This window comes from Myotis yumanensis, unplaced genomic scaffold, assembly GCF_028538775.1.
Source record: "Myotis yumanensis isolate MYYU_CA2020_CCGP unplaced genomic scaffold, mMyoYum1.0.hap1 SCAF_16, whole genome shotgun sequence".
Taxonomy (NCBI): Eukaryota; Metazoa; Chordata; class Mammalia; order Chiroptera; family Vespertilionidae; genus Myotis; species Myotis yumanensis.
The window spans coordinates 45583192-45637828 of record NW_027223767.1 but is presented as its reverse complement, the minus strand read 5'-3'; the positions used below and the strand labels follow the sequence as shown (position 1 = coordinate 45637828).

Genomic DNA, 54637 nt, shown 5'->3' with positions numbered 1-54637 from the left:
TAAAGAGATCGATCGCCTTGTCCCAAACTATTCCTGGCTTCAATGCATTGGTACAGCCGTGGAAAGTTCACCACTGCCAGACTCACTGGAGAGGATGAAAATCACCGGTCCAATGTTATCTATTGTGTTAGGTAACACAGCACTAAAAAGTATGCCACTATTACATGTGAGTATTCACTTAAAAAATTCTTTCTAAATTATCTTCAGTTAACCGAACAATGGTTGAAGTTTTCAGAAAAACAACAATGATTCTGTGAAATTATGTCCTTTTCCACACTAAGCTAACCCAGCTCGGACTGGGTGCTTTCATTAGTGTTACTGTTGTTATTCTTTCTTTTCAAGAAATTCACATATGAACTGGAATTAAGGACCAGTCAAAGAATACTTAGGCTCCTCACATGTGTCTACTATGGAGCCAGTCACTATTAGGAAGGCAAAATAAGGAAGTTCATGAAGTCAGAACTTCAGAGAAGGAAATTAGATATACAAAACAGTTCCTTTGCCCAACTGCAATTCCTGTCACCCATAATCATGGTAAGTAGTCATGATAATTGTTACCTTTGCTGGTGTTATAAGGAAACTGATTTGAGCTGAGAGACAAAAAAGGAAGCATGTCTCCTCAGCAAAGCTCTTCCTCCTTGACATTTTCTCCCACACCCAACAAAAACTTCGTAAAGCCATCGTGACCCTCTTACCCAGTTCTACCACGTCAACTCCTAGGACTGGCCTCACACCCTTCTCAAATACCCAGGCATTGCCACACAGCCTTCCCCTGGGGAGGCCCCAGCTTGTTTTTCCAGAGGGCAGCAGTCATTACCTGAATGGCAGGTTTGCGTTGCAAGCTGCCTTAATGTGGGGTTTTGCAGACATCACGCCTGGGTTGTCATTAGTGTCCTCTGAAAATAGTAATCAGCTGGCAGACCAAAAAAGGGCATTCCAAGAAAACATTAATTGAAGTGTTTGGGGAAGCCATGGAAAATCTAAATTCATTTATGTTTTAGCTATTCAAAGAAAGATCTAACATACACACAAGGACAATCAGCTAAAAGTTTATGAACTACACTTGCTACAGTGCTGAGTTGGGAAGAGGTTACACACCTATGGGTCGGTAGCTCTGGGGAAGAGGGTAGTGTCTTTAATCATTCCTGCCTGTACAGGGGGCTGAGCCTTACTGTAGGGACATGGGTGATTCCATTTCTCACAATGTCCCTTCTTCCTTCTTCTACAAGTTAGGTGCTTAGAAGGCTCATCTATGTCCTCCAGGCATCCTTGCCTCTCTACAGGAGACAAGGCATCATCTGGCTTCCTCCTCTGCCCCCACCTCTAGGTGTGGCTGCACCTAAGGTCAATATGGCCCAAGGGACATGACAGCACTCAAGTCTTCTCTCTTCCCACCAGTCAAACTGTCCCGGGGCCAACCAGAGGTTAAAGTGCACAGAACAGGGTTCCGTCAGACCACACTGAAGCTGTCTCTGAATAGCAAATGTCTAGAGTCAGTTCCCTCCCCCATCACAGGAAGCAGAAGGAAGAAATAAGCCCCCCAATGACAAGCACGGCCCTGCTAACTACTTGTACCGGCTCCTACAGTGGCTTCCGGCAGCTGGCGGAAGGAAGCTGGGAGCCGGCACCGCTGGGCACAACAGAAACCCACCCAGGGGTCCAGACACTGGACAGGCTGGGTCAGAGGGACCCACAAACACCTGAAGTGGGGGAACAATAGAAGGTGGAGTCCAGGTCAGGGAGTTCAAGGATATGCTCTTCCAGGAGCTTCCTGGTAGTGGTTGGAATCTGATTCACCCTCCTTCCTCCTCCAGGAGTGTGTAAGGAGGAGAATTCAGAGCTGACTCCCATAACCCTTTGGAAAGAAAACTTCCTAAGTGTTCTCTGCCACACTTAAAGAATCTGACGCTATGTGGAAGGTGCTCCTGTGCTTGTTTGGGGCCCCTCGCAGGGAAAGCCTTGGGGACCTCTCAGAAATTTGCTCCCTACTGGCCCCCAGCTTTGTTCCGGTGCCTCCAAGTAACCTCTGACAATTACATGTTTATATAAAATTGTCTTGATATAAAAACACCTTCAGTGCTTCTCCTCTTAGTCACTTCTTGTTTCCTCTCCTCTGTAGTCAGCCCCAGCTAAACATTTCTTTGAAGAGAGGGAAAGGGGCAGGTAGCCCCTTGCTCTCAGAAGTGGAGAGGGGAACGGGAAGTTAAGAGGAGATGAAGAGGGACTAAAACTGCAGGCAGCAACTGTTACCTCAGTTTCCCCCAAACCCACTCAAACTTGGAGGAAACAGAACCCATTCACAGAAAAAGTACAAAGGTGGGTTTGAGGTCAGGCAGTAGATAAAAAAAGTTCCAGTTCCTGCTCTTGCCATTATCCCTTCTCGAAGTGCTGGCTCCCTTTACCAGACAACGTGTCGCAGTTTCTTTCGCTCTTGGCATCTATGACCTCCAGGCATCCAAGTATCTTGTGTATCTTTCAACAGATCAAAAGGCAGAAAGAAAAATGTTCTTGGATCAACTCCTAGAAAACTCTGAAACCAGATTTTCCAGGGACCTTTCAGGCCAGTCAGTGCCTGTTATTTTACACTGTGGCATCTTCCTTTTAAAACGATAAATGACAAGATGAAAATTCACAATTCCAGCAGCATCGGTTTCTAAATTGCTGAGTTACCTACTTAAAAACACCTGTGGACTTTTATCATCTGTTCTGCTTCCCAGGCCCCTGTCTTTCTTCCATGGAAAACAGAAAGTCTGAGCTCTCCAACCACGGGGCAATGGCGCTTGTCAGAACCCTGTAAGGGGGACAGACATCAATTCCAATAGCAGTGGAACCAGATGGACATTAAGATTCAATTATTTCCTGAGGTCCCTCAGAGCAAAATGGGGAAGGCACCCATGGCCACCCTAAGGCCCCAGAAGGCGCAGGGGACCTCGCTTTGGCCCCACTCGTCTGCATGGTCACCTGAAACTGTGGGGTGGGGGTGCCCAGAGAGGTAGGACCCAGGATAGCTCTGCTCCCCACAGCACAGGCCACACTCCACCTCCTCTCAGCAATCATGCAGGGCTGAGGGAAGAGGCATTGCAAAAAAAAAAAAAAGATTCAATTATTTCCTTGTTAATTAGAAAGAGGGTTTTTTTAAAAAAAAAAAAAAAAAGAAAGTATTTGTGTTTATAAAGAATATAAAATAACAGCTATATGAAAGATATTAACTGGTTTTCCAATATTTACAGATAGCTACCCCACTTGTTTACATGTTTTCTGTGGCTGCTTTTGGGGTCACAACAGCAGAGTTGAATAGTTGTAACAGAGTCCCTCTGGCCGACAAAGCCTAAAATATTTTCCATCTGGCCTTTTCAGATAAAAAAATTAATTGCCAACCCCTTCTATGCATACGAGGGTGGGAGAAAATGAGTTGAAATGACATCAGGAAGAGTAAGGCCCATCTGTATCAACATCTCTGCCAGGGCACGGGGACCGGTCTTTAAACCTTTCCTAGAACTGAGAGGGCCTTTGACCCCTTGCCCACTACTAAACATGAACATGACTAATTTCAAGAATACCTAGGTATTTCAGGACTGGTGTAACAATTTAAAAGATTGAAAAGTATCTGCCTGTTTCCCAGGTGATTCATGCTTATTGCAAAAAATAAAAATCAGATAAAGAATATATATTGCTTTTTACTTTAAAATTGTAGAGTTTCCCAAATACTTTGATTGGTCAACTGTTGCTCACCAAAAAAGTAATGCTGTCCTTTGCAAGATGCCAACTGAACACAGAAAGAAGGATGGTAATGACTCACAACCGTGGGTTTCAATAGGAGCACTGGAAGGGTTGCTTTAGCCTTTATTAGATATGAAGAGAGTGCCCCCTGCTGCCCAGAAAGGCCACTTGAGCTGAACTCAGTATTTTTCCTGATCAGGGCTCTCAGGTTGGACAAGGATCAACACAGCCTTGTGAAGAAATAAAGGAATATCAAACATTCACAAGTCATGGCCTAAGGCATGGTAGCAACTTTAAATCTCAGTACATAGTTTGTATAACATGTATGGTAGCAAAGAACACCCACCAAAACGAAATCACCAGGTTTTTGCTTCTCTCCCTTAAGCCTGCCTCCCTACCAAAAATAAAAATAAAACTACGTGCTGTCTTCTACAACCACTAACTGAACACGAATTCCTTCAACAATGAATAAAGAATTTAATTCCTCACTTTAGAAAGAATACTGGCCAAGGGTTTTGTTCACGATAGGTTGCCAATATTCCACTAATTTGATCCATAGAAATGGTAATTTCATGTGGTTCCACCTGAATATTATGAGCCCATCAACAATTGACAAAGATATAGAGTACAGTCTAAAGGTGTGAAGTTGGGGGCAGGCTTTCCTTTTTGACCGACAGACACAGTGACTGGAAGCTGAGGATACAGTATATAAGCTTCCTGGTCTCACATTTTCCCCAGGACCCCCTCTGAATTCCTCCGACCAATAAAAGTAGAGGGTGGGAATTTAAAGTATCTTCTTGTCATTTAGGTAACTCTGTTCCATGTTTTAAAAATTGTAAAATAGTGTTTTCTTTTTAACATAACCATCCGAATAAAAGAGATTCAGGAAAGAGGAGATTTTTAAATCATCTCACCACTGCCTCACTCTGACATTCTACTGAACAGGAATGTTTGCTAACAGGTGAAGTAAAAGGCCCACTGACCGTAACTGTGGGACTGCAATGGTTGACTGTGCTATGGAGACCAGTGGCAGTCAAGGGCTGGGGCTGGGACAGACACAGACCTTGTCAAAGACCAAGTGCTAAGAGGACAAGGACTGCTGATTTGAAAGTGGGAGAATCTGGGAAGCAGAACATTTAAAAGTTCTGAATGCTAAAGCAAACTTACATGTGGACTTGTAATTCCTTAAAATGTCCATGATGATTTAAGGCAATGGTCCCTAGATTAAAAACACAAAGAATCATGGTGTCTGATTTCTTGGATTTGAAAACACTGTGGTCAAATGCCCTCCTCCAGGACATAAACAATAAACACAGTAAAAGCCTGAATTATATTCTTAACCTGTAACATCAAGCACCAACTCCCAAGATGACAATGTGGAACTTAAGGATGGGAACTATTGAGTTGAAGGGTTTCTCTTGAGTCTAAGTATAATTCAGTATAATCTTGGGGATTTTTAAGTACAGAGACAAGAAAAAACAAAATCCGACACCTATGCAATATATTCAGTTTAGGACCAAAACAGAAAGCCAATCTTCCAGCAGAGGGAGCAAGAGTTAAATAAATACTTCCTGTATTAAAGTTTGGATTACATTAGCTCCTTCGTCAGGTAGCCCATTTCCTGTGATACACTACTAGGCATCATTGTGCTGTTGCCTGTGTGATTGCTGATGTTACACTTGGACAGTTGTATTTAGTGGGTAAGATGGACAGAGTATTTCCAGATGAGCCTTCCAGACTCACTGCACTTTAGACGCTTACTCACTCAGCACATATTTGTTGGCGAAGGTCCAGTGATCAAACTTCATGGTTCAGAAATTTTACTTTATCAGTCCACTCAACGACGATCAGGAACTAAGGAAATGGAATCATATAAACCCCATTAACAAGAGACCCCTATTCATTTACAATGAAAGTGTCGGTGGTGGTGTTTTACCATGACCCAGTGCACCTTTGTCTTGTGATTGATGTGCCTACAAACTAAATTTAATACCAAAAATTGTTTGATAATCATGGAATAAAGACAAAGGCTGTGAATAGGCTTGAGAGGCATTTTTCTAAGGAATGGGGAAGCTCCAAATAACAATATTTTGTGATAAAAAATACTATTTCTGCACAATATTCATGCTGCCTGTTCCAGTCTCCACTTATACTGCCACCTGCACACCCTAAGCTAGCCTCTCTGGCTAGACTGTGAACCCTTGAGGAGGGAACAGGCTTACTCATATTTGTACCTAGATGATGCTAGGTTCTTGGAATTTCCAATGATCAGATGGGTGGGTGAAAGGATGGATTGGGTGGATGCATGAACGAAGGCAACTTCAGTTACTCAGATGCTTACCAGAGTCCAAAGCTTCTCACTCTGAGTCATTAGTTTGTTCTTTAGCTTTAAGTTTAATTTCCTTGCATTCAAAATTGTGTATGTTACCACCAATACTACTCTACCTTCTCAAATAACTGTAAAGGAAAGTATCCATTTGAAAAAAGTGTCTTATCATCTATTCTGTTCATTTAAAATCAGTTCATTTATAAAGTGTGGCCTAGATGTCTCTTCAAAAATATAGGGGATTACTTCACAGGCATAGGAGATTAGCTTCCCATATTATATGGATTAAAAGCCAGAGTCCTTGAAAGACAGACAATGCCATCTGCACAACATTCCCATTTACCTCCTTTCCTACCACTCTCCCTCCCACTGCTCAGCACCAGCTCTGGGCCCCCCACTGCTCACAGCTCCAGACCTTTGCATCTAGAAGGTTCTGCACCCCAGATTTCTACATCACTCTTCCCTCTCCATGAAGCTTCTGGTTACCACTCAGATATTGCCCTCACAGTGAGGCCAATCCTAGTCACTCTATATACTAGTACAAGTGCACTGTCCCTACCCCACCCCAACCCCAGGCCCTTTCATTTGTCTCCATTGTATGGATCATCCTCCAGCATGCTCTCTTCATCTCTAGTCCCCTCCTCTGATCTAAAGTCCATGAGAGAAGAAACTTTGGTGTTTTTTCATTATTGTATTCCCTGCCCCAATAAAGGGCCTAACACACACTTAAAATATTTATAAATATTTGTGAATGAATGAGTGAATGAATGGTTCATACTAAACAATAGCAGTCCCCAGTCTCCCCACTCCTGAATCTTCCTCTCCAAAATCTTTTAAATATCTCTTCAGGTATTTACCTGCATGTTTCTAAAGAACACGCTTATACGGCTATTTCTTGACTATTCAATTTAAGACGTTAAGGACTTAAATTCCTACTGTGGCAGATGATGATACAGGATTCTTATAGCACTCCACAGCCCCAGTTCCCATTTCTCCACCTTTCTGGTATAATTATATCACATTATCTTATAATTTGCTTATATATTTTTGCCTGTATGTCTCTAGATGCAATAATACAATAGAATGTCTCAATACAATTCATTGATACAAGACAGTCCCTCTAGATCAGCGGTTCTCAACCTGTGGGTCACGACCCCTTTGGCGGTCTAACTACCCTTTTACAGGGGTCCCCTAAGACCATCCTGCATATCAGATATTTACATTACGATTCATAACAGTAGCAACATTACAGTTATGAAGTAGGAACGAAAATAATCTTATGGTTGGGTCACAACATGAGGAACTGTATTTAAAGGGCCAGAAGGTTGAGAACCACTGCTCTAGATACAATTCTAGCTAGAACAAAATTCCTAAAATCTATGAATGTGTTAGATTTCCTGCCATCACCTCCCCTCAATCAAGCTACCCAGCTGTCCAGCACATGATCACAGTAAATTTTAATATGCACACAAACCATCGAGGATCTTTTGAAAACACAGGTTCTTACTCAGCAGGTCTGAGGTGGAGCCCAGGATCTGCATTTCTAACCAGTTCCCAGGTGATGTCAATGCTGCTGGTCCACGGACCAAACTTTGAGTCTAAGGCATTACAACTTGTACCCAGTAGATTTGCATTAAAATTAAATAATTAGGTCTCTAAGCTTTGCATTGGTTCAAAGCATTTAATTTGGGGTCTGAGTACTAAAACTACCAATATACTTTTACAATTTATTAAAATTTCTGACAAAATAGAAGCAAGTTAACATTTCAACTTTCACCCATATGAAACTTCCAACATAAACAGGCCCAGCTGGCTCCTTGGCGCTGCCCAGATGTACCCAAGCTCTGTTCAAACAGTGCAGATAATCGTAAACCTGGTGGAGATGGTTGGGAGGGTGGGGCTACTTATACATGTTGATTTAGAAATGTGCTCTTTGTCCTGTGGTGAATGGTGGTGTGCTGCGTAGTTATAGCATTTAGCCTTCATTGACATCTGGCTTTAGAACACCATTATCTAATGCATTATTGAGTCCTGCCCTACCCCTTCTTTCACCACTTCCACCCCCCAAGGCCTGGGTTATCTCTTTTTTATTTTTTATTTCTTAGGCTATAAAAAGATTGTGGTGATGGGGAAGTGAAAGAGCATTAGCTCCTCCCAAAACCTACCTAAACCACTTACTCTCTTCTAGCTGCAGATAAATATTAAGTACACTCTTAGGGGAGGACAGGACAAACTACATCATTTGCAGGGCCCAGTGCAAAGTGAAAATGCAGGACCTCTTGCTCAGAATATTAAGAATTTCAACACTGTGACAGCAGAGCATTAAACCAAGTGCTAGGCCTTTCTAAGGTCATATGCTCATGAAACCAATCATGGTGGAGAGACTGACATAATGAAAACCCATTAGGAAAGTGACCAGACTCTTTTTCCCTCTTTCTCCCTCTCAAAACAAATGTCAGAAAAGAATAACTATGATGAGAATGGTGGTGACATTCATTAGATTGTTGACTAAAATATCCTATATAATAAAAGCCTAATATATTAAGTGTCCGGTCGTCCAGTAGGCCGTTCAACCAATCAAAGCATAATATGCTAATGATATGCTAAGGTCGCTCAACCGCTCGCTATGATATGCACTGACCACCAGGGGGCAGACACTCCGACTGGTAGGTTAGCTTGCTGCTGGGGTCCAGCTGATCAGGACTGAGCAAGACGGCCCGACATGCCCTGGAACCCTCCCATGGTCCCTCTCCAGCTAGCCAATCTCCTGTGTCCCTCCCTGGCCACAATCGTGCACCCGTGGGGTCCCTTGGCCTGGCCTGCGCCCTCTCGCAATCCGGGACCCCTTGGGGGATGTCAGAAAGCCCACTTCGGCCTGATCCCGCAGGCCAGGCCAAGGAACCCCACTGGTGCATGAATTTGTGTACCGGGCTTCTAATATATATATATATCCCTATCTTATCTTTGGCCTGCCTTTCCTTTCTTTTTTGCTAAAATATGTCAACTTTCTCATTAAGAAAAACCTAACTAGCTGTCACTGAATCAAACCAAGGTGAAACTGAACTCTACCTTTGGTCTGATTATGATAAAATGGTTTACCTAGTCTATGATTTTAAAAAAATGTAACAGCACAAATATGATGGGAGGAGAGGGTGTGTAATCTCAAACAATAAGCTTTTCAAGTCATCAGGCAGCACATCTCAAACTTCAGTGACTCACTAAGAATCTTACCCTGAGACTGAGGACCACACTTGAAAAGCTGAGTGCTGGAACTGCCCTATCCATTAAGGTAGCCACTAACCTCATGGACCTATTGAGCACCTGAAATGTGGCTTGTCCAAATGATGCTGTGCTGTGGGATATGCAAACTGCATTTCCAGAACAGTCCAAAAAAAGATAAAATCTCATTAATAATATTATATCTTTTGCATATATTGGCTAAGATGCAAAATGATGGAGACAAAATTATCATAACCATAGTGACAAAGCAGTTTAAGAATCATGGCTTTAACACGAGAGTGTGACAGGCCAGAAAAATTGGTTTCCATTTTTACTCTTTGACTAACTGGACATTGCTTCTAGCATCAATTTTGCTGAAGTTTTTCCATTTGGACAATGCGAAGGCACTATGTCAGTGTAATCTGGGGGGGGGGGGGGGTGAGGGATCTGGATTAGAGGTTAAAAGCCTGAACTCCGATTGAATGTTATACTTATTATGTTCAATAAACATAACTGATGATTGAACACATACCACAGTAAATACTATGCTTTTAAAAAGCCACCAGGCAAACCTTTAATAAAGCCTCAAATGACTTAGGAACAAAACGAATACTGCAGTAAAAAATAAAATGAATTATTGGTATAGATCAAATTGCCCAGAAACATCATGTGTCAACATTAATGTCAGTTCCTCAGAACCAATATATTGCTCCTTATTTACTCCAGGCTTCCAAAACCTAGAGTCCTTCTGACAGCTCATTCCACAGAGCTGCATTTATTTAGAAAAAGTGTGTGTAGCTACCAGCCTGTCCACTCTGTCAATGTAAGACTCGCCTATAAAATCCGGTTATATTTCACTCTGGACAGCAATTATTAAGTATCCCTAAACACATGTGTCAACACATAAAAAATTGCTCCAGGCTCTCTACCTTTTCATGGCTTAAAAAAGCAGAAAACACCAAACAAAAGGGCCTTTGTGGAACATGAGGCATCAGAAATATTAGTTGTGTTGTGAGAGCCAAAGAGTAGCAATTTATTCTTGATAAATATTAATAAAGCAAGTTTCCATTGACACCGAGTAAGTCCCCAGAAAGGTGTAAAGCCCTGAGTTGAGTATAAGGCCAGGAAACATCACAGAAACAAAACGCCAAACTGCAAAAAGCTACACTAACGGCAATGGTTACTGTCACTTGCTACAATGACTAGGTTCTCTGCCTTCACTTTTCTAAATCAGTTAAATGGGGCTCCTCGCCATATGGTTGTTTCCTCCTGACCCTCTGATGCCCAAGCAGGTTATCTAAGGATTTATTATCTTATACGCTGGCATCCCAACTCTGCCATTAATACATAACCTGAGCCCCAGAGCCTGCAGACTGACAACTCACCTAATTCTCTATCTTCAGGGTTTCCTGGGTCTCAGTGCTCTGCTCTCACATCTCGCACTTCATCTTTCTTATCCACCCACTTGAAAATGGAAATAAAATCCCGGTCAGTATTTCCTCTGCTAGGCCACAAGCTCCTTGCAAGCAGCGTCTGGCCACTCTTTTTGTTGAATGTAAACGTTCAACGAATACTTGAAGAATAAATTATTTTATTCATTTGCCTGGTTATTTTTCCACTTTTTTCCCCCCACTTTCAAAAGATAGTTGTCGCAACTTCATTTCGTGCTTTGCCAACTGCCTGCTTCAGAGAGTGCTACTCTTTATAGGAAGCTTTATTAAAATTTGTAAAAACAATATGCAAACTGTTAAATCCATTTTGACAGAACTCTAAAATGACCAAAGTCCAAAATTCAACATTCTTCTTCCAAGATTCAACAATAGGAAAAGCTTATTCTCTCTCTCTCTCTCTCTCTCTCTCTCTCTCTCTCTCTCTCTCTCTTCCTCTCTACTTTCATCTCTCAAGCATCTAGGGGTTCTCTTTAATCAATATTCTGCTTTGTATAGCTCTTTTAACTTGAATGTGTGCATATTAAAAAATAATGACATAGCACCCAACTGAGCTGAAATGAGAACACATCTGCCACTCATGTTCTGAAAGACGAATTAATAATGCATCTCTTCATCTGGTCTGATGTATGTGTATACACAGTGCCTTGCTCTAGGCGTACTCTGAGGCCAGTGATCACTGCCCCGTCTTAGAGAATCTATTTAAATCGTGTGTTATAGGAGCAAATGAAGGAAGATATTGAAAGAGTAAGTCTTTAGCCACAGAGTGGAAACTAGAATGTGTAGAATGTGGGGAAACTAGAATATAATATATACCTTATATTAGCCTTTTAAGCAGTAATTTAATTGGTGAGTTTTATTTACACATCAGGGTGGTGTTTGTAAGACAGCTTTCCTGGGTCAGGCAAACTTACAGGGAATCAATTTAGAGAGCAAACATTAGGTTGATTCATCTCAACTTTCTATATTTGTATTGTTGCTACAGGCAAGTCATTCAATTTATGAACCCCTCTGCTGTGTTGTCTGTAAAATGAGAAGGATGGCCTGCCTGATTTTCACGGCCTCTTCCAGGTAGGAGAGCCTACAGTTCTTTGTGTTGAAAAATAAGCACCATGAAAAATAAAAACACATGGTCAGTAATTGCCACTTGCTTACTTGTCTTCAAAGATACTAAATTTAGGTTGTGCAAATAACACAAAAGTACATCGTAAGATGAAATCACTGATCACTTCTTCCCTCAAATTATAATCCAAAAAACTCAATGCTAATTGGTTATTAGCATTTCGTTAGCTAAATCTAGTCCAGATTTTCTGGATCTTGCACAAATTTCACTCAAGCACCATAAATCTTTGGTTGTCGCCATGGATGGAAGGCTCAGTTATGTGCTAATGCAGCAGGGCAGTTCAGAGAATGAGGAACCGTGAGGCAGCAACTAGGCCAATGCTTTTCCCAGTCACTCTGGTCTGTCCGCGCAGAGGTTTGACTCTGGAGTTCTGAAAGCCCCCGAGTAAACTAGAATTACAGTGGTCACTTTATGAGGGATAATGTCACAACCAAACAAGAGCAGAGGCAACCTTTCCTGCATCTTATTACACACCTCCAGCCCACTTCTCTCCAGACCAGAATATACATCATCTATAGACCTTCTACATTTGATCTAGTAATGCAGGCACCACAAATGGGGCATGTCCACAAACAAACATGCCGTGTACCCCTTTGCAACAATCCCTCCACAGACACTCTCCCCGCCCTGTCCCAGTGCCCCTCCCCCGCTTTCAGTAAAGGACACCACCATCGCTACCCAGTCACCCAAGTCAGAACTCCAAGAGTCATCCTTATCTCATCCTATTCCTCATGCTCCACACCCATTCAGCCAACAGAGGAATCAGGGCCAAAGTGTGTGCACATGCTGTACCAAGAAAGAGGCATGTGCAGGAGAGACGAACAGGATGACCAACTGTCCCGACTGGCCTGGGAGTGTCCTGGTTTGAACAATGAAAGTTTCACATCCCAGAAAGCTTCTCAGTCTCAGGCAAACCAAGACAACTGGTCATCTTGGAAAGGAGGGAATTTGGGAGGGCAGGGATGCTTCCTGGAAGAAATGACGCCCAGAAGAGAAGAGGACAGTATGTGCAAAAGCACAGAATGGAGGAGCATCAGTAGCCTGTGTTAGTAAAGTATCAAGCTTGAGGCATGGAGGGTGGGAAGGGGACTCTGGAAAGGTAGGCAAGGGCTGGGTCTTAGAGAGCGATGTATTGGACTTGACCACTTGAGTGTCACAAGTTTCTCAGAGAGGTAAAATACTAGTAGTCAGATCTGCATTTGTAGGCAGGTGTTTTGAGACAGAACCTTAACATTTATGAACTGCTGATGGCTTGAAGCCAGGAGTTATGCTGTTATTTTTCAACCAGAGGCCCAGTGCACGAAATTCGTGAACGGGTAGGGTCCCTAGCAGCTGCCGGCTAGGGGTGCCTCCCTCTCCCTAGGCACCTACCGCCAGCCTCGCCCCCTGGTCAAACTCCCAGTCGAGGGGACAATTTGCATATTAGACTTTTATTATATAGGATTGTCAATGATTTCTTAACTGTGATTTTAAAGACAGAAGCTAGAATTTGTCTTAGGGACAAACCTTCCCTCTGTATTGGGAGGAAGTTGGTTGGGCTCTCTCTTAGTCAAGTTGATATAAAATAAGTACCCACTTGTCCCTGGTATAATCTCAAACTTTGGTGAAATAATCCAAGACCAACTGCAGGGATGAGGAGGGCCATTCAGTCTGCCAGGCTTCCCAGTAAGAGATTTTGGGTGTTACATTATTTTAGAAAGGATCTGAACTTCCTGCTGCCAGTGGCTGAGGGCATCACTGATAAAGGACCACTTTAAACTAAATTCTCCACTTAAGATTTTCAGATTACACACAGACCTGGGTAAATACAGACAACAAACTGTGTCAGGCTAGCTGTGGCTACAAATTCTCAGGGAAGATTTTTTTTTTCCTCTGCACAAAGCACCAAGGTTGAGACAGAAAATTTTTCTTACTGGACCCTCCTGCATGGTGGCTTTCTTTATCATGTACCCTTATTCTGAAGGCATAGTTCTTCAGTATACTAGGTTTATGTGGATATTTCCCGTTAATAGTCCCACTTTAGGCAAGCCCTGGACTCTCATCTCCTGTACCTTTACAGACACCATAAGGAAAGCGTAATACCTCCATGACTGAGTAGAATCCTACAAGGTGCAAGACAGCTTTCTCACTTTCTTCTCTCCTAAGGTTCCTGTTTTCATTTCCTTTATCTCTGAGGAGTCTTTCTTTTCATAATAAGTCTGCAATAGGTTTTAAAAAATACATACATACATATACTAATATAGATAGACACATAGGGAAGAAGGATGGAAGGAACAGAGGGAGGGATAGAGGAGGGAGGGTGGGAGGGAGAGAGGAAGGAAGGAAGGAAGGAAGGAAGGAAGGAAGGAAGGAAGGAAGGAAGGAAGGAAGGAAGGAAGGAAGGAAGAAAATAGATAATGCACTTTAGTTGTTTCCGCTAAGAACATTTGGGATAGTGGCATTAGGAGTATCCAGTCTGCCATACTCCATGTCACTGAACTCCTGGGTTGCAATTCTTACTTTCTTAACATGACTAGCAGAAACAGCAGTCAATGGGCACAGAGAACCCACCACAAATGCTTCTTTTCTCCTTTAAATTGGGCATCAGCACTTTTATTCATTCACTCATTTGTCATTCATATGGTAGGTGAATATCAAGTGCCTACTACGTTTGAACCACTATGAGACAACAAATCTACCAACTCACTGAAGTATGCACCAAATGAGTACAAGTCGAAACTTGAATATGCCAGATTAACTATATGCAATAATGAAAGTTCACTGCACCAGGATCTTAAAATGTATTATTATAGAAATTTTCAAACAAACACTAGAGTAGTTAGAACAGTATAATAAATCCCCATGGCCGAGGCCGGTTTGGCTCAGTGGATGGAGCGTCGGCCTGTGGACTGAGAGGTCCCTGGTTCGATTCCGGTCAGGGGCATGTACCTGGGTTGCGAGCGCATCCCCAGTGGGAGATGTGCAGGAGGCAGCTGATCGATGTTTCTCTCTCATCGATGTTTCTAACTCTCTATCTCTCTCCCTTCCTCTCTGTAGAAAATCAATAAAATATTAAAAAATAAAAAAATAAAAAATAAAAAAATAAATCCCCATGTATCCATTTTCCAGCTTCAACAAATAACTCATGGCCAAACTTCCTTCATCTATACTTCTTCTGTTCCTCTCCCTCCCTCCCATTTTATTTGGAAGCCAATCAAAGACATCATATCCTTTCACTTGGAACTATTTCACTAAGTAAACCAGTTTTTAAAGCACAGAGACCAAGATTTTTTTCTGACTTAACTCTGAGTTATGTCAAGTATCTAGAACCACAATGCATACAAACACCCACAGTTCTTATGTGCCATCCTTCTCAACCAATCAGAGCAACGTATCCTGACTAAGATGTCTGGGAAAGACAACTCTTCCCCACAGACTGCAGATTCTCTATGTATCACATCTGGGCTGCAATAGCTTATCCATAATGAGGGGGGAAAGTTCAAAGTCCTCTTAAAACTACAGTGCTTATGATAGCTCTCCAAAATACTGGCCATACTTAACATTAATCATTAACACCCTCAGCAGAGTCTATCTATGAGGTAAAAATGTGCCTCCTATTAGTCATAAGGAAGTTTGGATCTAATAAATATTTTGCAGTCATCCAACAGCCTGGAATATCAGGGGTTGTAAATTCATGACTTATGTATGAACAAGAGTCAACAGGATCTGTATCTAGTCCTCAAGTGTAATTCAGAAAACTTAACTGCTGTGAAATGCTACCTTGATTTCCTGTGATCATATTATAAGATTTAAAACCTACCAAGGCATAAAACTCAACGTGAGAGAGGAGCCATCAAATTTTCCTGTCCTTACGTAAACATGTGGAGGTCTTCACAACAGAAACTTTTCTACTCAACAAAGGAGTAGATTAGATGACTGGACCCCATAAAATAGTGCTAATGTCCCATATTTCATTTAAATTTGAAATCTCAAAAACCTACAAACACTAGCCAAAAAAAACTGGTGGAATAACACATAGACAAAGTTATTTCTCCAAAATATTCAAAATGATTTTAAGCATTCTAATGAAATTTTAACTCACTTAAACATAATTGGATCCAGGCATACTAGTAAGGAAGAACTGTACTAAAGAAGAGAACTTCAAAAACTATTGTTAAACAACTGCACTTATATTCCTTTTTAGTTATAAAGCTAATTTTTTATTTAAATAATGCTTCTACACACCTGGATCATATGCCTTAGTGTATGAACCTCTTAGCTGAACCTAAATCACTGCGAAATGTGCATAATTTAAACAGTACAATTTTCCAGTGACTTTAATCAAACCTCCTTCTCCCCCACTAAGCAATAAAACAAATTCATTTTGTGAATACACATACAGTGGGGCCTTGACTTACGAGTTTAATTTGTTCTGAGACGGAGCTCGTTAAGGAGCTCGTTAACTCAAATTACTATAGCAACTCAATGCAAAAAATCGGCGGAGAGACAGCTTGTATCTCAAAAAACTCGTTAGTCGGGACACTCGTAAGTCAAGGCCCCACTGTATACAGAACATGTGTTTATAAAAAGTTCTTCACTGCAGGTTTTAACTATGACATCCATTTTCAGAGTAATTTACAGCTTTTTAATAAGCAGTAAGATCTGCTTATGACGTATCCAATCATTATTGGTGAACTCTCAGTGAGTGCTGGTTGATGCATATATATACATATATATAATGTTCCATAGATATCATATTCCATGGATAGCATATTCTATATTATCATATTCCAAATTATCATATTCCATATATATATGTATATACATACATATAATCATATTCCATATATATACATGGAGTATCATTCGGCCATAGAAAAGCAGCAAGTCCTGCTATTTGGAACAACATGGTGGACCTTGAGGGCATTATGCTAAGGAAATAAGCCAGACAGAGAAAGACAAATACTGCATGGTATCACTTATACGTGGAATCTGAAAGAGGAGGAGGAGGAGGAGGAGGAGAAGTTGTCAAACTCATAGAAACAGAGAGTAGAAAAGTGGCTGCCAGGGGCTGGGGGGTGGAGGAAACAGGGAAAGGTTGGTAAAAGAGGACAAAGTTTCGGGTATAAGATGAACAATGTCTGAGTATAAAATGTAAAACATAGTGACTATAGCAGATAACACCATGTTGTATAATTAAATTCTGTTAAGAGAATAGAACTTAAATATTCTCACCTAAAAGAAAAAAAAATAATTGGAAAAAAATTTAAGCATTGTTCTTTGTCACCATTGTGACTTATTATGTAGCCACATCTGTCTTTTTAGGTACCCAAATTATTCATGGAGATTGCAAATATTCTTCATGTATATATTAGGATGAAAAAATTTGCCAAAGCAGGTCCAAGAGCTAAAGGAACACCCTTTCTTGTTTCCTTTTGTTACCGCTATTGAAAAATAGAAACTGCCCCCGAGAAAAGCCTGTATGAAATGCCTCTAGTGGTAATTTCTAGAAAGGAATTAAACAGGTTGCTGTAAAAGGGGTGGGGGAAGCAAGGCAAGGTGGACTGTGGTGTCAATCCTCAGGTGAGATGTCAGCAGAGGAGGAGTGTCTTTCCTGTGAACACTATAAAAGGCAGTTCATTCACCACAGAGGGACAGACTCTGCTCCACCCATCCTGAAGCTACAGGTGCTCCCTCCTAGAATCCCCAATGGATTTCACACGCAGAAGCTTGCAAAGAAGCCTGAGTTCCTCCTCGCAGGCCTCTATGGTCAGCATGTATAGGACTGGGGGCAGGCAGCTCCTGGGGGCAGCACCCAGCGTCTATGGGGGAGCTGGAGGCCACGGCACCCGCATCTCAACCTCCAAAAGCTTGGTGAGCTATGGGAATGATCTCAACAGAGGCGACCTGTTTATTGGCAATGAGAAGACGACCATGAGGAACCTCAATGACCGCCTAGCGAGCTACCTAGAGAAAGTGCGGTCCCTGGAGCAGTCCAACCTCAAACTTGAGATGCAGATTAAGCAGTGGTATGAGTCAAACGCGCCCAGCACCAGTCGGGACTACAGTGCATACTACAAACAAATTGAAGAGCTGCGAGCTCAGGTAAGGGATGATGCTGAGTTTTCTGCTCCATTATTTAGCTGCATGATATATCAAGAGGGCATATACATTAGGTGGGTTCAAATGGATGTTGTAAAGCAAATTAGGCTGAAATGCAACATCGATAAAAATGGTATCTTCTATCATCTACCCTGACTACATAATAGGATGACTGTGAATCATACTTTTTAAAGTTTTAAAACCTAATTATATATAAAATATAAAAATTTTATCCTCCAATCTTATACTCTGTGTTTTTGTCATAGTTTACTAAGTCAGGGCTAAGAGAATAGTAAGCCTTTTTTTTTTCTGAAAAAGCTAAATTTTTAAGTGATAATAAATCTTAGTTTTTCACCTAGTTCCCATCAACTCTTGAAACCCCTGTCAATTTAGAGAGTTTCCTCCTTTCATTTATATAAATGGTACAATATAAGTATTAGAATACTGTATCATAGATTTCAATGATAAAGTTATTCAGGGTAGAAATGAGGGGAAGGGGCATGGGTCTTAATGATACCTGGACTTTTAAATGTTCTATTTAATAATATGATCATCAACAGCAAGCAGTGCAGACACCACTTCCATAGTAATAAAATGTCCTATTGCCCCCAATTAAAATTTATGGCAATTGTATCAGAACCATGTCATCCAAGAAAGGTGGAGTTCTCAGTTTTATCGATTGTGTGACATAAAAGAAGACTTTGCTCCTAATTGAAGGTCTCAGATATGACTCAGAGCATTTGCACTGCTGTAATATTCTTATCTAATCAAGAAAAGTGTCCCTTTTCTTTTCCTTTCTATTTTAACATTCGTGTTCCTTTAGACTGAGCAAAGACCACTTACCAGCAAGTCTCTTTTTCTTTTTTTTTTTTTTAAATTAAATCTTTATTGTTCAGATTATTACATTTGTTCCTCTTTTTTCCCCCCATAACTCCCCTCCTTCCAGCTCCCACCCCACCCTCCACCCTCACTCCCCACCCACTGTGTTCATCCATAGGTGCATGATTTTTGTCCAGTCACTTCCCGCATCTCCCACACCCCTTTTTCCCCCAAGAATAGTCAGTCTATTCCCTTTCTATGTCCCTGATTCTATTATAATCACCAGTTCATTCTGTACATCAGGTTATTTATTCACTTGATTCTTAGATTCATTTGTTGATAGATGCATGTTTGTTGTTCATAATTTGTATCTTTACCTTTTTCTTCTTCTTCCTCTTCTTAAAGGATACCTTTCAGCATTTCATATAATACTGGTTTGGCGGTGATGAACTCCTTTAGCTTTTCCTTATCTGTGAAGCTCTTTATCTGACCTTCAATTCTGAATGATAGCTTTGCTGGATAAAGTAATCTTGGTTGTAGGTTCTTGGTATTCAGCACTTTGAATATTTCTTGCCATTCCCTTCTGGCCTGCAAAGTTTCTGTTGAGAAATCAGCTGACAGTCGTATGGGTATTCCCTTGTAGGTAACTGAGCCTCTTTCTCTTGCTGCTTTTAAGATTTTCTCTTTGTCTTTTGCTCTTGGCCTTTTAATGATGATGTGTCTTGGTGTGGTCCTCTTTGGATTCCTTTTGTTTGGGGTTCTCTGCGCTTCTTGGACCTGTAAGTCCATTTCTTTCACCAGGTGGGGGAAGTTTTCTGCCATTATTTCTTGAAATAGGTTTTCAATATCTTGCTGTCTCTCATCTTCTGGCACTCCAATGACTCTGATATTAGACCGCTTAAAGCTGTCCCAGAGGCTCCTTACACTATCTTCACACTTTCGGATTCTTTTTTCATTTTGCTTTTCCAATTGGGTGTTTTTTGTCGAATCTTTTGTTTGATTATTGTACTCCTCTGGTCTGCTATTGGGTATAATATTCTTTATTTCAGTCCGTGTATGCTTACTTTCTAATTTCTTTATCGTAGCATCGAGGGTCTCATTAGTTTTCGTGAGGCTCTGCACAAATTTATGGCAAGCCCTCAAAATTGCGATTCTTAGCTCCATATCCTCCATTTCTGTCATGTTTTTTTGTCTCCGCATCTTTTATGCTTTCTTGGTGCACCCCCTTGTGGTCTCTGTGCGCAGTCTTGTTCTAGCCAAGCCTTAATTGTTGTAGTTAACACTAGAGGGATTTGACCCCCAGGCCGACTGGCTATAGGAATCAGCTGTAAGGAAAACGTCTGCCTTCTGGGGAGGGGCTAATCCAGCCTTTGCCTGAGGCGATCGGCAAATGGCTGTGCGCAGGGTTTGGGCGGGGCGGGATCAACAGGGCGGGTGGAGGGAGCAGTTATGGCCACGCTCAGTCCCGTTCCCAGAGGCTCTGCTTCTCAGAACCCCGGCAGCCGCTGCAAACCTCGGAGAGAAAGCTGCCCTCAGGTTCCAACTGATGCCGGATAATCCCGCTTCTCCCGTTTGAGTCTGGGTCCCTAGAGACTCGCCCGGATCTGGAGCCCAGAGTCTGAGACTCACTCCCGACCGAAAACGACAACAGACCGAAAACGACAACCGCGCCCTCAGCCACCAGCCCGCTTTGCGCGCGCACCTCGGTACCTTTGTATTTTCCACACTGCGCCGCCTCTGAGCCTCGATTTGCTGTTCTCTTTCCTTCTAGTTGTAGAGTCTCTCTTCAGCCAGCCTTCCTGTGGTTCTGGGTGATGTCCGTTCAGTCTTTTAGTTGTATTTTTGAAATGGTTGTTTGCGGCAGCGGTCTCCGGTGTTTACCTACGCCGCCATCTTGGTCTCTCCTCAAGTCTCTTTTTCTTGTTTTGTATTAGACAGCAGTACAATTTAATGCAGATTCTACAGGAAGTTACTTTGGTGTTTCAGGAACTATGTGGATGTGAGAGGCCAAGGTGTTGAAATGGTCCTTTCTGCCAAGAGGTCATTCTTCTCCGGCTCCCACTACACACATTCAAAATCAGCCAACCATTCCCCCTACCTGTCTCATGGCTCATGTTTCTGGATCCACTATGGACTGCCCCAAACCCATGGGCACAGCCATTTCTTCCATTTAGCTGGACAGCCCCTGTATCAGAAGGAGGCAGCTCTTTCTAGGATGGGATAAGCTGAAAGAGATATGTCATTATAACATTTTCTACAAGCAGACTTCTGATCCATGTGCATCTTAGAATTCACCCAATAGGTGACAGCTACTTAAGAGCAGGGGCTTATCCATCCTGATAGCCCCCGTGCATAGCACAACTCCCACCACCTCAGTGTCCATTCATCAGCCAATATTTAGTCAACACTAACTAGGTGCTAGTTGCCATGCTGGACAATGGGAAATATGATGGTAAACGTAAGGTGACTTAGGGGGAAACAGGCATGGACAAAGGCAACATTTATCCCACACACATGGGGGACTGTGTAGGGCAATCAGGGCACAAGTGGTTCATCCACCCAGTTCTGTTTTGAGGAAATCGTGAAGGCTTGAAGCAATGAACGTCTAAGCTGAGACATGGAGGAGGAGGAAAAAGAGGAGGGGTTCACTGAGTGAGAGGAGCTCAGAGTAATGTTCTAAGCAGGAATAAAGGCAAGGCACTCAATAAGGTTGGAGGCCTCAAGGTGAATTAAAATCTCCTTTGATGAGCCGAAACCGGTTTGGCTCAGTGGATAGAGCGTCGGCCTGTGGACTGAAAGGTCCCAGGTTCGATTCCGGTTAAGGGCATGTACGTTGGTTGCGGGCACACCCCCAGTAGGAGATGTGCAGGAGGCAGCTGGTCGATGTTTCTCTCTCATCGATGTTTCTAACTCTCTATCCCTCTCTCTTCCTCTCTGTAAAAAATCAATAAAATATATTTAAAAAATAAAAATAAAAAATAAATAAATAAAATCTCCTTTGATGAAATCACAAGAAAGCTGACCAAACTGTGAGACTAGCATTGCATTTTACAAATCTATTATATTCTTCCTTTCCATTTTCATGTGGAAATTACTAAAATGAACATCATCTTAGATATAACAGTAGTTGTACCTGAGTATAAATGCAATCATTCAAACTCCTACCCAGTTGAAAATGTCATTCTTTCTCATGTTTTCCAGATTAAAGATGCTCAACGGCAAAATGCTCTGTGTGTCCTGAAAATCGATAATGGTAAACTGGCGGCTGAGGACTTCAGACTGAAGTAGGTTCTCTAATACCATGGCAAAAGTTCCTGAAAAGGAATGTCTTTTAGTGGTCCTTCATGATACCAAGCTTTCCATTGCTGGTAAAGGAGCTAGCACTAAATAGTTTCAGAATCTTGGCATTTAAAGGGTGTTAGAAACTATCTGGTACAGTCCCTCTCCCACAGTCTTAAGATTCTGTTGCCCAGAGTGTAACTGTACACCTCCAGTAACTGCTACTGTTCTTGTTGGTCAGCTCTACTTGTTAGAACGTTCTTTTTTAGTGACCCGGCATCTACCTTCTCACATACTGAACCTAATTCTGCCCTTTGGAATAATAACAAAGCAATTTAAAACTCTGAATAGGACCCTACCCAGTTTGGCTCAGTGGATAGGGTGTCGGCCTGCGGACTGAAGGATCTCAGGTTCGATTCTGGTCAAGGGCACATGCCCAGGTTGCGGGCTCGATCCCCAGTGTGGGGCGTGCAAGGGGCAGCCGATCAATGACTCTCTCTCATCATTGATGTTTCTATCTCTCTCTCCCTCTCCCTTCCTCTCTGAAATCAATAACTCTGCATAGCTGTCTGTCTGTTATCTAAAGAGAGTCATTTGTCTACCTTAGTAATTCTGCAAATGAGTCATCCATGTTCCTCCCACTGCCTACAAGTGTATGCCCAAAGGTCCAGGGATGACATGACTCTTGATGCTTTCTAGATTTCCAGTGTTTTACAATACAGTCTGACCAACCAAAGAACTAGGACGATGATTAAATCAGTTCAATCTGCTCCCTCTCTTGTAGTCATATCACACTACATGTAATCAGAGTTGTACCTCAGAAACTGCTTCTACACTAGGGCTTCCTCACCTGGATTTGTACAACACATCTGCACTAATGAGTCCTTTATGTTTTAAAAGGGTGTCATCTTAATGCTACGGGGATCAAAATGAAAAAGAATGAGAGCAGATCTGAAGATTAAAGCAGTAAAAGTTCATTAATTCCAGTCAACATCTAATTGTTCTATTTCATTATCATTTTTAAACATTACTACTTTAATAAAAATGGGAGTATATAAAATTTTAGAAGGGAATGCATGAATTTTTAAGATAATTTACTTTGGATACATCTGCTTACAAAGTAATAAAAATAAATTGATCGTGTATATTCATTAAGTAAATTTAGTTATTTTAATATCAATGAGAAACCTTTGCTGACACAATAATTAAAGTAATTTTTTATTATTTTTAAAATATATTTTTATTGATTTCAGATAGGAATGGAGATGAAGAGAGATATAGAAACATCAATGATGAGAGAAAGTAATTGATCAGCTGCCTCCTGTATGCCCCCTACTGGAGATAGAGCCCACAACCGGGGCATGTGCCCTGACCTGGAATAGAACCATGTCCTCCTGGTTCATAGATCGACAGTCAACCACTGAGAAACACCAGTCGGGCACAAATTTTTTCTTTGTAAATATATCCTAGAATTTAAAAATGTTTTTTATTGATTTCAGAGAGGAAGGGAGAGGAAGAGAGAGATAGAAACATCAATGATGAAAAAGTATCATTGATTGCCTGCCTCTTGCACATCCCCTACTGGGGATGGAGCCCACAATCTGGGCATGTGCCCTGACTGGGAAACAAATTGTGACTTTCTGGTTCATGGATCTACTCTCAACCACTGAGTCACACAGGCTGGGCTAGAAACTTTTTAAAGTAATTTGAGATTGATTTGTTTTTAACCAAATCACAGAGATTATATATGGGGCAAATTATCTGATTCCTAGGCTCTCAGGAACATTTTTGAAATGTATAAAGAGGGACATAATAATGTATTGAAATTGCAATCCTCATATACTACATATAAACCTACCTCATTATATTAAGATTATCTCTTCTATAATGGTTTTGGAAGGACTCAGTTATCTCTGCTTATTAATTCACAGGTATGAGACTGAAAGAGGGATGCGCCTAACAGTGGAAGCTGACCTCCAGGGCCTGAGTAAGGTTTATGATGATCTAACCCTAAGCAAAACAGACTTGGAGGTTCAAATTGAAGAACTGAATAAAGACCTGGTTCTCCTCAAAAAAGAGCATCAGGAGGTAATAAATAAATAATTAAATAAATAAATAGATTTCAGAAGTGGTATTGGGAATGGTGGAAAGAGGAGGATAAAGAAGATTGGGTGGTGGTGGTGATGGTGAAGATGACAACAATAATGATGTTACCCCTAACTTCTTTTCATAAGGTTTCTATCAGGATTAAATAAGTTAGAGAAATATCTGGACCATAAAAAAGCCCTGCCTATTATGTTCTTCCTTTTTTTGACTCACTCCCAGTGAAAAAATGCCATAAAATGTATAAAGTCTTTTCTGCCCAGCCTCTTCTGAGAATACACTTCAGACTATAACCAGCCAGGATTTTCATTCTCGTAGGAAGTGGACGGCCTACGCAAACAGCTGGGCAATACTGTCAATGTGGAGCTGATGGCTGCTCCAGCCCTGAACCTCAGTGCCATCATGGATGAAATGAGGCAGAAATATGAAGTCTTGGCCCAAGAGAACCTTAAGAAGGTCAAAGAAGAGTTTGAGATACAGGTAATAGCATAATTCTAAAGGATAAGCAAATGTGCAGAAGTTGTCCTCCACAAAGAGATAACTCTTTTTCTTTCTTCCTCTCTTTCTTTTTTCTTCCTCCCTTCCTTTGTCTTTTTTCCCTTATTTACTTTTCTCATTTTTGGAATTTTAGACTGAAACTCTGCAGCAACAAGTCTCCGTGGACACTGCAGAATTAAAGCAATCGGAGGTTCAAGTAAAGGAGCTGAGACGCAGCTACCAGAACTTGGAGATAGACCTCAGGTCCCACCTCAGCATGGTAAGCACATCTAACTTCCAGCTCTCGGTGTCATGTCTGTTTACTAAGTGCCTGCATTAGGGACTTTCAAAGTAAGAAACAACCCTTCCCCTTGCAAAGCTGGCAGGGAAGCAGGCCAAACAACAGATTATGATTAAAGAACAGAAAGAAATCAACGGAAAGGGCAATGTACTGCAAGGATGCAGAGGAAGAAGATCTGGAAGACTTATAGTGAAAGTGGCATTTCAACTAGATCTGAAAACGTGAGATTAGTTTTGAAGCTAGAGAATAGGAGTAAAGACATTCTGGGCAAAGCAAATCAGTCAGCAGGTGATAAATTATGCTCTGGTAACAACCCCAAAATCATAGTGGCTCACGACACTGCATCCATCATGGTTTGGCTGCAGCTCTGGCTGGGACATGCCAGTGTTGTGGCCCAAAGAAAAGAGCAATAGTTAGACCATGTGATCCCGCTTAAAGCTTCTCAGAAAAGGCAATTGTCAGTTTCATTTGCATCTCATTAGCCAAAGAAAATCATATGACCAAGCCTGGTGTTAATAGCATGAGGAAGGCTAATCCTCCAAATGAAGTGGCACCATAAACCGCAGGGAGGGGAAGCAAATATTGAAAACAATAATACAATATACAGTAAGAGAACAGTGAGTGCAAAGCTAAAAACAGACAAATTAAAAAAAAACGAAGAGCTAATGGTCCTAGCTGACTGACTGGGGTTTCCTAGAGGAAGTAAGTGGGAGATAAAACCAGAATTATGCATGATGCCCATAACAAGCTGCAGAAATTCCTCTCAAAAGATGAAAATTGAGCCACCTCTTAAATCAAATCCTCAAGAAATGTCCACTTTTTCTTGTGCTCGTAGAAACAATCTCTGGAGCAGACACTGCAAGATACCAAAGCTCGTTATCACAGCCAGCTGGCCACCCTCCAGGCCCTGCTGAACTCCATAGAGGCCCAGCTGATGCAGGTTCGGGCTGACGCAGAACGCCAGAACAAGGAGTACAATGAGCTCCTTGACATGAAGATCAGGCTGGAGCAGGAAATTGCTACTTACCGGCGCCTCCTGGAAGGAGAAGATCTGTAAGGACCTTATTAGAATCAGGGGATATGTCTACACGATGTGCTATGTTAATGTCCACATGTTAAGCCCTGCCACTCATTCCCCAGCATCAATGCAATGCCTATCACAAAATCAGTTACACACACACACCAACACTAACAACAAACCAAAAATATATCCAAAAGTGCACACGCCCCAAAAATACCAAATACAGGTTTTGTACTTGAGGCTGTGTTATAGAGATGATAAAGATTATGCAAATGTTCATTTTTATAATGAATACATCATTGAAAGCAAAATAACTTTTTAAAATTCTCACTGAGAGGTCATGAACTGCACCACCGGCCACAGAGGTCTGTGGGAACCAGTTGAAGAGTCACCGGTGTTGCAGCAGCAACTGTCTTCAAATACCACACCCAAGAACGTCACAAGAGAACACAGATTTCAACTTCTATTATAGTTGGAATATTTTAATTAGGAAAACGTCTAGCATGTGTTAAATGAGTCAGTTTGGAAGCTATGTATTTTTCAAGTTCAAAAGTAAGACACTCTGCCCTAGCCGGTTGGGCTCAATGGATAGAGTTTGGCCCTTGAACTGAGTCCTGGGTTCGACCCCAGTTGCAGGCTGGATCCCCAGCCCTGGTCAGACCACGTGCAGGAGGCAACCAATCAATGTGTCTCTCTCACATCGTTGTTTTTCTCTGAGTCTCCCCCCTCCCCACCCCCTTCCACTCTCTCTAAAAAATCAATGGAAAAATACCCTCAGGTGAGGATTAACAAAAAAAAAAAAGTATGACACTCAAGTTAGAAGAGACAAGCATAATAAAAGGGGGGAAATACAAACACAGGATTAAAACACACATCACTCAGACTTTATTTTGAAACAAAATGACAGGATGGTGCTTCATTTTCAAAATGGCAATAACACTTTTTTTCTGTTTCTTTTTCTTTTCTTAAAAGAAGCATCCTGGAGGAGAAAGCTGGTAAGTGTTCTAATTTCACACATTACCTATAGGACTAAACTCTCACTCAATAGCTTACCACTTCTTATCTGCCACTGGTGAAAAGTAAAGGGAGATCAGTTCTCAAGTGAGCTGATATATTACCCTCAGGATTCTGAAAATCAAGCAGATCACATAAAGGAGACCTCCCTGTGGGAAATTTGTCACACTCCCAGGACAGGGTGATTTTCTTGGCCCCATGCTACTGTTGTCCTGAGACATCCTGAAATCATGAAAATGAAAAATAGGGTGAAAATGTGCAATTTGCTTAATTCAATATTATATATTTCTCTTTGGGGGTGGGAAGAGTAGAAAATGTATAAATTTGGGGAGAGTGGCACCTTTTCTGCATTGATTTTTAAAATGGACTTAAGATCACTTAAGAAAGAGAACTTTTGTCTAAAAGAAGGAAGTACATACAAAATAAAGTTGAGTATTATAAACCAGCAGAGTTATGTGTCTCAATTAACATTTTATATTTCAATCTAAATTCAGATATAAAGAAAACCAGGAAGATTAAGACAGTGGTGGAAGAAGTAGTGGATGGCAAGGTCGTGTCATCTCAAGTCAAAGAAATGGAAGAAAGTATATAAACCCCTGCCAGACGGAGATGCTGCTGAGAGAAGTGGAGCTGTAATGTCTGCTCCCTGCAGGAAAGCAGCCGTCAGAAAGCACCATTAGCGCTTTCTACTGGTGGGGTGGACGGGGTAGCCCATCTATCTATCAGTCTCTGTAATTGAACATAAATGTTTTACTCAAAGGAGCTGCAAATTGCCAGCGAAAGTGAAATCCAATGAGCATTAGGATATTTAAAACATCATTACTGCCATCTTTACCATGAAACATTAATTACAAGCTACAGACCACCTAATATCAATTTATTAATGTTCCTGAAAATTACAGCACATTTCAATGATATTAAACCTCATGAAGCAGAGGGTCTATGCAAATAAATCTCTTTCTCTTGAATTTCTTCTGTTTTTGAGCTGCAAAATCTCCTTTCTGGGGCCCCTGGATTCTTGATAAAGGTAATTTCTTGGTTAATTTCATAGAACTCATCCTCAAGTGTGACCCCTGGGGTCTTTGTTCATCCTCGTCTCAAAAGCACAGCATAAATCAGCAGTAACCCAATATTCTTTCACTCATTCACAGGACCTTACATTTTTGTTCACACAAAAGTGAAAGATGGTATGAACCATGTGATCACTGAATTGCAGAAAATGGAAGGTTTATCTGTCTTTAACTCAGGTGCCAAATTCTGAAATCAAAGACCAGAAAAGTACCCAGACATATGAAGATGAGCACACATCTATCTATATAAAAGCCTAAGCGACCATCACAACCGAATGGACGACCAAACAGGCTGCATGGAGCGACCAGGCCGGCAGGGGGGCAGCGAGAGGCGACCAAACGACATGGGGTGACCAGGCCGGCAGGGGCGTTAGTGAGGGGTGACCAAAGAGCCAAGCATCAGGCTGCATGGGGCAACCAGGCCAGCAGGGGGGGCAGTGAGAGGTGACCAAACAACCGAGCCACAGGCTGCGTGGGGTGATTCGGCCGGCTGGGGGGTTAGTGAGGGGCGACCAAACGACCGAGCTGCAGGCTGCGTGGGGCAACCAGACCAGCAGTGGGGGCAGTTAGGGGCAACCAGGCTGGCAGGCAGAGGCAGTTAGAGGTGATCAGGCCGGCGGGAGGGGGGGGGCGGGGCAGTGAGGGGCAATCAGGCCTGGATCAGACCTAAACTGGCAGTCAGACATCCCTGGAGGGGTCCCAGATTGGAGAGGGTGCAGGCTGAGCTGAGGGGTCCCTCCTTCCCACCCCCCACCCCCCCCCCACCCCCGGTGCATGAATTTCGTGCACCGGGCCTCTAGTTGTACTTAATAAAAACCTAAAGATTTACAAAGACCACATAAATAATTATCTCCATTTTGAGTATTCCGGAAACTCTATGAAAATGAAGATATAATCTTTTTTATCAGTTCACCCTAGTTCTAGTCATTTTCTTCTCTGCCTCATCTTATGTAATCATTTTGCCAACAAGACCAAGATTGCTTCTGTTTTATGCATTCCCACCTTCCTACATTTTTACAGCTGTCAACGAAATTATTTCCACTTCTAAAAACTCCAGAATAGAGTTATGATTATTTAACTTAGCCCTCCCTCCACTCCCCCACCAAAATAAACACTGAAGAATATTTCTTTGCAACTTCTGAAGTTGCTCCCCATTTATAATTGAATTCAGGATAAATCTTGGCCAAAGCATACCAGAAAATTAGAGCAAAGTCATTTTCAAATGAAATTAATTTTAAATGACACTTTCGAGCATATTAAGGATTAAGTTCTTTCAAGTGAAATAACTCCAGGAGTGCGTGGATAAAGTTTAGCCAAACACTAGACTATGACTCAGGATAAAAAATTAATTAGACATAGTCCCTAACTAAGAAACTTACAGACCAGGATATTACATAATATGTATAGAAACATAAGGGTATAATGTGTAAACACAATGTATAGATATCAAGCAAAATTATTTAAATTTACATATACACATTAGAGCTAGAAAGTATACATTTCAACACAAAATTGGTTCCAAGTTCAAAAACTGAAGTTGTTTTCCCATATTGTGTGATCAAATCACTGAGGCACACTTTGAACTTGGTACATTCCTTCTGATTCTGTATGCAAGTGATAGCCCATTTTGATTGTATACAGGCAATTTGGAGAAGAAAAATTCCTTATGACAACCATTTCTACTCCACCCAGATTTCCTTTTCTGTATATCAAATATTTAATGGGCACAATTATTCAATTATGTCTATACCAATGAATTTTCAATGTGCATTAATCATTTAGATGTTGAGTTGGTCAAAAAAGGGGGGAACCCTATATTTTTGAATGGAGAGAGTGAACTTTTCAACTGCAACACCCATTTCATGATCTATAAAAGGGTAGCCTTTGTGCCTGGCTGCCACTGCTTCCTCTCGGGTTCTGGCCACCTTCCCCAGGCTGTGGCTCTCTCCAGCACCATGTCACTCTTAGTGCAGTGCTCTGAGCTGCGTAGGCAGCTGTCTTCCCAGAGTGGGACACTGGGCAGAGCCAGGGGCATGTCTGCCTCCAGTGTTGGAAGTGGCTATGGGGGAAGCGGCCTTAGCTTTGGAGGCAGCTATAGGGGAGGTTTTTCTGCTGCTTCCATGTTTGGTTCTAGTTCAGGCTTTGGTGGTGGCTCTGGAAGTTCCTGCGCAGGAGTGCTGGGCACTGCTTATGGAGGAGGCCTGGGGATTGGATTTGGAGGAAGCCCAGGAGGGGGCTCTCTATGTATTCTCTCTGGCAATGATGGAGGCCTTTTTTCTGGATCAGAAAAGGAAACCATGCAAAATCTTAATGACAGATTGGCTTCCTACCTACATAAGGTTCGAGCTCTAGAAGAGGCTAATACTGAGCTAGAAAACAAAATTCATGTGTGGTATGAAACACGAGGATCTGGGACTGAAGATCCTGGGTCACAGAATGATTACAGTAAATATTATCCACTGATTGAAGACCTCAGGAATAAGGTAACAATATGGTTTTTGGAGGGGCTTTGGGAATTATGTTGGTTTGTTGTTGTTGTTGTTTGTGTTTTATTTTTTCTGGGTTTGTTTGTTTTTTGTTTTTGTTTTTGTTTTTGTTTGCTATTACAGTGTTTTAACAGTGATACTTTTTTCAATTCCACTATACTTGAAGAAATTTCTCATACTGAAATATTTAGTTTCATTTTATCATTTACCATAAAGGGACTCTATTTCCACTTTCTGTAGGAAATTTATGTTCCTTAACTTTTAAAATATTCCATCAATATATATTCTTTTAAAAATTTAATTGCCACACGGTTGGCGTGGCTCAGTGATTGAGCATCGGCCTATGAACCAGGAGGTCACGGTTTGATTCCCGGTCAGGGCACATGTCTGGGTTGTGGGCTCAGTCCTCAGTGTGGGGCATGCAGGAGGCAGCTGATCAATGATTCTCTCTCATCATTGATGTTTCTATCTCTCTCTTCCTCTTCCTCTCTGAAATCAATACACACACACACACACACACACACACAGAGTATATATATAATTTAACTGCCTTAAACTCTTAATAGCATTTTAACACCACCTAAAAATTATCTGTCAAAAACATATTTGTATAATACTGGTACTCTAGGGTGTTATTCACTGTGTCCTCCCCTGTTTTGCCAGATCATCTCTGCCAGCACTGGAAATGCCCAGCTCATCTTACAGACCGACAATGCAAGACTGGCTGCCGACGACTTTAGAATGAAGTGAGTTGAATAAAAGATAGATTAATGGAAACTGACATGTCCCACCATTTCTTTTTTTTTTTTTTTTTTTGAAGTTCTTTTATTTTTATTGTCACCCCTCCCCCACCCCCTCCCCTCTTTAAACAAATTATCAGGGATTTAAACACACAGACACGGTAGCTGATTGCCCTAGTTTGTTTGCAAACTGCCCAGATTCAATTAGATTCCAGGAGGCCGGAATCGCAGCCTCTGTTACCAGCCCCGCTGGCTCCTTCTCAAAGCGAGAGCAGAGTCCTACCCACTGAACCTGACAAACGTCATTTCTTATGTCAGAGTCCCAAATTGATCTTCAGCTTTAAAAAAAAATGCAGTAGGCTAGCCCACCTTCCTTAAAGAGCAGGAAAGCGATTGCAATGATTCACTCACCCAAGGAGCAAGCGCGGAGCGTGGCTCGCAGAAACCGAAATGGTAAGGGTCGGTTCTAACCATCCTCCCAACGTGCCCCTTAAGCCTTTGTCAGAGGCACTTCCCAGGTGAGTACAGTCAGGCTCCTCCGTGGTCTAGAATCTAGATCTCGTTCACTCTCTCATTGGAGAGAACAGAAAGGAAGGGCTCCATTAGGAAGAGCAGAAATTCCCGACTCCCACCATTTCTTCTTATCCTCTATTTTCCTGCCTTCATTGATAGCAAATATTTCCAACTTTCTGCAGTTCACCTGCCCCATACAGTCAGTGTTCTGGTAAATTTACACTGGGCATTCTAGAAAGTAACTAGATTCAAATACAACTCGCAGATTACATGTCCTGAAGTATAAGTTGCTTAAACGTAGGGCTATGGATTAATTTCATGTCCCTACACGAGTAATGTGCTATTGACTCATGATGTGACACAATAATTCCACCGATGTCCTAAAGCTCCACCTTCCATGTATCAAAATGAATTAATAATGTTTTTGCCCAGGAGTTAAATGAAATGATCTTTTTCCTGATGACACATACACCTAAAATATTAACCATGCCCTCATTTTTATATTCTCTCTTTCCCCCTACTCCACCCTCTGGACATAAAGAAGAAATACTAATGTCCCTTTTGCTCCACAAAATTTTCACACAGAATGTTGCAGTGGTGATGATCCTGAACATGTAAAATCCTGGTAAAAGCTACTAAAGAAGTATCAATGTTTTAAATTAAAACATGAGTAAAAGTTAAGCAAAAAAAAAAAAAAAAAAAGACTAATTATTATTTTATTTTCAACTGCTTTTAGGATTCTGTCTGAAACTCCTAGAGAGGTACTGCTACTGTTCATAGCCAGGGCAGCTGGCCAAGGGGGAAATTGTTCCCTGGGATGCAGTGCTATTGGGGTTCATTGCTGAGAGAAAAGCATCACCTCATAATTTTTTCAATTCTCTCCAACTGATCATTAAACTATCATAAAAAGGGGACAGAACAGTTATTAAAGCAAAAACAGCATCATACATTGCAATGCTGCCATTTTAATATAGTCGCACAGATTTATGCACAAAATAGCTCTGAAGAATGCAGGCACCTTATTCACAGGGGTGTGTTGATTCCTTAAACTGTTTTGCACTTGGTTTTCAGGTATGAGAATGAGCGTGCCCTGCGCCAGAGCGTGGAGGCCGACACCAACGGCCTGCGCCAGGTGCTGGACGAGCTGACCCTGGCCAGAGCCGACCTGGAGATGCAGATCGAGAGCCTAGTGGAAGAGCTGGCCTACCTGAGGAAGAACCACGAGGAGGTCAGCCACAAAGGGCTGCTTTAGTTTCAAATTTACAAATCTGGAATTAGATCAGATATGGAGAATACATATTTCCCTGTTAAAATGGCCATTTTAATTTCTTGTGTGTGTGCGTGTGTGTGTGTATGTGTGTGTGTGTGTTATGTGCCAGCTGCTGGTGGTGGTATTGACAGTAGTTCCTGTTAAAGTTTATCCAATAAAAGGCACTTTCTGATTTGGTCATTTTCATCATTAGGTAAGGACAGTAAGAATTTTAATTATCCTGATCTAGTGATTTTTTTTACAGTTAAAAAACAAATTCTATCAATAATACATAACATTATATATGTCGAGAAAGCGGCATTACCCTGTGTGATACACACAGAGAACTCTGATATGCCACAATGCCTATCAGCACCTGGTAGGTAGCATGGGCCTTAGTCATGACTCTAGCAATAGGCTTCTAAGGAGGATTCTACTGGAAATCAATGACTGTGATAGAAACGGTGTGGAAGCCGAGGTACCATCTGCTGCCCTCAGTTTGGCAGCTGTAGCTGAAACCCCAAATGTACTGTTTCCAGCAGGCCTTCCCTTCTTAGTAAGGCCCTGGTCCCCAAGAAGCAGGGCCAACTCATTCATTAGGGATGGCAGGCACAGCACCTGGAGCCCATGGTAATTTTAGGGGCCCAGGAAAATGTCTTCAGTTCTTTTAAAATCAAAAGAGAAATATTAGTTTTGGGGTTAAAAATGTTTTAATATATTGTATTAATACGTGTGACTTATGCTAACTCAGTCATAAAATACAATGTGTAATATTTGTTAGAGAAGAAGAGGCCCACAAAATCATAACAGCCCCCTGCACTCCTCTCTCACTTGCTGTCCCCAGGAGCTCCAAAGCTTCCAGTCTGACGGCCCCGCCCAGGTCAGTGTAGAAATGAATGCTGCCCCAGGAGTGGACCTCACCAGGCTCCTCAACAACATGAGGGCACAGTATGAAGCGATCACTGAGCAGCACCGTAAGGACGCGGAAGCCTGGTTCATTGAAAAGGTACCACTAACGAACACAAAAGGCCTTGTTTGAGACATTAGCAGAAAAGCACTCACTCGTGTCCTCTGGCTCCTCTTTTCTGTGGCAGAGCGGGGAGCTCGAGAAGGAGATCAGCACCAACACCGAGCAGCTTCAGTCCAGCAAGAGCGAGATCACCGACCTGAGACGCGCCTTTCAAAACCTGGAGATGGAGCTCCAGTCCCACCTCGCCATGGTAGAGTCCGCGCAGAGACGCAGCAACGTTTCAACTTCCAAAGAAAATGTTGCATCCAACTTACGTTAGGCCATTGGCTTGCCTGGTTCATTCAGCCCCCCCCCCATTGTTATGTCTGTGCCATTTCTCTCCCACATGCAGAAGACATCTCTGGAGGACTCCTTGGCCCGAACCAAGGGGGACTACTGTGGCCAGCTGTCCCAGGTGCAACAGCTCATCCGCAGCCTGGAGGAGCAACTGCTCCAGGTGCGCAGGGACACAGAGGGCCAGAACGCCAACCACCAGCGACTGCTGAACGTCAAGGCCAGCCTGGAGCTGGAGATCGAGACCTACCGTGACCTGCTGGATGGCGAAGCCCAAGGGTGAATAGATAACTGAGGGTGAAATAACCTCAGTGGCTGACCAACCCCCGAGTGGAGTTTGGGGGGCAGTGGAAGAAAGGGTTTTTTAGTTGACAAAAAATAACAAATCTAGTAAAAACAAGTCTTGGGTTTATTAAGCACTCTACACTTTGCAAAGTGTTGTCACCCATTGTCTTACTTGATAATAATTCATAAAATGCTGGGATGAACATGGTACCAGAGACAGAGGCATACTGCAAAGGAGCACTAGAAAATCACCCACTTGAGTTCTAATACCAGTCTCCAGGTACTAAGAATGATACTTAAAATAACAGCCATCTGAACCACCTCAGACCTACTGTAGCAACCTTTCTAAAAGTAATAGGAACATGACCCACTGGGAAGAACTCAGGGCTATAAATCAGAAAATGCAACTCTGAGACCAGATCCTCCATTAATGGCCACTTTGCTTCACCGTGAGATCCAGATGTTGGCAGGGTTTGAAAAGGTGCACTGTACAGACTGATTACTCTCGGGGTGTCATTCAATCACTCTTTTATTTTTTTCAGTTATAATACTAGGACATTGCTTTTTTTTTTTTTGCCAATTGAGGTCTTTAATTTAAATTTTATTTTTCAGTTATTGGTTACATTCAATATTATTTTGTATTGGTTTCAAGTGTGTAGCATAGTAGTTAGACAATCATACTTTACAAAGCATTTCCCCTAATATTTCCAGTACCCACCTGGCACCATACATGGTTATTATAATATTATCATTCAATTATTCTTGATCAAGAAATTTGGAACCCCTTCCTTATTCGTCTATAGTTTTAGGTACATTTCCAATCTTTAGTCCAAATAGCAAACTCCTTATTTCTCCTCATTCCAGAAAGCATGATGTGATATCATTTCCCTCGTTTTCTCGACAGTGATGGTGTGGATGAAACTTCATCTGTGACTGACTCCAAATCTCAAGCACAGTCCACTGATTCTGCTAAAGGTATGCAGATTCCCTAAGAATCACTTAGAATAAGTCACAGTCATATTTGTTAATGACTAAAACTACAAGATATCATTGAATACTGCAGCATTATTAATAATTTAAAGCATAGTTATATACTGAGCCAAGGAAAAACCATTTATGCATCCCTGCAGAAAAAAATGAGTAGTCTGTAATGTATTAAAATGTCTTATAAGCCCAGGAAGAAAAAATTCTACTCTGCAAAGAAGTATTATGAGCACCATAACCAGACTTAAATGCTTAAACATATTTTCATTTGTGCATAGGACAACACTGAACGCATTTCCTTTTCGTTGAATAAAATACATTTTTTAGAATGTGAAAATCACTTTTGAAAGTTTAAATTTGAAGGGTTTTATCGGTCAATACCTAATATAGAAGGTTAAGTTAAATAACAACCAATTTTAGGTGAATATTTGAAACACTAACTTTTGCCCCCTTTGTTCCCTCTTTATCTTTAGACCCTCCCAAACCCCGAAAAATCAAAACAGTTATCCAGACCGTGGTGAACGAGGAGATGGTCTCATCTCAGGTTCAGGAATTTGAAGCACTAATATAAAATTTCACAAGATCTGCCCCATGATTGCTTCCTTAGGCACAAGAAATTTACAAGAAGAAATTATTCCTTTCAGAGTAAGATGCTATATTAGGTCAAGCTCTATTTTTGTTTCATTTTCTTTAGATTCCTATTCACGTTGAGTCCTTTCTGCCATGCCGAAACAATACTCAACTATGAGTCATTGTGGCCATGTTGGTGTTTATAACAAACCAAAATTGCCTTATAAATTTCTGGACCTGGAGTAGTCTTTTAATAAACTTTCTTCTAGTGACCTGGAACATGTTCTTAATCATAGGGCTTTGATCAAGTAGTACTGTCTTAATAAAAATTAATTTTAAAAGATTAATAGTAATAGTGTGAAATCTGTATCTTCTTGATTCCAGCAATAATGTCAAGGGCATAGAGGTTTGTGAAATATTAAGAAAAGTAGATAAACAGTGGGATAAACATGTCAAGGTTTGAGATTAAGTTAAGAGGTTCCTTTTTGAAGTCCTTTCCTTTGTACATTATCCCATCAAGTTCACAGCAAAATTCTATTGTCCACTCTCGGGCATTAACAGTTGTCCTGTTAATTTTCTAGAACCTCCTTTCATTCAATCAAGAAACACTTACTGACCCCTTACAGTGTGCCAGACTAGAGACTCTTCCAGGAGTGGCGATACAATGAGGTAGGGCAAATAGAAGTTCAAAGGACACATGGAGGAGAAAGTGAACAATATGTCAGGGGACAACTAAATGTTTCATAAAGAACTCGCCAAAACCGGTTTGGCTCAATGGATTGAGCGTCGGCCTGCGGACTGGGGGGTCCCAGGTTCGATTCCGGTCAAGGGCATGTACCTACCTGGGTTGCGGGCACATCCCCAGTGGGAGGTGTGCAGGAGGCAGCTGATCGATGTTTCTCTCTCATCAATGTTTCTAACTCTCTATTCTCTCTCCCTTCCTCTCTGTAAAAAATCAATAAAATATATTTAAAAAAAAAAAAAAAAGAACTCAACCAGGCAGAGGAAGGAGAATGGGAACAGAGGAAACACATTGTCCACAAAGTGTGAACAAACATTGCTGCCATGTCCTTCCTCCTATCTGATACCAGTGACACCAAGGCTGGGGCTTCTATTGGGCTGGGTCAGACACATAAGTCAATAACAGATGTCATATGCTGGGTTGGAGCAGAAGGCAGCCAAAGTCTAAGCCTGAGTAGATGGTGGTTCAATCTGGGTGGACAGATTCAAAACCGGAAAAAACAAGAGCAGGATTTAATGATTCAGAACCCGGGCTCTGAAGCCAGACTGGGTTCAAATTCTGGCTCTTGCTACATAGCAGCTAGTTAACAATCCCTGTGTGCCTCGCGTTCCTGGTCTTTAAAGTGGGGTGGGAAAGATTAATTAGATAACATACATAAAACACTAGGAACAGATCCCGGTGCCTAGAAAGTACTCAATATTTGCGTCCTGTTATTATTTGCTGTACAGAACCAAAATGGGATGGAGAACGCAGGGGAACTGATGAGCTAGGAGTGTGAAAGGGAGCAGAAGGGAGAGGGTGGATCATGCAAGCCTGGAGGAATCTCAGTGCTGAGTGCAAAAGCTCATGGAAAGTTATCAATGCCACTTTAAGATGACCTGCTTCAGCATGCAGCTTTCTGAAGTTGCACTTGCTTCAGAATATTTGCTAGTGTTTTTGGGTACTCCATTCATCTTGCTTGGTTACACATAGCAATTCAACTCTGTCTTGCCCTCGCCTTCCAGAATGTGTCCTAGGACAACCATACTTTTCAGACCCAAAGAGATTATTGAGGTCTTTTCCTGAACCAGGTCCATAGCCCACAAATAACAAATAATGTCATTTTTCTAGTACTCAGAGTGGCTGCAAATAGTTTTATACAACATCTGTCTTCCTTACAACTACATCTGAATTCTGTGAGATTCAAAGGAAAAAGGGATTTTGCACAAGTATTAATCTGGTGGTTATTTCTTAGCTATTAACTTAGTTTCTCAACATTCCCTTCCATTGGAAGTATTTTCTTCACTGGGCTCCCAGAGACATCATCTCACTGGAAGCTTTTTCTCAGACTCTTCTTTGTGACCTCTGAATGTTGGCCCAATCCTCTTGTCTCCTCTCTCAACACTCTCTCTCTCCCTCGGTAACCTCATCTACTGTCATGGCTTTAAAGTAATGCTCAATGGATGAATGTTAGCTGGACATATTGTGATCATTTCGTATTATATAAAAATATAGAATCATTATGTTGTAATTAATATAATGTTGTATATCAATTATACCTCAATTAAAAATTAAAAAAAGAAAGTGGCCCTAACTGGTTTGGCTCAGTGAATAGAACGTCAGCCTGTGGACTGAAGGGTCCCAGGTTCGATTCCAGTCAAGGGCATGTATGTTGGTTGCGGGCACATCCCCAGTAGGAGGTGTACAGGAGGCAGCTGATCGATGTTTCTCTCTCACCAATGATTCTAACTCTCTATCCCTCTCCCTTCCTCTCTGTAAAAAATCAATAAAATATATTTTTTTAAAAAGAAAGTGACCATCTGTGCATTGATTAGTTCCTGTGGTAGCTTCCAAGATGGTTCCAATGATCCTCATCTCATGGTGCTCATGCCCCTGTGTATAGTCCCCTCCCACAATGAACAGAGTAGACTTATTGAACAAGTGACAATGTGTGACCTTCAACATTAGGTCACAAAAGCATTTCAGTTCTGGCTTGGTCATTAGATTGGTCACTCTGGGAGCAATCACTTGCCCTTATGTTTATTCTATGGAGGAGGAGGACTATCCCCAAAAAAGTCAGGGATTTCACAAAGTTCCCCATCCAAAATCACTGTCTTATTCTGATAATATCTCGGTGAAAATATTCTACAGTCTTCAGTTGGCAAAGGAGGCATCATATTTCTTATTACAGGTACTTTGCCCTACTCTCACTGCCAAGAAATATAATTAGCACAGCATCCTTTTCATGAGATTCCAGCCCTCATTCACAAGACCACAAGCCCTATTTCAATACAGACATGAAATATCCTTTTGGACTTAGTCATTAATGCACTGCATAAGTGAGAGGTCTGTCTTTAAAGAAAGAAATTCATAAAGAGAGAAAAAAACTACAGGATCAGACAGCAAAAGACGAACATTACTTATGATTATTTTAAGATCTGAAACTTTACTAATATAAATTTTATGCATGTGTTGTGTACAGGCTAGGAAAAACAGTCTGGAAAATACTGTTTATACTAACCTATTATAGTGGTTATCCTTTGGGGATTAGCAGTTTGAAGAATACAGGGTGTGTGACCAAAAAAAATGTATACACCACTTTAACAGCTGACAGCTCAATTTTGGAAATGAAATGTATTTTAATAAACACTGCATTTATAATTATTCAAAGTGTGTATACATTTTGGGGAAACACCCTGTATTTTGTATTTTCTATTGAACATTTTGTAAATGCCTAACAAACCACATGTATAACTTTGATAATTGGGGAGGGGATGAATTTTAGCTATCCAGAACAAATGAGTTTGCAAGTAGGTCACAATCTACAAACCAACCATCCATCGCCAAAGCAATCACTTTTTTGGGTTTTGCAAGAGTGCCACCTACTGGAACTTTAGGAAATAAACTTTTTAAAAACTGCCTCATTCACTGCTGGTGGGAATGTAAACTAGTACAGTCACTATGGAAAACAGTATGGAGGTTCCTCAAAAAATTAAGAACAGAGTTATCATATGACCCAGCAACCCCTCTTCCGGATATCTACCTGAAAATTTTGAAAACATTTATTTGCAGGGATATATGCACCCCTATGTTCACTGCAGCATTTTTCACCGTGACCAAGATGTATGTGCCTGGGGCTGCAGACTAAATCCCCAGTAGGGGGCATGCAGGAGGCAGCTGATCAATGATTCTCTCTCATCATGTTTCTCTCTCTCTTTCTCTTTCTCTCTGAAATCAATAAAAAAATTTAAAAAAATTTTTTAAAAGCTATGGCTGCAAGCCTGGCTGCTGTGGCTCAGTGGTTGAGTGTTGACCTATGAACCAGGAGGTCATGGTTCGATTCCCAATCCAGGCACATGCCAAGGTTGCAGGCTAGATCCTCAGTGTGGGGCGTGCTGGAGGCGGCCAATCAATGATTCTCTCTCATCTAAATCTCTCTCCCTCTCCCTTCCTCTCTGAAATCAATAAAAATATTTTTTTAAAAAGCTAAGGCTGCAACATTTTTATAAAAGGATTTATGATGACCAGAATTCACAGTTGAAAAATAATCATCAAGAGAATAGATAAATTATGGTATATCCACACAATAGAATAATACAACATACCGATAAAAAAAGGATGGAACTACTAATGCAAAAACACATGGGTTAATTTCAAGACCATTATGCTAAACAATGGAAGTCAGACTCACAATAATATATACTATATGATTCAATTTATATGAAATGCTAGTGGGGGAAATCTAATCTGTAGTGACAGAAAGCAGACTGGTGGAGAAGTAGGGATTAACTGGTTAACTGGGAAGAGTCACAGGAGAAACTTTAGAACTGATGAATTGATGAAAATGTTCTGGATCTTGATTATGGTAATGGTTACATGGGTATATCCATTTGTCAAAATTCTTCAAACTGTACACTTAAGACAGGTATATTTATTATATGTAAACCATACATCATAAAAGTTAAATTTAAAAGGATAATAATAACTCAATAGTCTTTCTTCAAGGTGGTGCTGCGTTGAAAGCACAAAAAAGCCAGGTAGGATAATCAACCGTGTGCTAGGATGGGCTTGCACCTGCTCGTCAGTGATAACTGATATTCAGGAATTTTTTCAATCTGGCTATTAAGCCACTGGTAGCTTGGCATTGGCCGTGATGGGAATATTTCCACTATGGAACTTGGGCTCTACATACATATTTCCCCAGAGAACGGGTTCACACCAGCACACCACTGAGCACAGCAGTTAACACAGATACAGAGGCAGATTGCCTTAGTTTGGGATCAAGCTCTTCTGCTTTCTAGGGTTTTATTTACCCCTCTGTTCTTCAGTTCAAATTAAATGGACTGTGAATCTTAGCTTCTGAGAAAAATCGTGGAAACAGCCCTTAGGAGCAGACCTTTGCATTAATCATACTAATAGAACAGTCCACAGAGAGTTAGTAAGATCTAATAGATAGAAACTAGATGGTATTTCAGGCTTTGCTCAGTGAGTCATCATTTTAGTCATAACAAGTTACTCAACTTGAAATGATTCATCTTTTACAAAAGACAATAATATGTCTAATACATTAGCTCCACATTTTAGGATCCTCGTTAAAAACACCATAAACACAGGGCACTATGAACCTGTCTGGTCCAAATATGTTCATTAGAGCTATCAGCTTGGAGCCCACCTCCTACAGTTATAGAGACATGCAGTTTCTGCTCAGAAAAGTATGTCCATTTTAAAAAATTTATTTGCAAATACCATGGGATTTTTTTAATCACTTAAGGCTGCAACTTCACATTTCCAGTGGATAGAACTGCAATTCAACTTTTTTTAACCAGCTGAAGTATAACTTTTTTTAATAGTCTGTTTGGTGTATTTATGTACACATGTGGGGCATCACATATTCATTTATTTGTGATTCATTCGTTCAACAAATAATTATTTAGCACCAACTATATGTAAGCCTTTACATCGTCTATTGGAAATAACCTCAGTTTTTATGAACTAAAGATAAATACATGATAAAACTTCATACATTTTTCTTGCATTGGTGCAGATGAAATCAGGTAAGTCATGATCATTTTTAATTGGCAAAAATGTCATGGCTCCACCTACAGTATATGCTGAGTATTTAACAAAGGTGTGAGGAGGCTCCCTTTGGAAGATATGACACCTCCTCATTCATTTTTATGAGTTTTAGAAGTTTTATAAAGGAGTAACCCATACTGTTAAATGGATATTTACTTACAGGGCATATGTTTAAATTATGATACCCCTAAATATTTAATTACATTTTATACTATATTTCTCATGATATAAAAGTACCTTCAAGGTACTTTTAAGATGTTTTCACTGGACACATATTTTAAACAACTTTATGTGCTAATTCTGGATGGTAGAGTAATTTTAATGTTAAATTTCTCTAACTTATCTAAAAAGTAACTGAGTAGGCTAATACATAATAAGATAAATTTTCATCATTGTTTTTTTAAAAAACAACAATACAATTCATGTCCAATCAAGAGATAATCCTGGAACAAACACTGCAGAATTGGATCCAGGCCACTAGGAATTCATTCCTCGGTGGAGTTACAGATAACGCAGAACAATAAAGCCTAGCTTCCCTGTCTCATTAACTGGAGGCTGGGGGTAAGGAAAAGCCCTCAGGGGATGATGTGAAGGTGGGAGAATTTGACTCAATCCCCACTGAGTCTTCAGTGGAAGATCTCCCTCCCCGATGTGACTCTGGGAGGTGTTCTTACAGCTTGTAGAGTTGGAAGGAAGGAGCAAGGAGAACTGAATGCTAACCAGTGGAAAGATGAGAATCGCTCTAGGGGAAGGTAGGTTTCAGCAGGGAGGAGAACCCAATGAACATTTTAGTCATTATCATCATTACTAGCTGTCTAGACCAAACCAGAACTTGTTCCCCCTTAGTTAACCAAGGTGTTCTATCTAAAATAGACTTTTCTCCAAATCAAACTTATATTTACTGGGTATTTCAGAAGCAACTGTGAGCATACATAGACATATGCAAATAAGTTTACCTTGAGGTATTAAGAGACCTGCCTATAAGAAAAAGTGCAGACGAGATGCCACAGAAGTTTGGAAGAGGGAGAATATATAGGGCTGGGGCTTGAGGACCAGGGCCACTCCTACTGCAGAAGAAGCATTTGAGTGGAGCCTTGATGAGTATATAAAATCTCAATGATAGTGTTAAAATGGCAGAAACAGGATCAAAGATTGCTCTCCCACAAGACTAAGTGACCATCTTCTGAGAATCCTATGTTCTTTGACCATGGTGGTCTGACCTTTATTTTTAGATGGTGAGTTTTGTGTGCCTGATTCCTCTTCAAAGGCAGGGCCATGTATAATTACCTGGTCATCAGAAATAAATTCCCAGACTTAACGCAGTGTCTAGCAGAATGTTAGCATGCTAAATACACCTTGGTCAAAGTGATGTTTAAAAACATCACATTCAGTTTACACATTGTCAAGATGATTGAAAAATTCAGAGAAAAGGATTGACTGAAATCCAATGAAAATTATGAGTCGATCACATAATTTGGCACAGTTTAAAATAAAAGCATATGTTGATTGAATTTTTCATTTTGGCACTGATTATGCAGTCACATAGGTATGGCTCTAGTTTATAGTTACTCAAAAATCTAAAATCTGGAAATAATAACACAGTATATTTTAATACTATATTACAGCAAGTGAGGATATAGGAAAACAGAACCAGTAATATTACAAAGTGCCCACTGATCAATCTTTAAGGAAAGTCCTACTCAGCAATAGTGTAACAGCAACATCTGACATTTGAATAACCCAGAAGAAAAATATGAATTGTCAGGGAAAGTTTGCTTACAGGGAAATACAATTCCAATGTGAATTATTGGATTTTGCAATAGTTCATGTTGTAATACAGAAATGTGACTTTAATTGAAGGAGGAAGATAATTACAGTTTAGAAGCCAACTAGTTAATCAACACCACGATCAGAAATGTCTAAGTGACAAGCCTTGGTCCCACACCCAGGATAAAAGGGTGAACCCAAAAAGTAAGTAAAACAAGTTTCCATTAAAATGTGTTCAAGACACCTGAGCTGTCTGAAACCAAGCCCTGAAACCAAGGGAGGAGGGTAATTTTATGTAACTAATAATTACTAAATTTAAATAAATAATTTATATACATTTAATAGGAAAACAAGAAATTCTGGGCTATATTACATCTCTGGAAGTCATATTATGCTGAAAATTGATGCAATGGAATAAAACACAGTTAACATGCATTCCTCAAAAAATATATTCTTTGAATTAATAGTGAAGACAATGAAAAAGAAGCGAGGTCGATCCTACAGATTTATAAGCAATCCAAGTAATGGTAACGTAGATGATAAATGGAAGTAAATAACCATGTCATCTAAGGAACAAATGAATGAACTGGTGACCCCTTAGCTATGAAAACAAAAGATTTATGAGGGTAGAGTAACCCTCTTCAAATATCCAAAAACCTCTAAGTTCTATGTGGCAGAATGCAAGCTATATTCTGTGTGGCACGTTTCAGTTCAATACCAACTTTTTAGTAATTAGAGCAGCTCAAAAACAGAAACACCCAGAAAGACAATGGGCTTCCCTTCACTGGAAATGTTCAAGTAGATACCGGAGATATTTGATAATGGAGCTCTGCTCCGTTTTAAATATTTTTAAAAAAGGAAGAAAGACAGGAATTAACATTTATGAGTACCTACCACTAGCAAACATTTTGGGTATATTATGTAAATTGGTAGTCTCAAATTCATGCATTAAATATTATTTCTCATGTAAGGAGACTAAAGCTTATAAAGGTTAAGTTGTTAAGAGTTTATACAATAAAAAAAAAAAAAAGTTTATCACACACTAGGATTTAAAACCTGGAAATGACTTTTAAGGTCTCTTGCAAATTCTGTCCTGGATGACACTATGACAGTGAATGTGTTGGTGGTCTAGAGAATTTCATTTTGAAATTTTCTGTCAATTTCTCTAGTTCAGTATTATGTCTGTCAGAATACCCACAGACTCTTCGTCAAACAGCACATTAACTTTCCTCCGCATCAAACTCAAAGGATAAGCCATCCTGTAGGTCCTGTCTGGCTGAATTCTGTAGTGTTGCTGACCAGAATCCCCAACAACCCATCTAAACTAGAAAGGATAGAGAGTTTTAGCTCACGTGGATCCAACCTAGGCAACTGGTTATGGCTTCCTGGAATAATTTATTAATAAGAGTTCTACAGCCAGTCTAGCTTCAGCAAGAAAGAGTGTCATTTTATTTTAAAAGTACAAAGAATGATACACACCTTCCAGACTCAATGCACACTCACCACAGTGACTCCTCTACTAAATGTAGGATTTTTTCCCATCGTTTTTTAAATGTCCTTTATGATAAGTCCCCTATAATGGAGTTTAAATCAATCATTAGGCAAGTGGTTTCCTACATCACTGAGGCTTCACTGAGTCTTGGATCACTATTATTTCTGATTACTCCTTCCCTCCAGGTACCTACGTGCTACATCACTCCTTGGCTCTCCAAGTGTTCTCCTTTTGTTTGTTACCAGAAGCACTGAAGAGCTTGCTTCTGCATTCTACACCCAACAATCTTGTCTTCACTCCACCCTTGCTTCCCGCCTCACCATTCTTTTGTCTTTTACACCCACTCAGAATGATGCTGCCGCAATACGAGACACAGATGGCTTCATTCCACCTCCATCTTTTGCTTCCCTCGTAACAGATGGCCTGGCTTCTGTGCCTAAATTGTCCAGAAAAGTCTTGCTTTCAGGTCTCCAAGGTTTTGTGACAATATCATGGACATTTTTCTAGTCCGGTTTCTCCCTGATCTCTCTGCAGAATTTGAAACTCAAATCTTGAAACTTCTGTCTCCTGGTTCTCTCTTTTTTCTTTGAGTGTTTCCTTTCAACCTCTTTTGTTTCTCCTTAAACGTTATAGTTCCTTGAGGTTTTATCCTTGCTCCTAATCTCTATTCATCTTCCCTGGGAAATCCCATTCAGTTTCATAGTTGCTCTTTGCCAATAACTTCAAATCTAGGCACAAGTTCCAGACGCACACTGCAACTGCCTATGGAATAATATCTATACTAAATGTTGACAGGTGCTTCATCCCCAACCTTCCTTATCCTGAACTCACTATCTTTCCCCAAAAACCTGCTCCTCCTCTGCATTTCCATATTAGTTCATGGCACTTCCCAAAGTCCAAAACTGGAAACCTCTTGTCATTTAAGATTCCCTTCCTCTTTGTCCTCAACTGTTAACTGAAAGGGCGAGGGCTATGCCCTCCATCTTGCCTGTATCCTCCATGTTGGGGCCACGTGCGGCCTTCTTCCCGGAAGCCCAGGCCTCTGCTGGCCGCGCCCGGGATTTTAAACTAACCAATGACAATCAAGGGAAGTGCGCGCCATAGATATGACCACATCCTGTGTAACAGGACCCGGCTTGCGCCTGGCCAATCGGCAGAGCACAGTCCTTTCTCCCCCCCTTACTCCGACCCCCCCCCCCTATATAACCGGTCTCTGGGAGGGGTTCGGTCTCTCTTGGCCACTTGGCTAGCCGATGTGTCGGTGAGTCTGGTGGATGGAGAGCTCAAGTTAGCTTGAAATACAGATTCTTATGCTTTTGCATCGGATTGGATGGCTCCCTGATGTGGTTTCTTGGGAATCTTGAAATCTGGGCATAACATTAACTAGTCAATAGTCAAGTGCCATCATTTGTCTTCTATCTCCCCCTTCTTACTACCCTACTGCTACTTTCTTGAAGTTCTCATTGTCTCTTCCCCAACCCCTAGACTCTTGCAAATTGTCCTCTCATCTCTCTACCTCCAGTATCCCTCTTGTCCATCTAGTACACTGCCAACAATGTTATCTTTCTAAAAATTAAGATCATGTGTCGTAATGTACCCCGCGAATCACAGAAGGACGCCTCAAGAAGTCGATTTAAAGAGTCACATTTATTGCAATCCGGGACTATGAGGGGCCATTTTGCTTTCCCAAATCTCATAGTCACAAGATGGTCGCAGCTCCGGGGTTATATAGGCAAAAAATCACAAGGTATTGATTACATCCCAGGGTTTGGAATGAGGAACCTGGTTCGCAAAAAAGCAGTTTACAGAAGCAGAAACAGCATGTTATCTAGAGCCCTTGGGTAACCTGGGTTAAACTTAGGCATGTTATCTAAATTACAGTTTTGGGTCTAGAGCCCTTGGGTCTAGAGCAGGGGTGGGCAAAATTTTTGACTCAAGGGCCACAATGGGTTCTTAAACTGGACCGGAGGGCCGGAACAAAAGCATGGATGGAGTGTTTGTGTGAACTAATATAAATTCAAAGTAAACATCATTACATAAAAGGGTACGGTCTTTTTTTTTTTTTAGTTTTATTCATTTTCAAAGGCCCACGGCTGGGCTGGAGCCCTCTGACCTTGGGACAACTGTGCTGTCCTTCCCAGGTAAAGGAAAATGTGCTTTCTAAGACCAGTATGACCACAACCCATGGGATATTCACATTACAATCAATAAGGCATTTAATCAAATGGGATGATTTATATAATTCAGAAAATCAAAATAACCTGTCCATTGTTAAAGCAAATAGGTACATAAGCCAAACAGCATGGTTAAAGTTAAACTATAATTTCTACCTGAGATGGTTGCTACCATTCTTCACATGTCCATCCCCTGCTTAGCAACCTTAAATGTCCACCCCCTGACTGTGGGACCAAGTCCAAATTCCTTAGGATGGTATTCAAGATCCTTCCCCATCTGGCCTCAACCTGTTTTTCCAATCTTATCTGTTGGCACTCACTCATACAGACATTATACCCCAGCCAAACCAAACTTTTCACAATTCTTAAAATATGTCTGACACGTTTATACCACCTTCCTACAGGCTGGTCCCTCTCCTATCATTTTTTTTTTCCGACTCATTTTTTAAGGCCTCTAGAGGCTGGTTTCTCTTTTTTGGTGCTTCATGTGTTTTATATAAACCTTTATTATTAAATTCCTTACCTTCTTTTGTAATTATTTATGACTTAGCACCTACCCTATGTTCCCGAAGATACGTCTTCTTTGAAAGCAAGAACCACATACTACTCATTTCGCATCTTCAGGACCCCATAAAACTTGTGGTATATAATATATATATGTAGTGAGTAACTACTATACAAAAATGGGGAATTCAAAGTGAAAGGACTGCCCCTTCCCTCCAGAAGGTAGGGGGGAAAGGCCGAAACAAAAAACGAACCCTCATTACCCTCTTTCCTAATGCAGCTAATCTAATAGTCAAGTTGATTAACTGAAAAAAGCCATACAATCCTTTCTCCACAACTTTTATCATCACGGTGCCTGAAATTCCACTTAGGTAAAAGTTACCTTTTTTTTTTTTAATGTAAATAGCTTCAGTGACTACCTCTCCACCCTTTCCCACCTTTATCAGTAAGTCACACCTTAGATGCCTTAGACTTACCAGATGGTTATCCTCCTAATACCTGTTCCCACGCAGGCTGGGCAGTTTCAGAAGGGAAGGAGAAATAAGGGAAATGGAAACCCTCAGGGGAGGTCAAACTAATCTGGGATGTGGCTGCAGGGTACTAGGGATCAACTTCAGAGCACAGGATAGCTGGGGGAGGGGGAAAGCTGCAGAGAGGAAGAGGGCAGCAAAACCAAGATCCAAATTCTATAATGGAAACTTTGGTAGGTACTGGTTCTTCCACTCCTGCACAGAGCTGGGGAAACATTCAGCAAAACAGCCCCACCTCTGCACACAGGCTTGGCTCTTGGGGGAAGAGCTCACCTTCCATTGTTACTTAACGCCTGCTAACTCTTTGTAAACTACCTATTGTTCCCACCTACTGCCCCCATTATCCTGCCTTTCATCTAGTGAGGAGGTGAGGAAGAGGGGGGTGAGCAGGCCTGCAGTCCCAAGACACAGGCTGCCACAGTGAATTAGATCCCACCTGAGATGTTCTGATTCTTCCTATCTTACTTGCAGAGGTCAGCAGGATTTCTGAAGGGGAACCCGGAAGGAAGAAGCGCAGGAAGTTTCCATACGGTGATTATTACATGTATCCAGAGATGCTTGCTGTCCTGTGACCTTTGTATCAATACACCTTGAAGAAACTGAAGCCAAAGACTGTCCATAAGGATGCCCCACTAGTATTGAATGCATGCCTTCAGCTGTGGTTTCTGCAAACTAGCCCTCCAGAACACCCCAGGTCCTGCCTATCTTCCAAGCCCTGTTCTCCTGCCTTCCTTTGATTCTAGAAGCCGTTGGTATTCTTCCAGTAAATTCCTTTATTTAATGCAACCAGTCTGTTTCTGACTGTTTACTTAGCTACTCTGTGAAGGCTACCTGGATCTTCCTGGAACAGTTACTCAACTCCATCCTTCATCTCCCTTCCCTTTACCATTCCACACTGATAGGCACCTGCTGCATACCTAGCATTAAGTGTCAAGAAAGAAGCATGAATAATGCTAGTCTCAACCCTTGAAGATCTTACACTTTAATAAGCATTTATTAACTGTTATTTCATGGCATTGCAATTATTCATTTTCCTATTAGCCTCCTGGAGGGTAAGGACTTTACACAAGCCTACTGTACAATATAGTATGAGCAGGAAATGACAGGCACATTCAAATTAGGAAAAAATCAAAGCGAGTTTAATAAAAGGATTATTTACAAAGGTGGGGCATGGTGTAGGGCAGTGGTCGGCAAACCGTGGCTCGCGAGCCACATCCGGCTCTTTGGCCTCTTGAGTGTGGCTCTTCCACAAAATACCACGTGCAGGTGCGCACGTACAGTGCGATTGAAACTTTGGGGCCCACGCACAGAAGTCGGTTTTCAGAAAGGAGACAGACGAAACAAGTATACAAGACGAATGTGGATGGGAGAGTTGGAAGGGGTCAACCTCAGTGAACGTACCTCAATCAGAATGAGGACGTTTTTAGCAAAGGCCAGCTTAGGAGTACCCTAATTAAGTTAATAACGATGTACCTACCTATATAGTTTAAGTTTAAAAAATTAGGCTCTCAAAAGAAATTTCAATCATTGTACTGCTGATATTTGGCTCTGTTGACTAATGAGTTTGCCGACCACTGGTGTAGGGAAACAACCAAGGGTGGCTATTATTACCCCCATGTCCTAAGGGACAAAGGAAGGTGACTAAGAAAGCAGAAGTCATAGAGAGGGTCATTGTAATAAAATGTAAGGTGCCCTTTTAATGAAAGGCCACAGCCAGCTTTAGAGGAGGCCAGGGGAATAAGCACCCCAAACTTACTCCCTTCCCTCTAATTTCCTGATTGGGTCCCCACTGGGCAAACACAATGAAAGCCAGAGGGCAAGGTTATCATCCTGGAGCAGAAAACAGGATGGAGGAAGGTAGAAAGTGGATCTGGAAGGGAAATGGCTTTGTAGGGCCAGCACTCAATGCAGGTGTGTTAAATTAGAGTGCTAACATACACATATAGATAACTGATTTCTAGTTTCCCTTTTCCCATTTGATTAGTTTTCAAGTAGCTATATTAGTGTTCTCATTGACAGCTTTCCTTATCCATGCAAGTTTTATTCTCTTCTCCCTCTCTGAATTTTACATTTATATATACTTTTATTAAAGACAATTGTCCTAAATCTAATTATCATCAGTGTGGACATTAATAATCTACTCTTGAAACCCTGATGAAAAGTACTTTCCTATCTTTCCATGCATTTCCATCCCCTCCATCCTGTGTACCTAAGTGTAACAAAATCATGGGCCCTTGGAGCCATGGGAAGCTGACAAAGGAAAGGCAGAACTACCCCAGCCTATGGAGATGGTGTGCAGTAGACTGAAGTGATAATCATGGCACAAGGGAATTTTGGAAAAGGAAACATTGATGGTCAAGTTCATGACTATAGCAAATATTGCACCACTATCAAGGACCTTAAAACTCAGGTAAGTTGTCTTACATAAAAAAAAAAAAAAAACACTTTTTCCTGGGTAACATATATTATATCATATAAATTAATGCACTTAATTAAAAAGAAAAATATCTGATGTGCATAAAAATTAACATAAAATGGCTTGGCCTTCATTTGAAAGAGGAGCATTTGACTTATTTCTCTGTATTTCAGAAGTTCTAAAAGAAAATATATTTAGCTAAAAAGTACCATAACAATTGCAGAAATATCTTAATTTACTGTTTATCTAGTTTATACAAATTTAATTATGGTTGGCAAACACTTATAATTATTGAATCTATAAAGAATATAATCTGGAACTAATAAAACCTAATATATTTTGTTGAATGATATGGTCCCTTTTCCTCTCTCAAAGGTCAACACAAATGTTACTTTAAAAAACATTAATACTCTGCTTGAGATCAACAGTTCCAGGCTCACTGTAAATGACTTCAAGCTCATAAAATACATAAAATTAGGTTTACAGCTGAGTATGAGAAACACATAATTTATTCTTGTATTCTTATTTATTAATTATTGTATTATGTCCATACAAACAACTGTAAACCCAATTTTCCAGCGCTGAACTAACCCAAAAAAGCCTTAGATGAATTCATGTTTTGATGAGTTGCTACTTTTTGAGTCTAAATATTTTGCTAATTAAAAAATAATAACTCTCCTTTCTCCACCTCCCAACAAAACTTACTTCTCAGGGTGACAGTAAAGATCAAATGAATCACTTGTATTAAAACACTTTGTAAAATGTAAAAATAAAAATATTATCTTATATTGGTCCTAAATATTTTTGCAATTGGTTTGCCAAGTAAAATACTTGACACCCAGTTAAACTGGAATTCCATATAAACAATGAATAATATTTTAGTACAAATATACCCCCAAATATTGCATGGGATATACTATAAAAGTACTGTTCATCTAAAATTCAAATTTACTTGGGGGTTCCTTATTTTTTTTTTTTTTTAAGAGAGAGAGAGGAAGGGAGAAGGATAGAGCTCTAGAAACACCAATGAGAGAGAAACATCATTGATTGGCTGCCTCCTGCACGGCCCCCACTGAGGATCAAGCTCAACTGCTGAGCCACACCGGCTGGGCCAGTTCTATGTTTTTATTTGCTAAATCTAGTAAAACTATTTTATTATCTCCTAGAAATGTTTTAAAACCTTTAAAATTATTTCTAAAATCTGCATTTCTAGTTTTAGCTTTTTAAATCCTTTTTTAATTTATATTTTTATTAATTTCAGAGAGGAAGGGAGAGGGAGAGATAAAAACATCAATGATGAGAGAGAATCATTGATTGGCTGCCTCTTGTACACCCTACACTGGAGAGCAAGCCCGCAACCCTGGCATGTGCCCTGAGCGGGAATTGAACTGTGACTTCCTGGTTCATAGGTGGATGCTGAACTGCTGAGCCACGCGGGCTGGGCTACACTGCAATTTTTAATGAATTATCTTTTCACTTTTACTTTCCATTCCTTCAGAAGCAATCCTTTAAATCTAATTTAACAGAAACTGAAAGTAACTACTGTGCTCAACTTTCACAAATGCAACAGATGATCAGCAATATGGTTCTCCCTCAGCAATGGAAGTTCAAGTTCAACAAATCAGACCTCAAGCAGAGAGCCAGAACACTGAGTAGGAACAACTCCTGGGTGCAAAGATTAGACTGAGGTGAATGAGATTGAAAAGTACCACAAGCTAATGAATAAAAAAATCTGGGTAAGTGATAAAATAAATAATCCACCAAACCCTAGCTCTCATTACTCGGTTCTTAAATGGATTGTGTATATTTCTCAAACCTAGAATATCAGGCCACGTAGCACTTGCCACAAAATAATTTCCCACTGTGACTGATTCAACCCTAACCTAGTCAAATCTGTTATCCTCAAAACATATCCACATCACAGTGTTTGCAAAACATCTTCGAAAATAACATTTTAAGATCAGCTAAAAAACAAAAAGCGACATTCTTCAAATCTACTTATCTTGAAAATTCCTTTTAATTCATGTCTAAGTAGGAAATGCAAGCTTATCCTAAATAGACCTGCTGTAATAAAAAGGTTCCATCCTCACCACTGTGGTTTCTGGAACAGTCTTGGAAACCACAAAGCACAGTTTAAACATCTGTCAGTGAAGGGTAGTGGTTAAGAGTGTGGAATCTAGCCCTAACCGGTCTGGCTCAGTGGATAGAGCGTCGGCCTGCGGACTGAGGGGTCCCGGGTTCGATTCCTGTCAAGGGCATGTACCTTGGTTGCGGGCACATCTCCAGTGGGAGGTGTGCAGGAGGCAGCTGATCGATGTTTCTCTCTCATCGATGTTTCTGACTCTCTCTCCCTTCCTCTCTGTAAAAAAATCAATAAAATATGTTTTTTTTTAAAAAAAAAAAAAAAGAGTGTGGGATCTAGAGAAGACAGACCTGGTTTCAATTCTGGCTCAGCTACTAATTTATGAGCTGTATTACCCTGTGCAAGATATAAAGGGTGTCCTCTAAAATCCATACAAGTTTGAATAATTATTAATCCCAATGGATTAAATTTATTCATAAAGAAAGAAATACCAATTGAGCTATCAGCTGTAAAGTGTATATACATTCTTTGGGACACCCTAAATAACCACTCTAAGCTTCAGTTTCCTCGTTTGTAAAACTGGCCTAATAATAGTACTTGCCTTATAGGGTTGCTAAGTGAGTTGCAGGAGAAAATGTACATATAGCCCTTAACACAGTATATGGCACAAAGTTAATTACTCTTAATATTCTTACTCTTAGAGCAACTTGATGGCTGTGTGATGGATTGTTACAACAGTTATCCCAGTATAGGTTGTGGGGGCCTCATCCTTAGATAGTTGGTTTAAAACAAAAATTCGCTAGGTTATATTTAGATCATAGCATTTATATGTATTCTAGATGTCAAGAAAAATAAAATAGAAAACATCTCACAGTTCTGTAAATATCCACTCATTTCTAGCTTTAGGACTAGAAATTTCTAACCGTAGCATCCCATTTTAACCAAAATGGCCAATATGGAAAATATTTTTAAGAGACACCTGTAAGAGTGTCAATAAAAAAAAAAAAAGTTATGCCCTGACCGGTTTGGCTCAGTGGATGGAGCATCGGCCTGCGGACTCAAGGGTCCCATGTTCGATTCCGGTGAAGGGCATGTACCTTGGTTGCAGGCACATACCCAGTAGGGAGTGTGCAGGAGGCAGCTGATCGATGTTTCTCTCTCATTGATGTTTCTAACTCTCTATCCCTCTCCCTTCCTCTCTGTAAAAAATCAATAAAATACATTTAAAAAAAAATTTAAAAAGAGACACCAAAAAGTTTGGTAGCTTTTGAATTATGGAAAATGGAAAATCCCAAGTGGCCAGATCCCATTAATGTCATAGTTTATTATAGAATTAATTCAGACATATATCATGTGTTCAAGACTTAAAGTAAAAACCGGATGAGAAGCTGTTAATCTCCATAATGGGTGTTAGCTCCATCTGGGAAAGGCAGCATAATAAAAGGATTAGCACTAACTGATCTGATTCGTTATTTTAATGACTGATCTGAAGCTGGCCAATCCTGCCAAAGAGAAAATTCCAGAACCCCAAGCAGGAGGGACCCTCAAAAAGTTAGGACAGAGTCTAGCCTGGGTACAGACAAGATCTGTAAGTCTGACCTCTTCAAGAGCAGGAACTCTTTTCTCATTCTTTTTCTTTTCAAATTAGTCTGCTTATTGTTTTCTCATTGCAAATGCAATGAAAACAAGGAAGTCTTGTCCAGTCTGAGAAAAAAAAATAAAATCCCTTATGTTCCTGTTAAC

At 40.8% G+C, this 54637-nt stretch overlaps 2 protein-coding genes across 3 annotated transcripts; both read left to right on the top strand.

Moving 5' to 3' along the window:
* Nucleotides 1-17484: 17484 nt before the first annotated feature.
* On the top strand, nt 17485-27899 carry KRT20 (keratin 20). 2 transcript variants are annotated; one of them, XM_070393674.1, is made up of 8 exons: nt 17485-17920; nt 21938-22020; nt 23947-24103; nt 24437-24598; nt 24750-24875; nt 25732-25949; nt 26893-26912; nt 27426-27899. In XM_070393674.1, the coding sequence occupies exons 1-8, from the start codon at nt 17525-17527 to the stop codon at nt 27521-27523; spliced, it is 1260 nt and encodes a 419-aa protein (XP_070249775.1). In that variant the 5' UTR covers nt 17485-17524; the 3' UTR covers nt 27524-27899. The 2 variants fall into 2 exon arrangements, with proteins under 2 accessions (XP_070249775.1, XP_070249774.1); XM_070393673.1 differs by having other exon boundaries at nt 26890-26912.
* A 2057-nt stretch (nt 27900-29956) lies between these two features.
* Nucleotides 29957-36415, top strand: KRT12 (keratin 12). The gene is made up of 8 exons (XM_070395441.1): nt 29957-30484; nt 31151-31233; nt 32812-32968; nt 33834-33995; nt 34084-34209; nt 34351-34571; nt 35482-35552; nt 36035-36415. The coding sequence occupies exons 1-8, from the start codon at nt 29957-29959 to the stop codon at nt 36130-36132; spliced, it is 1446 nt and encodes a 481-aa protein (XP_070251542.1). The 3' UTR covers nt 36133-36415.
* Nucleotides 36416-54637: the final 18222 nt, after the last annotated feature.

Coding starts and splice junctions, on each gene's coding strand:
- KRT12 (XM_070395441.1), top strand. CDS start 29,957: ATGTCACTCTTAGTGCAGTGCTCTGAGCTGCGTAGGCAGCTGTCTTCC. Junction 30,485..31,150: donor TTGAAGACCTCAGGAATAAG/GTAACAATATGG, acceptor CTGTTTTGCCAG/ATCATCTCTGCCAGCACTGG. Junction 31,234..32,811: donor GCCGACGACTTTAGAATGAA/GTGAGTTGAATA, acceptor CTTGGTTTTCAG/GTATGAGAATGAGCGTGCCC.
- KRT20 (XM_070393673.1), top strand. CDS start 17,525: ATGGATTTCACACGCAGAAGCTTGCAAAGAAGCCTGAGTTCCTCCTCG. Junction 24,599..24,749: donor AAGAAGAGTTTGAGATACAG/GTAATAGCATAA, acceptor TTGGAATTTTAG/ACTGAAACTCTGCAGCAACA. Junction 25,950..26,889: donor CTCCTGGAAGGAGAAGATCT/GTAAGGACCTTA, acceptor TTTTCTTAAAAG/AAGCATCCTGGAGGAGAAAG.